The sequence below is a fragment of the Magnolia sinica genome, chromosome 15 (genome assembly GCF_029962835.1).
Source record: "Magnolia sinica isolate HGM2019 chromosome 15, MsV1, whole genome shotgun sequence".
NCBI classification, from domain to species: Eukaryota; Viridiplantae; Streptophyta; class Magnoliopsida; order Magnoliales; family Magnoliaceae; genus Magnolia; species Magnolia sinica.
The window spans coordinates 8,917,313-8,989,401 of record NC_080587.1 but is presented as its reverse complement, the minus strand read 5'-3'; the positions used below and the strand labels follow the sequence as shown (position 1 = coordinate 8,989,401).

The following is a 72,089-nucleotide window of genomic DNA, read 5'->3' as shown; positions in this document are numbered from 1 at the left end:
CACGTGTGAATTTTGGTCGCAAACCGACGGTCCGAACTCCTCAACTTTGCATAAGAGTGGATGACTCAATTTACTTAAGTTCCAGCTCTTTTCTTTAGGGTATTTGCGCTTCTCATGCACTCGTCCTTCAGCTCAAGTTGAGCAGTTCTGAAAACTACCTAGGTCCGACTCCCACGATGGACGTCGAGCCCAGTAAGACGAACATTACTCTATAATTTTAGAACTAATGGCCCACCAACGAGCGGTTTAGAGCTTGTTCGGAAAATCGGGGCGTTTCTGGAATGAATTTGGTAGTGAGATTTCTCGTGGGCAATGATTAGGTTTGGATTAACTATGTTCATAGTGTGGCCCATTTATAACTAGTGAAAGTGGAGATTTGTTCAAGATTACTCTGAACCGTCGGTTTTAGGCTAAAAGAGCAACGGGGTTGATTTGGTCTATTAGTTAAGATCCGGGCCTTATCTGACTCGGTTTCGATTAGATCTTTAATTTAGTTATGCTTGTCTTGATTAGTTAGCGATAGGTCGGTTAGATTTGGGTCTTATGTGAGTAAATCATGGGGCTACACCTGATGTTCAAGTGATCGGGCGGATTCGTTGGCTTCCTACGACTGATTAATCGAACTTGTGCGGTTCTTTACTGGTACCACCACTATATAAACTAACATTGAGTGTTAATGGTCATTAAGTGATATTATAAATTAATTAATAAAAAAGTTCAAGAATTTTTGAAAATTCAAAACAGTGAAAATCCAGGATGTTACAGTAGGTTACATTAATCCTTGTTGTATATGTGTGCTTGCACAAGCCCTCGATGTATGTTATGCTAACATTAATCCTTGATGCATGTTTGTGTTATGAATGAATTATAGCTCTTGATCTCACCGCTAACCCCCTCATAACACACATGCACATTCATTCTGTATTATTGTTAGTACTTGCATTTATAAGAAAATCTGAATTTCTATGTTAGTATAAGAGTTCATGACAATATTTGAGCTTAGATGATAAACCGTGAATTGTTGAAGTGTTACTGAATACCATTAAATTATTGGGTTGGTCAGGAAACTGATGAGAGGCGGCCCTGATGGCAGGACTATCCTGAGGCTAAACCCATGGATTTGGGCGGGTGTGTGTGGGCGACAGTAGTTAGACTACATAGGTCACTCGTACTCAATGTCGTCTGTCACGTGCTTGCCTGAACTCGTGCGGTCTAGTCTACTTACTGACTAACCTTGTTTGTTAACCCTGTCTGCTCACACATGTATGAAACCTGAGACACCCTTCAACCGTTGTCGCCCATTGATAACCGCTTGAGGTCGATCCACCAACTCGTGAGCCGGACATGGTGGAATGAGACACAGTACCCGAGCTGTCAGCCTACGCTGAGGTGACGAGCCTCCCCGTAGTGACCACGAGTGATCCATTTTCTTAGCACTCTCCATGTGCTTGAAGTCGGGGATGGAAAATCCGACGGGATTATAGATCGCGGAGCCCTGACCTGGCATGTTGAGGGGTCTTGGCATCGCAACTAGTTGAAGGCATTGAATATGTGGGGTATATCAGTTTCCCCAACCTGCTGGATGAATGGAATTAATTAAGAACTCGGCTAAGATTATCACATCGCATCGCACTAGTTAGGTCGGCGACTCGGCAGTCGAGGTCGCAATGAGGGAGTATTGTCATATGCGATCGTGAGACAGTGTCGCTTGAGTGAGTGTTATAGTGAAGGCATGCGTCATATCATTTATCATGCATATGCATTAACAAGATTAGTTAAGGTTTTATAAATATTTGCCTTCCATTAAATTCATAATAAAATTGATGTCTGTTGTAACTTAGGATTAATAGCACTCATTGAATTGATCACTCACTCCCACTCTGGGACAGTGTTTTAAAACACTAACCAGACTCTTCAGTAGTTGCAGGTGACGCTGAGTACGAGCAACATGGCGGCAAAAGTTTGGATAAGAAGGACGAGTTGTCCTACTTCCAGCTAATAGGCGGTTCTCCACCGGCCTAGTAGGCAGATTTGGAACGCTAGGTGTTGGACTCAGCTCATCATTCTTTTTAGACATATTTTTATGATTTTGTTGGGCAACGCCTTGTGCGACCCATTCATATTATTTTGGACTTGTATATTTAGCCTCTTTCATCTCAATAGACTACTAGTTGTGGTTGTGTTTCATATTTCAAGAAATTTCATATTGCGCATCTAAACCTGATTAAGCGCAAATTAGTAAAATCGGTTATAAATGATACCCGAAAACTTGGGAGTCAAGTGTATGCACGACCCTCAATTTCTAGGGCGTTACACTCATGCCAAACTGTTTAGTAAGATCAGATAAACCAGGCGGTTTTCGTTCTTAGTTCTGGTCTCATGGAATTGACCGTGAAGTGAAGGGGAATCACTGGAATTGACCGTGAAATGCATGGAATTGACCGTGAAGTGAAGCAAATTGACCATGAAATGATTGGAATTAACCGTGAAGTGAAGGGAATTGACCGTGAAATGCATGGAATTGATCGTGAAGTGAAGGGGAATTGTTAGAATTGACCGTGAAATAAATGGAAATAACTGTGAAGTGAAGGGAATTGACCGTAAAATGCATTGAATTGACCGTGAAGTGAAGGGAATTGACCATGAAATGCATTGAATTGATTGTGAAATGCATGGAATTGACCGTGAAGTGAAGGAAATTGACCGCGAAATGCATTGAATTGATTGTAAAATGCATGGAATTGACCATGAAGTGAAGGGAAATCGCTGGAATTGACTGTGAAGTGAAGCGAATTGACTGTGAAATGCATGGAAATGACCGTGAAGCAAAGCGAATTGACCGTGAAAATGAAGGGAATTGACCGTAAAATGCATGAAATTGACCATAAAATGAAATGAATGAAATTTACCGCGAATTGATTGAAATTGACCGTAGAGTAAATGAAATAGATTTTCAACCATCGACCTGATGGAATCTTGGAAAATAAGTAGGCTGGTTAGCTAAAGTAGCATCTCCTACCTCAAAATCCTATAGGGTACGTCAAGTAACCCATTCTGGTTTAAGAGATATGTTTATTAAATGAATAAAGAAAGAAATGAATAAAAAGAGAAAAAAAAATAATTTATATGCTTATATATACATATTTATATAAATATATATTAGAGAAAAATGTAGCAGGGAAACAGTTCTCCTTGTAAAAAAATAATAAAAAAATAAAATAAAAATTAAAAAACCAGGCGGGACAGTGAGTTGGGGTCAACCGGGTCCACGCCAGGCTGTTTTTTTTTTTCCATTGTAATCCCATCGCTTTTTGTTTATAATGTATGTGTTATATCCAAACCGTCCATCTATTTCGCGAACTCGTATTAAGGCTTGAGACGAAAAATAAGATGGATCTAGCTATCAAGTGGACCACACTGTAAAAGGCAGTGGAGGATTGAACGTCTACCATTGAAACCCCCTTAGGGGTCACAGAAGTTTTAGATCAATATGAAATTTATTTTTCCTCTTCATCCAGGTCTTTGTGACCTCATGAATAGATTGGATGGAAAATATATGTTACGCTGGGCCCTATAAAATTTTTAATAGTGAAAATCAAGTTTCCCGCTGCTATTTGTGGTGTGGTCCAGTTGATCTTTGGATATAATTCTTTTTTTTCCCATAATGCTCTGAAATGATCTCGAAATATGGATGAACGGTGTGGATACAATAAATACATCATTGTGGGGCCCATGTCGAGGAGCGTCAGCGCTCGTCTCCGCACACCAGCCAATCCGCTTCCGGAAGGAAGGAATGATGGGGGTATTTTGATCCCGTGAAAAGTCGCCCGTATGTAGGGAAGTGTTCTTGGAAGCTGAAAAGGAAGTTTGCTTAAAATGGATGGTGTGCCATAAATGGGTCGTACAGTAGGAAATTTCTCGTGAGTAAATTACACACACGACACAACCCTTCTACGGATGAGTACGGATATGCACGTGCACCTGATCCATGATCCCAGCCTACTATGAGAAAACCGAACCGGCCATCCGACCGGAGCATTACCGGTCCGGTTTTTTTAGCGGTAGGTTGAACAAATCCTAACCGTTTGATTAATGGCATGGAACCTCAGCACCTAGCATAGATTCAACCTTGCACGTGCAGTGCAGCTAATGTGTCACATATATACAGCATCCAAGCCGTTGAAAATGTCGTCTGCGTTTCAAAGATCATTGTGTCCAGAGAATCCAGTCATCAGGTGGGGCATCGTATAGAAAAAAAAAAGAGGGTAGCCAATGGATTAAGTGAGTATGCAGGTGTGGTGTAGCATGCCTGATGAATGGATCGGCCAGGATTTTGCACACAGTAATATTTAAGGTAGTACCAGCCTTCTCAATGGACAGGATGTCCTGCAAACATGACACGTTGGCTGTACGTACAAGGTAAGTTGTAGGTATGCTGCTCGGGAAGGTGTATTTGATCACTGTCTTTCTTGCATGTGGGGCCATTTATTTTATGATCTAAACCATTGAGTTGATGGACCTAACTATGGGTGAAGGGTTTGCTCGAAAATTTCCCCAGATTGGAAGATCTACTAAAGTATATTATATTTGGTCTGTCCTGCATTGAATTTGGACCATTACTTTATTTTGAAAAATGGTGGTGAATCATCCTCACACGTAGCACTGTTCGACAGGTATCCATACCATCCAAATTGCGGATCCCATTTTGGATGGATGGTATCTCGAAAATCACACTGACCAACCGATACCAACCATCCATTCCATAGATATTAACTGGATGGTTAACAGTAAAACAGGAAGTACGTCCAATTTGAAGGTAAAAACCAGACCATCAATGCTATCTTCTCAGTGCATTGCTTAAGTGATACTCCATTCGCAGCTAGATCAGCAATTTGGACGGTTAAGATCACCGTAAAACTATCCATGTGTACGGATTGAGGATTCACCGTCATTTCCTTAAATGGTGCAAAACTAACATAAGAGTTTCCGTCATATGGACGGTTCTGTATGAACCGTGTCCGGTACTGGTTCGGTCCGGTTAACAGCGCTGCAGTATAACTGTGCACTCGGTTCAGACGTAGAAGTAGGCACACTCGTGCGGCATCTTAGCCGTTCATTCGGCAATTCCCCATCGCATATGCCCTATATCTAAAAGATCAGGCTGATACAGTGACCAAATGGGCCACACGTGTACCAGAAAGTGAACGGTTACGATAAGTTTACGAAGAAAATTGTGTCCATGTGGCCCATCTCATGACTGATAGACCTTGAGGATTGCCTAATGGGCGGATCCGATAGTCCACACGCTTTATTCATTTCCACGTGTGAGGTGAATGCACTTAGCTTCTGTTAGTCAACTCCTAAATCGCTTTCGGTGCATGCACGTACAGATCGGCAACACATGGGCGTTGACACGATTTCCTACGTCTACCGTTGTACGGAACCCGTGAACCAAAAAGCTCTTTGGGGGGCCCACCTTTTATGTGCGTATGAACCAAACAGCTCATTTTAATGACGTGATCACGAAAATAAGGCTGCTCCAAAACTCAAGTGGGCCACACCACAGGGAAAAGTGGGGATGGAGATTTCCACCGTTGGAATATTCTTGGGCCCACCTAAGTTAACGATCAGGATTTCATCTTGTATTTTCCTTCATCCATGTGGAACTCACCTTATGAACGGGTTGGATGGAAGAAAAATGACACGGTGGGCCCTAGGAAGGATTCAATGGTGGTCATCCCAGCCTCTCTGTTCCCAGTGGTGTGGCCCATTTGACTTTTGAATCGGTCTGATTTTCGGGATACCGTCATAAAGTGGATTGAATCAAATGATGGACGGACTGGATCAGATTACCTCACTGCGAGTCTACAGGAATTTTTGTTGGACGGGAATTCGTGTCCCACGAGCGCAGTATGACGCTTGTTAGAACCACAGAATTCAAACCCACGTGGAGTAATTAGTCGGCCATCGAAGATGCATTCAGTGGGCTGGTAACATAGTCCGCTAGGCTACTTAAATTGGTACTCCTCTTTTTTCTCTTCCACATGTGGCACGTGTATGCCCGTGGAGCCATTCATATGGTGGACCTCGATTGCATCCGTTGATACAAAAACTGGTACCTCCTCCTACTACGGTTCACCTGCACAGAGAAGGAAACAAAGGAGACCTTGGCTAGAGCTAGGGACCCTCCGATGCTAAAGTTAGTAATAGGGTTGTATTCGAAGAGGTTTAGCAGAGTTTTTGCATATCTTTCACCTTAGAGGTCTCTTGAATTTATAGGAATGAGAGGCCTCGGTGTGCAAGGATTCTTCTCCTTATTTCTTGGAGATTTGTTATCAATCCATTTTTGGACTTCATCCGATCCCGAAATCTTCAGGATCAAGGATCCTTCTACTGGATTTTTCAAGATGGTGTTTTCATTTACACCGTCTTTTTCTTGTTTGTCTCGGTCCTGACCGACTCTAGTGATGAATGGATCTCGGCTAGCTACAAGGATAACTGTTTGTCTTCTGTTGGATGAGATGGAACCGATCCCATAATTAATATTCTCTCTTAATCCGATAACCGACTCTGTAATCGACTTAAATATGGATCGGTTTTATGGTCGATCGAGTGACTTCTCAGCTTCGGGTCTTAATCGACCTCTTTGAATGTTGTTGCCTCGTTTACCGAGTTAACTTTATACAGCTTATATACTTTGCCTTGTGGCTTATGACTTTCTAAGTTTCGGTCGGAATTCATTTCCTGAAACTTAGTTAAATCTTTCCTTCTAAGTATTTTCTTTACCTGCCTCAATCGGGCTTATTGCCTCAAATTTCCGGACAGTATTAGTAGAGTTAGTCTAATCCATAGCCGAGACTTCGAATGTGTGCTATTTTTTCCCTAACAGCATCCATCGCCAAAAGTCACATAATTGCAACTACCACGACCAGCTGCGTACATCAGACAAGCGAAAACAGTCCACTGCTTGGATGGTCAGGATTATCTAATCAGAGCGGTTTGGGAGCTTGTTCGCCCACCTAACTGATCTGAATGGTTCGTGTCGTGGGTTACACTCACACCATAGATGCTTTGAGAGGTGGGACCCAAAAGTCACGCCTATCCCACCACAGCCGTTCGATAGAAATACTATTTGAATTTTGAGTATGGACGGTGGGCCATTTTCTTCCTAACAGTCTGTTTCCGCTTTGACGGTCGGATGTCCCACCAATGCAGTTTCTTGGTCGGGATCCACCCACGTTAATTAGTTGCAGTTACAACCATTTTTAAATGGTGGCGACTCATTGCATAGCACGTGGCTTATCAGTATCTAAATCCATACCGTTAAAATTACAAGCCGAGTTGTGGATAGAGAAGAGGCGAAAAATCACAACGATCGGAGGATCATAACCATCTGATTTAGGTCATTAATTTCGACCGACCAGTTTCTTTTTAACGGTCTGCATGTTTGGGCACTGACTGAATGACTTGGATCATCGGATAGCATGTTCATCCAAAATGGAGTCCATGATTTGGACGGTCTGGATTAGTGTATATATACGCCATGAAGATAAAATAAGAGGAGAATTGCAAGATCCAGGCCTAAGAGGCCACCATTACATTTTCGGGTCCAAGTATTGGGCCGGTCCAATCATCAGACGGCCACACTCGTATTAGAAAAACTGACGGTAGAAAATGGAATAAAAAGATATATATCTATGATAATTTGCGGTCTATATTTATTACATTGATTTACCACCTAGTGAATGGTACAGATCTCTCACACGTATCCCATGTTGGCATGCGTACTGCGAATTACCGTTTCAATCTCACCCGCGAGAACCGAATCAAGATTTTTATGTTTGCAAAAATGGTGGTAAATCCAAGACGGAGACTGCACCCTAATAAATGATCTTTACAGGTCGGTCGGACGACCACTTCTGTTTTCCACAACGGTTTGAGTACGGTGAGCGTTTACCACTGTTTCCAGATGATGGAGACTCATCTATTTCCATGTAACCCGTACAAAACAGTGGGCCTCACTGCAGGTGGAGTACAAGTCCATAATTACACTAATCAGATAGTCTATAAATCTGAGTTGCCCTATTGACCTTCGATCTCTAATAAATGCATTTGCAGCCTGAGAACTTGGACGGCCAGGATACGCCCATCTAATCCGTGAGAAAAATGGACCACAGCAATGATGACCGAAAATGAAGCTTGGTGGGCCACTACTCTGCATTGTGTCCAACAAATAGGGGTGTACAAGAATGGAGCTAGCTCGACTCGCTCAAAAAAGTTCAATTCGACTCAGTTTGAGGTGGAGTTCGTGCGAGTCAAAGTAATTTTGTGAGCTTGAAAATGAGTTCAAGCATGCCCTAGCTCAACTTGACTCGGATTAAATCCAGTTCGAATCAAACTTAGATCAAACCAATTTGGTGACTCAATTACTTTGTCATTGATGTCGCTTATCAAATGTTTGATAAAATAATTCAACGAAGTATGGTTGGTGGCTAGAAAAGTGTGTACATGGAACTAGTATTTTTTTTTTTCCTTCATTTTTCTTGATTTTTATATTGTTAAAAAGATGTTTGAAAAAATACTGTAAAACTATTGTTTCTGTTTCACACACAGTGAGATTTTGAAGGTGCAATTCAGGTATGTATGAAAATGCCTTATTACTGAACTTGACTCGATCTTGGCTCCAACTCGACTCAAGTTGGCCCGAGTTGTTGGTTGAACAGAGTCAGGCCGAACAATTAAGCTCAAGTACCGAGCTAAGTAGAGCTCAAGCTGAGGTCAGCCAGTGGCCACAACTCAATTCAACATTGGATGTACACCCTTACCAACAATCAATATACTGGTTTCATCTGCATTTTCCGTTGAATGATTTATTAATCGGGCCAGCGTGTTCTACCTGTCAGCTAGTACGCGAGTCACCGTCATTTTAAAAGTTATGGTGGACTATCACTGTAGTGGATCCCTTCCCATAAACCATCCAATGCGTCTGGCGACGCAGAGAGAGAAAGCGGTTTTTCAAGAACGGAGGAGAAAAAGTTGGACGGGTGTCGTCCGCAGCACTTGTTTAAACCCGCTGCGTAGAACACCAAAGATATGTACGGCCCACCATATTTTAAATTTGAAATCCAATCCGCCCATCCAGTGTTATTCTATATATTAGATTATTAGGTAAAAATTTAGAATTATATAAACCTCAGGTGAGCTACACCAGAGGAAACATTGAGAAAGAGATTACAACCACAAGTTTATTTTTGGAGTTAACTTGGGGTTTATATATCATCAAAACCGTTAATCAGGTGTAAATATCTAGGATGAATAAAATATATGAAAATCAGACTATTAAAAAACTCTGAAAGCATAATATATGAACTTAAGTGTTCTTGATGTAATTTTACATTGTTCTCTTTGGTGGGTCCTTATGGAGAATTTATTAAAAATAATATTCATTATGTACAGTTAATTTATTATTTCTAACGTTTTTGACGGAGTGGATTTTACATTTAGAACATGGAAAGCCCCACGTAGCTTGGGTGTTTTACGCTACGCGTGAAACCGGTGTTGCAGGAGATTCGAATCGAAAAAGAGGTATAGCCAACGTCACTTCGCCGCCTGGTGTCGCCTCTTATACCGTCCTACGCTCCAGATGACTAACGGCGTCATTCGTGAAATCATCGACGATTCGCGCGAGTATCTGCTTAAAGGATGAATCGCGGCACGCATGTCAATTTCGTACACGTATGAGGCATCAGAGGTTGATATTCATGTGGGGTCCACGTTGAAATGCTCTGGACCATAAAATTAGGATAATCCACTCATCAGGTTGGTCATGCTCGTTTGAAGAAAACGAACGATCAGGATTAAAATAACCAACGACTTACATTCGACGAAAATAACCGGGTCGCCAGTTGGTATTTCGGAATTTTGGTAAATGGGGCCGATCTTAGCTCGCGCGCATGCTATTTTGGCATCCAGTGTCTCCTTGCGCGAATATCTTTAGCATTTCCTGCGTGTCAGTTCTCGCAGCTGCGATTGGCATGGACAGCTCTTCCACGGTCAATTCAGACCGTCAAAATGGAAACGGATTGGCTATTCCCCCTGCCACCCGCCAATGGCTGGTGCTCGGTGCTCTGTGGGCCCCACAATGATGTATTTTTTTCATCCATGCCGTCCATCTATTTTTCTAGATAATTTTATACTACGAGACCAAAAATGAGTTATATCAGAATCTCAGTGGGACCACATTACAGGAAACAGTGTTCAATGAAGGTCAACAATTAAAAGCTTTTTGAAGGCCATAAAAGTTTTGGATCAACCTCATCTTTGTTTTTGCCCTTCATCTGGGTATTTATGACCTAATCAACAGATTGGATTTCAAATAAACAGTACACCGGGCCTTAGGAGGATTTAAATGATGGGTATCCAATCACTATTGTTTTCCTGTGGTGTGGTCCACCTGAGATTTATATCCATCTAAGTTTTGAGAAAAAGCCCTAAAATGATCTTTAAAAATGGATGAACGGAATGGATGAAACATATACATCATGGTGGGGCCCACAGAGCACCGACCATCGGCCACATGGCTGGTGGCATCCGTTTCCGTCAAGATTGGGATGCATGGTTTGAAAAATCAAATCTGATTGGGCCCACCACCCAACCTGAGTTCATCCATTGATATGGACCGTTGATTGTTTCCTTGTTTTTTCAACCGTCCATTTGACGATTACTAGTTAGATGGCTTGGATTACTTGACCATTGTGCCTTTTGGCTTGCGTTATGGTCCACCAAAGTGGGCCAATGTGTCCTATAAATGATATTCCACCAGTGAGAGTATGTTTTTCAATCTAACTCTCCAGCACGTGCCACCTGTTAGCCTGTCCGTATATGTATCTTTGCTGTAAAATCAGGTGAATGAGATGTATTCTTGGATAATCCAAACCGTTCACATGCTCGTTATCATCATTATATAAATCCTTGTGTAAATTTCCTAACCATCTGATTAGTGACTTTTGAATCTACGGTTGAACTGATACGATCACAGGTACAACGGATGGTTCAGATCATTCGATGGGTGAGTATTGGTGCTACGGGCCCTCAACAAGCAGGTGGGCCCCACCTGTTGTTCTGTGGGCTATCCATTCGTTTTGTCTTGTTCTTCATTTAGGAAGGTAGGTACGTGTCGCGCTAAGACGAGCGCTGCCGCTCCTCGAGCTCCGAGTTGTACGAACGGTTCAAACGAGATCAAAGTTACATGGCCCCAGAATGATGTATTTATTATATCCACACCGTTCATTCGTTTTTTGAGATCATTTTATAGTATGATAAGGAAAATGATTCATATCCAAAGCTCAAGTGGACCACACTAGAAATGGGAGTGGGGACTGATTCTCACCGTTAAAACATTCGTAGGGCCCACCATAGCAGTTATTTTCCATCCAATCTATTCATAAGGTCACAAATTACTGGATGAAGAAGATAAAAAAACAAATATCATATTGATCCAAAACTTAAGTTACCCCAAAAGAGTTTCAATGGTAAGCGTTCGATCCCTGCAGATTTTTGCAGTGTGGTCCACTTGATCTTTAGATCTGTCTTATTTTTCGGTTCAAGCCTTAGGATGAGCTTGCCAAATGAAAGGACGGTTGGGATATAACACATACCTCCTTATGGGATCCACAGAACTTGGTGACGTCAACACACTAGCCAGATCGGTCGTGTATGGTACACCAGCCAATCCGCTTCCGATAGAAAAGATCCCAGCCGTTGGCTTTCATCATTAGATTTCGGCTGTTACCCATTTTCTCTTTTTTACCCTATGCATGAAGCCACCAATCCAACGGCTAGGATTTTTTTATCAGGGTATTTTTCAACCGTTGACTTTCCGTGTCCGGGATCCATCAGTCTAGGGCTAGCCGCCTCAGCCCTCACCAACGAAGCGGCTGGGTTCTGGTGGAGATGATAAGGTGCGGGTGGAAATCGAATATGTCAGACCGACGTATCAGACAGCACACGTGTATCTTGGCGCATGAATCAGCACCGTCCATCTGGCAGATCCTTAGTAGGATTCCATATCATTAAAAATTCACATATATAGATTAATCATAGCCATCAGTTCAATGGTCTCCATACAACGGCAAAAAAGTAAAATATCACCAACGGTTAATATTGAGTGATTGAAATGGAAGAAAATTGACGGATATGATTGGCTAGTAGGTGTGATTCGTGAAATATTAGCCACTTAATGACAGGGCCCAATACATGGATGGCGAGCCAACCATGTAGCACCGTCTGATTGCATCTGGACAGCCATGATCAGCCCCATCACAGCCGTTGGCTGGGGTGGCAATTGGGCTGATGTGGGCCCAAAGCCAATGGCTTGGATCCACGTCCCGATATCTAAAGGCCCACTCACCAGGTGGGCCACTCGCGTGAGTGGAAAGATTGGACCGTTTGCAGAAACGACAAACGGGCTACGCCCAACGTACACGTGTCGACCAACCTATCATGGTCCAGGGCACGTTCCGGGTCTGGGCCCACCCTTTGCCGGTCGATTCCTCACACGCGCGTGTCGGGGGATCTGCGCAAATCGCGTTGGCATGTCTCGCGTTCCCTATTCCCATCCTCAACGAGATGTTGACGTGGCCTTACGGACACTAACGGCGCCGTTATCTCCTTATCGAATACACTATAAAAAGGGCCGTTCTTCCGAAGCCAGCAAGAGAGAGAAAGAGAGAGAGAGAGCGGAATCCACGTCTCAGGAAAACCGCTCCCAAATCTGCCGATTCTTTTACCAGAAACCCTAATTTTCGATCGATTTTCAACCTCTACCGTCATAAACCTGCCTCAGAACTCATAGATTTCCACATCTCACAGCTGGAATCTCCTCGATTGGATATTCTCTGTCCGATTCCTGGCCGAACGGCATCGAAACCGTCGGGTTTCGTTACAGATCGCTGTGATTTGGTGGAAGGCCGCTTTCCGATGGCGGGGAATCGTTTTACCTCTGTAAGATCGGGTTTCCGCGAAGGCAGTTGGCGGAGGATCGGAGATCCGGAAGAAATGTGGTGTCTTTAGGTATGATTTCGTTTTGCTTGAAGGGTTGTGACTTTCTGAGCGATGGTTTGTTTGTTTTAGGGATTTTGCAATGCTTTCTCATGTTTGGATCCAAGCATTAGAGTGTTGGGTTTCGCTTGTTGAAAATCTAGGGTTTCATTTCAATACGTACGATTATTTTTTTTTCCTTATTTTTGCGTTTTATTTTACCCCAAAGAGGGAGGAATTGGAGATCCTTAACGGATTTGATGTTTTAGTTCGAATCGGTTTTGAACGATAAAAAAAACCCTAAATCCTTTGAATCTCGATCAAAGGAAAGAATGCTTTTTGTTTGGCCCAGCAATGGTACAGGTGGGGCAGAGCTCTCTGTAATCTTAACCGTCCATCTTGTGTGTTCATGTGATGGGCAACTCCTACATATCCAGGTGATTGTAGATATCCTGTCTGTGGCCAGTAAATGTATAATCACTTCTACCAGTCTGTATCTAACGTGGTCCGATGGGATGGATTGGGGGTATCTCCCATCCATCATGGGGCCCACCTTATGGATGGTTTAGATCACCAAAAGGTGGGTCCAACTTGTACAGCTTGTTGGGCCGGGCATTATTGATTGACCATTGTATAATTTCTGAATTCATACATGGAGGTATTATACGCTGGGAGGCAGAATAAAACAGCATATTTTGTCGACCCGGCAGATATACAGGTGGGCCACACCTTTACACCGTTAATGATTCAGAGTATGCATCTGGTGGGGCCCATCCTTGTGGATTAGCCATTTCGCAAAATTCTCCTCCATTGGATGATCATGTCATTCTAATTTTTCATCTACAAATGGATGGTTGAGCAAAAGGTGTTTGCATTCAACATGTAAAAGGAATGTGTAGATCATGACGGATGAATGGCTCACGTCACATAATGGGGCCCAACCATATGCTTGCTGGTCAAACAAGAAACACAATTTAGAGGAGTCCAATGTTGTGTAATTTATCTTTTCATTGGAGATGTAATTAACATTTCACTGATTTTTCATAATTCTCAGATTATCAAACTTCGACAGACCTCCGTTGGTCCGGCTTCTCAGCCACTGAATTTTCTGCATTGATTGCGGCGATTTCCAGGTTCCAATTCAGAGTCCTTAGTATATTACATCTCCTGTTCATATTATGGGTTCAATAATCAGCTATTTAAACTGAAAGCTTGTGGATATTTGTATTTTCGAAGTTCAGATTGATGATCTTGAAACAAAGTCATTAATTCGTGATTGTTTTGTTATTATTTGTTTCTTAAGAATTTCAAATGGATGTTTTTTCCAGGTAAAATCCAGCAAAGTGCCCCATCTGTGCAGATTCTTCTTGTGAAAAGGTGAAGACAAGATGCAGTCGAAATCCCGAATCCATGACACCTCTTCTTTTGAACTTGATGAATTCGACAGAATCCCTGATTCCATATTACTCATCATCCTCAACAAGCTTGCGGACGTCCGGTCCCTCGGCCGTTGTACAGTTGTCTCCAAGCGGTTCAACTCCCTTGTGCCCCTTGTGAATGATGTCTTTGTCAAGATCGACCGTGTTGTATCCATTGACGGTGATGATGATGATGACCTGGACTCCTCTTCCCAGAAGCCCCGGAACCTCTTCTCTCACCTCCTCAAGCTCATGTTCTTCACCCTCCTCAAACCCTTCCACAATCTCCACAGAAGCAACAATGCGAACAAACCCCTTCTCCCCCAACTCTCTCATCACTCTGCTGAGCAAGTCCTGAAGAACTTCAACCACATCCACAATTTCCGAATCGAGTTACCAGCCGGGGATGTTGGCACCGAGGATGGTGTTCTTCTAAAATGGAAAGCTGAATTTGGCAGCACCCTCCAGAACTGTGTCATTTTGGGAGGTACCCAGATAGACCGGAAGCCGGTTTCTGATCAAGAGCCACCTGAGGACAATGGGAGTATGCCTGAATCATTCTACACAAATGGGGGGTTGAAGTTGCGAGTGGTTTGGACGATTAGCTCCTTGATTGCTGCTTCCACGAGGCATTATCTGCTGCGGCCGATAATCAAAGACCACCCGACTCTGAAAAGCTTAGTCTTGACGGATGCAGACGGGCAAGGGACTCTGAGTATGGCAGGTGAGCAGCTGAGAGAGTTCAGGGAGAAACCGCTGGCCGCCTCAGCATCCTCGAGCAGGACGCAGGTGCCAGCTTCCAACATGAAACTGAGGTATGCACCATACCTGGAGCTTCCAGAAGGGATGGGGATGCAGGGGGCAACGCTGGTGGCGATTAAGCCATCAGAGTGCAGCGGGGGAAGCAGGAAGGAGGCGGAGGCGTTCATTTCAGGGGCGTTTGATGGCCCGTTCAAGGCAGCTGTGAAAGCGCTGGCAAAACGGAGGACTTACCTCTTGGAGATGAATGGGTTTTAAGGCCAGAGGTTGCTTTGGTTGGCCTTTCGGTTCTCTCTTTCTTCACACTCCTCGATTCGCAGTTTTTCAGCTGAAATTGAGTGAGAAATGGTCCAAGAATTTGCTGGCCCAGCCCAGTTCCCGATCAGATAGAATGTGAAGAATCCCGAAACTGTTTGTTTTCATGGAAAACAAAAACCCTGTTTCGACGAAGAAGAGATGCCGCTCTGTGCTTGGATGAGGTGTGTTGCTGATCTCTTCTTCTGTTATTTCCTTCTTCTATGTTTTTGTACAGTAATAACTGCTTGTTTTATATTTATGTTACTGAGTACATATGCAATATCATGAGGGAGAAATCAGCAGTTTTTTCTTTTCTTCTTCTTCTTCTTTTGAACTGTAGATGTTGATTTTATTTTCAGATGCAGTGCCAATTGAGACATGTTACAACCCATCTGTCGGGCACGTAGCATGTGTGTGATTTTCCAAATCATGGGGACCCGATTGTGGATCAAGCATGCTTTGACCCATTGATTTTTGGGTGACCATCGCTGTTCTGACGGTTGGGATCTTTGCCTCCAGCCAAACTGCGTCCCGCATTTTGGATGGTAAGCATGCATTTGTCATCTGCGCATCAGATGTGTCACTTTTTGCGCTTTTAATATCAGTATCTTTAGCAAACTTTTACAATTAATTGGAGACTGTGGGGTAGTTGTCTCTTTGATTGGAACCTTCTGTGGCCGACAAAAGTTAGGATTTGTATGATGGGTTATGTTAGGCGGGTTCTAGGCAAGCTTTCTGTTTGGTGGTCCTGTAAGGTCCCAAAGGTTAGGATTTGTGTGATGGGTTCTGTTAGCGGCGGGGTTCTAGGCAAGTTTTCTGTTTGGTGGTCGGTGGCCCTGTAAGGTCCCAGAGGTTAGAATTTGTGTGATGGATTCTGTTAGTGGGGGGTTCTAGGCAAGCTTTCTGTTTGGTGGTCCACTGTTAGGGAAAGCCAATTAGTCTACAAGAAGCCAACAAATGAGTGGCCTGCAAAACCAACAGTTTGCTCAAAACAGAGATGATCTGTGTAGCTCGTCACGATGCCCTAGCTTAATGGTCCTGTGGGTCCTGATAACCATCTTCCATGTGTGGTAGGATTCCTTGATTGATTGATTCAAAGAGATTTGATTCCCCCATGATGCCCTGGCTTAACGGGTTGTTGTTTTCTGCATCAATGAAGAGCTTGATCAAATAAAGAAAGTGAAAAATAGATGAAGACGCATTTGATCAACCGTTCTGACAGTTGCATTCCCAACATCTCTCATCTTTCTTGATGTGGCCATGGCCCCAGCTAGATCGATGGGCCTGCTTGAACGAGACATCCTTGTTGATCTTTTTGAATAGAAAACATCTTCCCCTTTCTCTCATGTCATTGCAATTCCCCATGATCCCTAATCTCGCTCAATCCACTCTATTACTTGGAAGTTGGAACAGAAGCTCTAGAGAGGAGGGTTGCGTTTGGATACCACTTGTAAACTATTCACAAGTCCTTTTACCTGTCGGGGCCTGTTGGATGAGATTCTCAACGGTTTTAGATTCTTTTTCACTGCCACAGCCCCAGCCAGTGATCAGGTCATGCAGGTGGACCATAACATGTTCACCCATTTGAAGGTGGGCCCTCAATTACAGCCTTTCCAATCCCCATGGATAGAGATATACCGTGATTGGTGGATGGATAATGTGCTGTGATTTGGCTGGCTGATTGTAGCTGTACGGTTGGCTCAGATTCTTTAATACTGAGCAGTGCTCGAGTCCGATTCCCAGATTTTCAGACGGGGGTCAACATGTACTTTCCAGCCATATCTCTAAAAGCCCAACTAATCCATGGTCCCACGTATTTGACAGATTGGGTCGCACCCTATATTAAGTACATTTAAAATGCCAGATGGGCTTTCTCTCCATAGGTATTTGTGGTCCACAAATTCTCAATCGAATTGACCTGGATGGTTGGACCTGTTGAATTGGTCAGAGCCAACGGTTCCTTTTCCTAGTGGTAGTTTTTAGTAACTGGGATTTTGTGGCGGCCGGTTTGGTGCCCAACGGAGTAACAGTCTCTACGCTTTGAAGTCATTCCAAGAGGTGGCCCACTGACCGGATTCTTTGATAGTCATTCATTCCAAGAGGTGGCCCCCTACCGACGGAATTCTTTCTTCCGTTGCAACACACGCAGAAATTGACGCTTAGAATGGCAAGCATGCGCCATCTGAGTGTCTTGCAATTGGAATGAATCCAGAGAGTTTAGCCATTGGATATGGGGGATCTGAGTGTCTTCAGCAATTCGTTTATTTGATAAAATATAGGTTTATCAAATCTTGAAATATTGTATATTACAACGGTTGGATAAGTGAATATGACCTCAGATCAACCTGTTGCAATACGTAGGGAAGGGATGGAAGATTGTAGACGCAAGCCCCGCCTAAGGGAGTCAACGGATCCGATCCCATTCGGGCTCGGGTCTATCAGATCTCTGATTATCTGATTTCCTTGAGGTCTCAATAGGAGGACTATGAGCTGTGCCAGGGGCGTTGACATCACTACCACAATTGTGGATAGGGTCAATGCACCAATGTCTCTATATATGGAGAGAGGAAAAAAAAAAACTAATTCCTTCAGAAGAAGAAAAAGAAAAAGAGGCAACATATAAATTGTACGTTAATGGAAAAAAGGAAGGCCATATAATTGGGGAATATAGTGGCAGCGGACATCAATGGTCAAGCCCATCATCCCAACCAACAGCTTTGATCACTCAACCATGACCAGTCCCACTTGTAAAAGCTGCAACAGTCCTAGTTTCTTGGTGGCCACAAGTTCTGGATGTACGCGGATTTCCTGTGAAAAAGGAAGTTCATGCGCAATGATGCTGGATGGGGCCCACCTCCATGTATGTACCTTAAATCCACTGTCCAACCATTTCCAAAGCTCATTTTAGGTCATGATCCCAAAAATGAAGCACGCAGAAATTTTAGGTGAACCACACCGCAGGAAACAGTCTTGATTGAATCCCCACCATTAAAAACTTCATGGAGTCTACCAGAATGTTTATTTGCCATCCAACCTGTTAATAAGGTCACAAAGACCTAGATGTAGAGACCACATAAATATCATCATGATCTAAAAGCTTTTGTGGCAAAGTTTTTAATAGTCAATTACTACTATTTCTTGTACTATTGTCCATTTGAGATTTGGATTCCTTCATTTTTTGGGTAATGCCTTAAAATGAGTTTTCAGTATAGATGGACGCCGTGGATGTAGATACATCAAGGTGGACCCCACAGTCAGGGGTCCTACCTAATCCATTCCCGTGCCAATGGCAATCGCTTTTGTGAGGTTGGAGGCCGATTGGGTGGTATATCCTTGTGGCGGGTGCCACAGGCAATGGCTTTTGTGTTGTGACACCAACACTACCAGTATCCCTGATGGCCAGACACCGTGGGGCCACCATGATATATGTGTATTATCCATGCCATCCATCTGTTTGGCCAGCTCATTTTAGGGCATAAGCCCAAAATTGAAGCATATCCAAAGCTCAAGTGTACCATACCACAGGAAACAGTGGAGATAATTACATCCAGCAGGGCCCAAAAAGTTTCAGATCGAGCTGATATTTCTGCTTTTCCTTCATCCAGGACCGACCTAATCAACAGGTAGGTTGGCAAATCAACCTCACGGTGGGCCCTAGGAAGGTTTCAATGGTGAGCGTTATTATCACCACTGCTTCATGTGGTGTGGTCCACTTGAGCCTTAGATTTGGCTCATTTTCTGAAAAATAGATGGACTTTGTGAATAAAAGACATACATCATTAGTGGGCCCCACAAGAGTCCAGTCACCAGGGATATCAGTGGGGTGTTGGAGTAACCACGTTATTGCTTCCAGTGAGATGGGTGTTACTGTCAATATGAATGGTAGGACAGCTGGGCCACCGCCTGCCGATCGCCAGCATTAGGGAGATCGTTGCCATACGTGTATAACATGCACACGTAGGAAGCATGAGACCTCAGCATTGGAGCTAAGCGCTCCCATCGTTGACAAGCATCCTGTCTTCGAGGACCTCCATTATGTGTACAATTGATGATTGCAAGTTGCTACCAATCACTTTTGGACCTCCACAAAGATGAAGACAACATCATTCCCCATCTTTATCTTAAGAAAAAGAGGACCGAAATTGGATGGATACCGAATCACTAAGGATATCTCGGGGGACCGACATGGGTGGATTTGATTGAGCCATGTGTCGCTATCAATTATAGAGCCACCTAAAGCATATTTAAAGTTGTTCTATCAAGTATGACACCAATTACCTGCAACCTCTTTTGGGAGTTCTTGCATTCAGAAGCCAGATGGAGCCCACTGTGATGTCCTTGAGAAATACATACATCCATTTGTATTTCTAACTCATATTAAGACAAGCCAAAAAATGAGGCAGATCCAGAACTCAATTAGGCCACACAACAGGAAAGAGTGGGATTGAACGTCCACCATTGAAACATTTGTGGGGCACAGAAATTTTGGATTATACTATTTTTGTGTTTTTAGTTTATTCCAGTGGGAATGACAGTCTATAACCATTCCATGGTGGGCCTGGAGCTTAAAAATCAAGTCAATCCATGACTTGTGTAGGCCACACCACATACAAAAGTTGAGAGGGTTATCCTCCCATTAAAACACTCATAATCATATGTTGGGTCCACCAAGATGTCATTCACAAATTCAGCACATCCATTATGTGTCCCACTTGGATGAGGGGTCAGACCAATTTTCAAACGCATCCAAATTTTAGGTGGGCCCCACCAAGTGCACCAAGTGCTTTTACATGTTTTAGGCATGTCTTCTCATGATTTTAGATGGTATGGCCCACCTGAGTTGTGTGTACGGTTGATTTTTTAGATATCCCAATACCTAAAGCGGAACCATCAAATGCACGGTGTTGATGTTAAACACACACCAGGGTGGGGCCACACAGTTCGACCTCATGGGAAGTTCCCATGAGATCCAGCTATGTGGCCCCACCATGATGTGTGTGGAACATCTACCCCATACAGCCAGATGCACCATTTCATGGTGGGCCACGGGCTAAAAAATCAAATCAAAGTGTGACTTGGGCGGGCCACACCACATACAACAGTTGACAGTGGTTACCCTCCCATTAAAACCATCATAATCATTTTTTTGGCCCCCTGAAATGTGGTTCACAAATCCAGCCCATCCACTGTGTGTGTCCTACTTGGATGAGGGGTCTGACCAAGTTTAAGCAGCATCCAAAACTCAAGTGGGCCCTACTTAGTGCTTTTATATGTTTTAAGCATGTCTTCTCGTGATTTTAGATGGTATAGCCCCCCTGAGTTCTGTGCACGGCTGATTTTCTACATATCCCATACTGTAAGGGGACCCATCAAGCAGACGGTATTGATGTTCGACACACATCACGGTGGGGCCCACACAGCTCAACCTCATGGAAACTCCCCGTGAGGTCGACCTCAGAGAACCATTTCCCATATATATATATATATATAAGATCTTGCATAGCACAACCCTAGCCTTTCAATCAGTCGCTTACAAATAAATGGTTAATAAAGAGAAATGCCACAGCCATCCACACGTGGGAAACGAAGGACTGGAGGCGAGGATTCGTAGAGCCTCTGACGTTTTTTGGGCGGTTTTGCACCCATGGACCAACCGTCTGTGTTTACTAAAACATCGCCTGCACTTAGAAGGGAAGAGTAGACCGTGCAAAGACTCGGGTGAGTATAAGATGTAAGAAGAAAATATCATCAGAAAATATCATCAAATTATGTTTTCAACGGTTCAAACTTAAGACACCCCTTGATATTGAAAAAAAAAATTCTCAATGAAAAACCGTGGTAGCCTCCCTTTTGCACTTGCTCATAAGCACCATAAATATCAACCATACAAATCATATACAAAGGAGGAAAAAAGACCAACGGATTTGATCAAAGATAAAAATGGTTCTAGCTACCTATCTCAAATTCACCATCCCCTGGGGTTTCACAAAGGGTGTAATTTCACCAACCTCATCATCGATGGCAATCTCTGCCTTCCCCTCCTGGACTGCAGTTTCTTCTCGACGACTCTGTCAAACCCCAAACATGAGAATGGCCCCTCGCATTTGGGCCTCTCCTCCAACAACACTCACCTGTATTTCCCAATCTCCATCTTCTTCTTGATTGCCCGCTGACCATGATACACAAATGCATCGACAATTCCGGAAACAGTGAATACACCTGATTCAAACCACCAAGAAACAAGTTAAATGAAATGAAAACTAGGAACTTGTGACCCATTTGGACGTATCTTTGACTCCAACTGTCGACTACGAGAAGGCACCTGCAATTGTTGTTTTCTTAAAAAGCAATCGGATTGGTTTCCGGGGCCTGTCTATTTGCTGCCTAAATCATTGAATGGATCCCAAACCAACAATAACAGGTGACAATTCAAGCAAGCTGCAGAACACTCCTTCCAGATTGAAACAAGGATTTCATCTCCTAACAAGGGTTTTTTTTTTTTTTTTTAACACACGCACACACACCACCACACACTCACACCGTAGTGGGATTTCACCACCTATGGGTAGTCGAACCCTCAACCAAGTGTTGAAACTCCTAAGAGTCTACCACCGGAGTAAGAGTAAGGACCCACTAGGATTTCATCTCCTAACAAGGGTTTTGATGGTGCATCTAAATGGGCCCTCACTAGGCTTGCGGCGAAGCGGAATTATCAGGCACTGAACTGAGTCAAACATAGCTTTGCTTCAGCAAGTGTGGGGAACACGGTCCAATGATCCTCAACAATAATCTGATGGTTCCCACAATGGACAAAGAATAGACAATAGTCCACATTGAAAGAAAAGGGGGCTGAAAGTATCTTCTGATCTGTGGGAGAGATTGTTGGGGACTACCCAACCATGACAGAGCCCATCAAATCAACGACCTGGATGACCAAACCAGGGTCCCACATATATGGAATCCTGCCTTGCTAATTATATATTAGTTAAGGCTCAGGACCGAATAGTTCCTCTAGGAGCTTAGATCCAATCAATATTCTGTTTCTGTTTCTATTTTATTCATTGCTTCTAAAAAGGTCTGGTGTAGATTAAAGCAGATATTTATTTTTCTAGCATGGCTATGCAAGTATATTAAAAGAAAAGGGAAAAAAAAAGGAGGAGAGAAGCAGTACCTCCAACTATAGCACAAATATTTGTCAAGAAATGTAAGAGCGAAACATTTCCCTCAGTGAACATCACCTGCAATATTTAGCTTAAAATTAACGAGATTTACATAGAGCTCTGTGATGGATGAATAAGATACCGGAAAAAATATTATTTCCTATACCAAATTTGCTTGATGGGCAATCCATGTTTGACAACAAAAGACTGAATTTAGATGAGGAAAAATATTATTAGGGTTTAGCACGACTTTAAATGGTTCAGAATAGAGAGTTTTGCTGAGGGCACATGCATGTGCAATAAAGCTCGCATACATGGCACGTAGGTCTGAGATCCAATCTGTCCATCAGAAAGGAACCCCTCTATTGATGTCCTACTCTAATAATCAGGTTGATCCACCGGTGAGGTGGGCCAGTCCGCAAAACAAATGTACGGCTCTGAAAAAACTTGGCTCAAGTTTACTAACCCATCCACCTGTTTCCAATATTGGGGCCCACATGCTGAATGGACCAGGTTTATTTTTGAAAAAACTTGTAGAAGGTCAGACGTATCCAATGGATGGATTGGATCTCACACCTATGTACCAAAGCTCTGGAATAATTCGGCAATAATACATCACCACCCCTCCTTTTGATGTTTAATTTTTCTATCATTCATCCGTCATCCCTCCATAGCCTTGCAGGGTTGCTTAAGAAACCTTCTTTAGCCTCTATCCTTATTTTATTCACTTCGCAACTCATTACCTTGGCTCTATTATTCAAAAGGATGGAGGGATTGATAAGGCTGTTTCCAATATAGTTAAGAGTAAGATAAGAGTTAGGTGAATGAAGTGGAGATGCGCCTTTGGAGCATTACGTCATTGCTTAATGCCTATGAAACTCGAGGGAAATTTTTATACAGCAATTATTCATTTGATTATGCTATATGCAGATGAGCGTTGGGCCATTAGAAAGCAGCGTGAGTAAATATTTAAAGGTGATGATGAGATGAGGATGTTAAGATGGATGTGTGGGAAGACTAGGATATTATCAAGAATGAAGTAACCTAAGCAGCCATGGAGTAGTTCCAATCAGGGATAAAACAGACAGTAGATTGAGATGGTTCGATCATGTGCAACAAAGGTAGGAGATGACCCTGGTGAGGTGAAGACCATTGACAACGGTTGAGGGGCCTAAAAAGAGGATGAGAGTAGCCATGAGAGCATTTGGATTGAGGTGGTGAGAAAAGATGTGAAGGCTTGTTCACTAACAAAGGAGAGAGCCTTAGATAGGATTGATTGACAAACTAGAATTAGCCGACCCCGAATAATTGCAACAAGATTATGGTGAGGATGATTTGAATGTTACTTTCCTGGAAGACAACAAAATTTTGTTAAGCACGAAAGATAAACTATGGGAAACGAATTCCCAACACAGAGTTGATCGACCTCAACTTATTAGCATTGGAATTACCCTCTCTACCAGCATGAATAAAAAAAAATAAAAAATGTTTAGCCTAAGGTGAGAGATCTAATTTTCATTAAATAAAAAGAACAACGATCACAGCTCTGATCCCCATATCTTCATCCGCTTGGTGACATTGGATGGATCTCCTTCTGCTATAACCACTCCATTAAACTTAGTATAGGGCTTTTGCCAATTGCATGCGGAAGGGGGTACAGGTAAGACATGAGGAACGGGTCCAAATTTCCACTCCATTATAATGTTCATTTATCCAATATTTTAAAACCCAAACTGGATGTCAACCTGTTTTTGTTAACAGTTCAGTCCAAACGGGTCCAACCCATGATATCTAATAGTCTATAAATAAATAAAATGACAAGTATCATTCAACGAAACACCTGTAGCATGATGGATAGGGTTTTTGCTCTCCAAGCAAGGGAGTCATAAATACAATCCGCCTGTCTCCATCTTAAATGCTATCCTCCTTTTTTTTCCTAGTCCCATCTGGGTTTTAAAATATTTCTCTTCATGATAATCAAGAAATTCGAACAGAAACATCAATTGAGAATGTAGTTTAAAGGAATACAATGCAGCAAGCTCACTTTTGTTATGTTTCATTAAAATAAAAAATTAAAAATAAATAAAAATAAAAATAAAAAAACAAGCTCACTTTTGTTTCTGAGGTAATCTATTGCTAACATGAGTGTGAAAGGATTTGAAGCGGTGTAAAGGCAAGCAAGCAGTTTAACAGGACAACTACTGATGTTTATCTTTTGATTTATGGGGCATATCTTTATTCACTCACCTTGATTGGTGAGAAATCATAAATGAAGAAGACTCCAGGAAGTGTCTGAGGATAACCATCTGCACCTCTAAAGTGCTCGGTCACAGAGAACTGCATGGAGAATGCCATTGAAGTTATGTTGGACATCAATCAAAAAGCAACAGAGATGGAAATTGCATGTCATTCTTCACCTGGTTTGATTGGATCTTGCGCCCTCTAATGTCAGTGTAGATCGTAGGGACTACCTGAAAAGAAGAGGAAAATCTGTCCTGATTACAACACCACAATTAAGAGCAGGAGAGAGATGAAACTGACCACTTATGTGATATTCTACATGGCATTCAACAAAACAAGCTAATGAGCATACAAGTCCATGTAAGGAGAAAGGAGAGCATGAAGAAACAAAAGAATTACAAACAATGGAACAGGAATAGCAATTATGGTATACTAGCAGTTTGAAATTGCATGGACAGGCACACCAATGGGGCTGGCAGTGAAACACCCTCAGCGGACTTAGGAGGCTCCAAATGAAAAGTTAAGTTTGAATGGTATCCAAGGGGCAAAGGCCTCTAATTGGCAGTGTGATCCTCTAGTTGGGCCGATACCCCGACTCAGACAAGTTGAGACTCTACTCGAGACAAAACAAGTCTAAAAACCATGGCCCAGACAGTGTTCAATGGTAGAGACCACAGCTTCATTCTCAGGAATTTGTTAGGATTTTTTCAAATTTCGTGGGCTTTCTCATGATACATTTGGGAAATTTTGCATAAAATAAAAGGCAAAAATGTTAAAAATAAATGGAGATAAAAACACAAGAAAATCTACATATATCATGATGTTACTGGGGACATGGGGATATTGCCGTTATCAGGGTATTAAAAAACGGTTACGTAACAGCTGTTAATGGGGGGAACCATTATGCGTTACAGGGGCATTACGGGGGGGAGGCCTGTAAGGCTCTAACAGCCCGTTATAAGGCTGATACAGTTTTTGGCCATTACAGCCCGTATTGTAACAGTAATTACAGTGGCTGTTACGGCCACCATTACCGTTATTAAATACCTTGGTCGTGAAAGTTGTAATATTATAGGGGATGCAGAGATATTTTGGAATTTTTGAGATGCAGTATGGCAAATATCAATTTTTAAGAATGCCAAGAAGATATCATTATATTTTCAAAATATCAGAGATATTTGTCACAATGGAAAAGAGAAGTAAAAGGTGCTTCACGTGGCAAGCCTCCCATTTTCGAGCGTTGCAGGGTTCAACATCTCATATCCATGTCCAACCCCAACAAGTGTCCCATCTCTAAACTCATAGGTCGCACTCCTGTCTCCTCAGCAGTAAGGATAAATTGATGAAAAATAGGTGGGAATGAATCAATCCAACAAATGCTAACCCACCATAATGTCTTGACAGAAACAAAGTTGTGACAACTGACAATTTGAAATTCAAACACATCAGGAATCAGCCAAAATGCCAACCTTAATGAAGTATTGATACGTTCCAGACAATGCTTGTTGCGTCCACTGCACACTGAAAATTTACCAAAGCCAAAGCAGATAAGACCAACATGATACATTTATTTTTATTTTATTTTTTGGATCCTGGATAGCAGCAAGATTTTTATTTTACAGTCTTACCCATCAAGTGGATTGACAACACCTGGAAACTCTTCTCCAAAGGATATCTTGTTTATTTTGTGGCTTATCTGGAATAATGAAAATGAAGAAGATTAGATGGATGTTGACATAATCATAATGTTTCTAGTCAAGGGTATGTTTGGATGTCCCAAGCTCGCAATGGAAGCAGTATGGTGTCACAGCCAGATCAATCGTGGTTGAGATAGGGAAAGACCACCCTGTTGTTATCTCAACCATGAACTGAGGGAGCAAAAGTGTACAACAGAAGCCTGCTTAATGCAGTTCAGTTTCCAGCACTCTACCCCAAGAATAAGCATACAAATAGGCTCGTTAAGCCCCTCCAACAATGGTTTGGTGGGACACCAAAATGAAGCCTAAATGTAACTATCCAACATGGAGAGAGAAACTTGAAGAACATCTAATTCCATTTAGAGCAAGCCAAAGTCGAGAGTGCATGGTCCTTATGGACTGGTACTCACATTGTAACTCTCTGCTTGAAGTGCCAGTAAATCTTGCAAAAAGATGTTTGATTGATGAAAGCCTTTTCCGGGAGAAAAATGAAAATTTCCAGCCACTTTATTGACTTCCAAGATTCCATGTATGTTGCATCCTTCACCTTCTTCCTCTTTAATCTTTTGAACAAAGCCCTCTCTCTTGCACTGAAATGGAAACTACTGTTAATATAAAAAATCCAAAAAGACAAAAAGAGTTGAAAAATTATGGCTTAGCATATTGAAAGCTACCTTTAGCAAAGAAATCAAGACTAAATCACATTAATTGCTCTTTAATAAATATAACCAGTATCCTTGGTGAAATGGCAGAAATTGTAGCATTTATAGGCATAAGATCCTGTCCCTGATATTTTTGAAAGGGTGAAATATGTTAGATAAGTTTCAAAAACCCTGTCATAGCATCCTAAGAGTGTAAATTCTTCCTGGTTTTGTGGTTCTATTACAAAAATCAAGAAAATGAATGCTGGTATGAAGTCCATATTAAGTGTTATTTCATTTGATACAAACTTTGTCCATAAATACAAATATTGCTGTCAAAGTTCTTGTATTGTTTGAGCAAGCCTTTTTTTTATTCCAATTTTTAATAATTCATAGATATTGACGGGGTGGCACGGTCACAGCCAATTACAAGGGACGGATTCCCTATTGTTAGATATTCTGGCGATGACACCCTTAGCCAATAGGCCAGGACAAGGCTTTATTGGAGCCTCTAAGTCCAAAATTGATAATAGAAGTACAGTTAAATATTTTCCAATCAATCAGCTGCCAAACAGGATTCCTATGGATATGAGAAATCTATAGTATATCAAATCTCCCTGCCTCTCTCCCTCTTGAGCACCGATGGAATAGCCACAAACAACCAGCCCACATGACCCTCTGAATGTCTCAGCAGCAGGTCAACAGTGACCACGAGAATTTCAACGAGCAACTCAGCATGAATCAGTCTGTCTCACGAAGGTGTGAAACCTGCAAGTTCCTCGTCGGGGTCCCCACATTTCCCTTCAAAAAAATGGAATAAAGCTTGCAGGGAAGTCAAGAAATTTCTCAAAACTTGATCAAAATTAAATAACTGCTGGGGGAGGGTACATATTTGTACTGCATCTTAGATTGCTTCCTAAACTAGTTTAAAACCTAAAGAAAAGTCCTAATTGGCTTAATCACAAAAACAAGCTCAATAAAGTTTATTTTATTTTTAATTTTTTTATGAAGGTAGGGTGTCTAATGTAGGGGCATTTTCATACCGGGCTTGAGTGGGGTGGCCTGTGGGATGCAGGGGCACACTCGGAGTGGGCGGCCCGTGTGAGGCGGGTGGCTCGTGTGAAGCGGACCCCACCTATGTGGGGTGGGTGGCTCGTGTGAAGCGGAACCCATGTGAAGTGGGGCCCATGAGGGGGGTTCGGCCGAGGTCCTGACCCATGGGATGTGGAGCCTGGGCCATGAGATAAAGGGATTAATGGGACCAAACTACTTTTCAAAGAGGATCTTCTACCATCTGGAGGAGATATTCATTTATTCAGTATCAGAACATCTATAGCAGTCATATCAATTCTACTTCGAATCGAATTCTAATAGATAATAGGCATAAGCGAGAGGAGAATGCACGCGGATAAAAGAAAGGAACAAATGATTCTAGAAGAGATGACTCGTCTTCCTAATCTTCCACACCAATCGACCAGGATCAGAGATGACATGTTCATGTTCCTCCATGCATGGGTCAAATACATGTAATAAGATATGGTTTTCAATGAGTTAGGTTTATAAACATTATTCAAGCACCAAGCTTTGGGTCATGAGCCATGAAAGCATACACCAATGCACAACTTGCATTCAACAATGAAATATGTGTAGAAGCAAATGCTAATAAGGTTTGGAACATCTTTAGTGACATTATACTCCATTTATGGTGTGCCGCAAAGGCCATTACGTAAAGGTAACAGTGGCAACCATTACACATTATGAGGTTGTAATGGCTGTAACAGCCATTATGGAAAAAATGACTTGTAACCACCGTTAACGACCCATTATGCCCCTCACAAATGCCGTAACAGCCTCGTAATGGTCAGTTATGGGGCAGATATATGTTTTTCATTATTATTATTATTATTTCAATGTTACAGGGCAAATACAGGTTTTCATTTTTTTTTTGTCAATAGAGAGAGAGAGAGAGAGAGAGAGAGAGAGAGATCATAATGACTGTTACAGGGACCGTAACAGCCATTATGACCCGTATTGTAAGGTAATGGTGGTGGCTGTTATGTCCACTTTACCGTTACAGAATACCTTGACTCCATGTTACAATTTGTACTCAAAAGGTGCTGAAACACCAAAGGAACCTTAGGAATATAAATGATAATCAGCATCCAAATACAGAAATTCTAAGAAATACAAATGCAAAACAACTGAACTATAAGCTGCAGCAGCCTGTCACACCAAAACATCTGAACTATCAACGTACATGATGCAATGTCCACAATCAAGTTTTTTTTTTTTTTTTTTCTGGCTTTACACTGATCCTTTAAACATTAACCTAGTTCAAAGAAGATCAAAAGAAGGTTTTTCATATACCTGGTCAATCAAATCAACATTTGTCAGCCCCCATCCTTTCTTTCGGTAAGCTTCGCGGACTTCTTCACATGAGTTACAGCAATCATCATCTAACTGCCAAAAAAATAAAAAACTTTTGCTTAGGTAATATAGGGGAGGGATAGATATTAGTTGCTGCAATTTCGAAAGAGAAAGAACGTGCAGAACAGAATGCTGCCAAGCCTTTAAAAAAAAAAAAACACAGCTTTGAAAAACTGGGTAAATATGTTGGACAAAATAAGAGATCAAATAATAATTTTGCTTTCTTTTGTTTTGTTTCCTTCTTTCTCTCTGGTTGTTTTCTTTTTCTATGTCATGTTTTGCTCTTCTCACCTCTTGGCGTTTTTAATAAATTCTTGCAATCTTCAGGGGGTAAAAAAAAAAAGTTCATCCATTTTTATTTTTTATTTTTTTTTGCCCAGAATGGTCCCTTCCACTTTGATTTGTCAAATCCTACTCCAATATTTTGTTTTGATTCCCAAAATAGGCATAGATCTACTCTAAAACAAGTTTCTAAGCTTCCATTTGAATTGAAATGAAGAAAAGCAATTAAAACAAGGTTGAGACGAGGAAAAAAGTGAAAAAGTAAGAGAAAATAAGAAGTAAAAATAAAAAAGGCCCTTACGGCCGTATCAGCCACGCATCATTAGCACATTGGCCGATAAGGCCATTTTTTTTCCAGTAAGTTGATTCACACACCATTCGTTATAGGTGGGGCCGATACAAGTATCATAACCATTTTTAAAACCATGGTGGATCCTCACTTGTGGGGGCAGTAACATGTCAGATCTCCGTGTATGGCATACATGTTGCATATCCAGCCATTCGTCAGGTAGGGAGCAAGCCATATGCCGAATCGGGGTAGCACACTCGTCAAGTGGGCCAAAGATGCATGTTAAATCAGGACTATTAGACTTCTCTTTTGGTTGCCCGTTTTTCTCATGCGAGTTTGACCTACCTGATCAACAGACCAACATTACTTTTTGTTCATGGTAGCCTGGGTCCTTGACATGTGTGCCATCTGCCCGAACCTCTGTCATGTGTTGTCCCCTCACATGAGGGCCACTTGTTGAAGACACCCCTTGTACACCCATGTCCCTACTTTGCACCAGGAATTATTTCATAATCTACCAGACTATCATGCATGATACACAGGCACTCAGAAATTGCCCACATGGCTTACATCAACTCAAGTTACACAGAATAAAATTGTGCCCATTGTCATGGAGTCACATCCTCTTGACAAATCCAATAAATGTCTGTGGGGCCAATAGTCAGGTAATTAAATAGGAGTAGTTTGTGGTTCATGATACGTTTAAACTGGGACCTATACTTGGGCCAAATTAATTTTAATCACTTGCATGCGATGTTGTGCAATTTCTGTGTAATTGCCAAGTGCTTGTATATCATCCATCACATTTTGCCAGGGCATCAAAGTTCTTCCCTTTTTTCAGGAACTTCCCAAATATAATCCCACGCTCAATAAAGGTCTCCTAGAGGTTTGCTAAGTCCGCGTGTGTATCGAGCTACCACAAATGCATCATCACACATACCACCATGGCAGACAAATGCAATATCAAAGTTGTCCAAGTGTGTCTGATTGTCAAGATGTTCTCAGCAAAAAATCAGGCTAATGCACTAATTACGTGGATCATGATGTTAGAAACAGGTGGATGGCTTAAAAACCTTCGACCAAGAAACAAGTGAAGCTTCGAGCAAGTTCTTTTTATTTAAGCCGTACATTTGTTTCATAAACAGTTGTCACCTGATCAATTCGCAGACCTGATTCTTGGGCCACCACATCAACATTGTGGGTCAATTGTTCACTCTTGTATGTTTTGCCAAGAACCGTGTAGCATGCATCACACTAGGTTACTTTTGCTAACCGAGAGCCATGTGGATGGAACTTTCATAAGATCCATCTCCTCCATGTACCCTACCTTATGTCCACCCTAGAACCCAAAAACCATATGATGATTCAACAATCAATTGGGCTACACCATAGGAAGTAGTTGAGATGGGACGCCCACTATTAGTTTTGAGTAGGGCCCACCATGGAATTCATATGCTATCCAACCCTCTAATGTGCTTCATCATAATGGAATAAAATTAAAAACAAAAAACAAAATCACAGTATTTCAAAACTCAGATGGGCCATACCACACGAATTTAGAGGTTTTAGATATAATTTTATGGGGTGCCCCACCTGAGTGTTAAAGCAGCATGATTTATCAAGGCCAAACAAGAGATGAAGCACCGATGGATGGGGTGGATTTCATGCACATGAAGTCGTTTCCCCAACCTTAAAGAAAGTAAAACCCGTATGTAGGTGAGGTATGCAAGTGTTTCCCCTTGCCAAACATTTTTTTTTTTTCATAGCCAATTCCCAATGAACAATTTACTGTGGTCAATCATGGACTTCGTAGAAGCAACACCAAACAGGACCTTAGCATTCACTTTGCTTTTTTTAATATGAATAACTAATTTTAACCAGAAATTATTAACAAAAGCTAGAAATTCAATCAATAGAATAAAATCTAATATGTAAATACAACTCATCAACAGTAGCAAATACGAGTTCAACTATCTAATATGTCAACACATGTTAAATCTCCTAGATATGGCTCATATAGAAGAACTGATTTGTATGTTTGATTTATTTTTATTTAGCGATACCTTTTTCACATATAAATAAATGATTTAGTTTCATCATTACACCAGGGAAACAATAAAATAATGGCAGTGGTTATGAGCAACTGTACAAGATGCACATATTTTGGAGTTGAGAAATGGACATAACTTATGGTAAAGAGAAAAGGGAAACATACCATTTCTGCACCATAACACGAACCACAGTATGTTTCATTGTGATCCAGCCTTCCACCATGCCTCTGTAAAGGCCTTTCAATCTGAAAAGAACATAGAGAAACTAGAGCAAATAAATCCAAGGGGAAAAAAAACCAACCAAATCTCTTGTCAGGTGCAGAATGTTACAGCAGCCAATGAAAATAATGCTAGGTATAATTAAAGAGTAAAATGTGTCATAGGTCAAAGAAAATGTACCAAAAGTGGTTTATGATTGATTAGAAAACATAGGAACTAAGATGATAATAAGACCAATGTATTGGAATTTGCATAATCCTTTTGATGGCTAAAGCTTGCATATATTCTTTGAGATGTATAGGTATCTGTTGTGCACATCAAGTTTACCACATAAGATATTGACTACCATATGCCCCGAAAGGTCAATGCAGAAGGTGTACCTTTTAATGCACCTTAGATCAGGCATAGAAAGCCCACCTTAACATATGCCCTCAAGGATATCGGCAACCAGTCAGCTGCTTCTTGAACCTTTGACCAGTGTTCAATGCATCCATGGATCAGCCGATACATCGGCCAACACTTTCAATCTTGCGGGTCAATGATATAAAACCCAGGGGAGTATAAAAATTACCTAGTAGCAACGATATTATCATGATATACCAGCATAATTCAGTTGTATAAACACAGTGTCGAGTGATACTTGCAACCCCAAGTATCGACAGACACTAGCTAAAATTGTGATATTCGACTAAAACCAAAAACAAAAACAACAAGAAGAAAAAATCCTGAAATTTTTAAGAAAGCCAAAAAATTTTGGGGATCATGTTTTCGTGGGATTTAACAACTGCATCAAGTTGTTTTGCATCAAAAAACCAATTTGGTGGAGAAATCTAGATCTGAAAAAGGTTATCAGCCAGAACCCCAACAGTGAGAAGAGTTTGTTTATATTAATTTTTCCAACAGATTTGCAAGAGAACAAGAATAGTTCATGACACTCAGCAGGAGCTTGTGATATGCATCCTGCAGCAACTGTGCAGCTCTCGTCATTCTTGTGGCGACAGCCAAAATTCCAGGATTTGTCATCGTAACAGCAGCCAAAAGCTTTTTGGATGTCTTAAATCCATTGAAAATGTGGGCCCATGGTACTAGCTACCCAAGATGACCCTTCTTCATGGAAGATTGACTTCAAACAAGCTCAGCAATCATTCCTTTAAGGGGGAAGTTGTTGCCAGGTAAAATATAAATAACCCTTAGTTTGAACCGTTCAAGTCATCTAGATCATCTAAAATTACACGCAAATATTCCCACAGTAACAAGTCAAATTTCTAAGGTAATGATGGACACTTTCGAACACCGTGCAACTGAGATGGTCAATCCAACAGTTCAACAGCATGCCAAGGATCATATCGCCCAAATACCCACCAAAAAAGATAGCCTCCTGGTCATCCTCCCCTTCTTCCCTATTCAGCCTCCATGCCATGCTAGAAGAAAGTCTTCCACAGTTCCCGGCATCACCCACTCCACACAGAAAGTTACCAAAAACATCTCTGACCTCTCTAACAGAGGGGCGATGTATAAAAGATGATCAACCGACTCCGTATTTTTCATGCACAACCTGTAGATGTTGGGAATCATCCAGTTTCTCTTCTGCAGATTATTGATTGTGAGCACCTTGTTTTACCACACGAAGGCTGCGACTTTGGGAGGAGCACCATAGTGCCAAACGAAAGAATTCCTTCTCTTCCATTTCACACGGAAAATAAGTTCCTTATCTTTGACCAACAGTCAAATTTATTGGAAACGAGATGAACAATTAGAAAGGAACCATGGAGGGAGTGGATAAGGAGAGCCCAATACAAAACACGAAACCCTTATTTTGCAGGACTATCAGCTAATCAAACATGAGAGGTGAGATATATCATATCTTATTGACAATCAAATATGGGGAAAATGAATTCATTCTAGAATTAGCCTACCCTAGACAAAAATTATTTCATTTGGCATGGCACAACTATTAGGTAACAAATCAAGACAGCTTTTCACTTTCACTATAAATGAGAATTTTGTCATATGCAAAACATGCATTCGAGGTTTTGGAAATGAGAGCAATGAAGCTGGTATTGGTATTATACGAAACCATGCTTATTCTAGATGTCCATTAATACTGTCCACTCTACATTCCCACATGATGTCTTCTCAACAATGCACATTGTGAGGTGCGATCTGCCTGGCTAAGCTGTGCTTCCACAGATATGGCTGTCAATAGGCCAGCCTGGCTCATTAAGCTACTGGGCGCAGGCCGCCATAGGCCTAGCTTTTGTTTTAACTTTTAGGACCACGGGCTAGAGTCGCTAGACTCAGGAGTGACTTTCTGGACCAACAAAATAAACAGGCCAGGACCAGTCCTAGATTTTATTTTGTTATTTATTTATTTGCCACACCTGGCCCCAGCCCGAATCTAGGCACATTTATGGTTGTCATGGGCAGGGCTAGAGGGCGCAGGCGCAGACCTAAATTTCAGGCCATATGATAAATGGACTGGGCCCAGGATGACCTCGGCCAAGCCCAAGTTCATGGCCTCATTCACGCCTAAAATGAATGATATCACAGCAAATGTTATTTGGAAGCATAAAGAACACACAAGATCTCATCAAAATAACCATACACTATTGACCCAGTGATAGTTCAAACTTCAAACTGTATATACCAGGACTTTTATGCACTTTACTCTTCCAGCCTCCACGAGGACATATAATGAGGTATCATGGTTTATAACATGTCGTCCATATTGAGTCAACCTGGCAAGATGAGTTGGGGGTTGATTCAGATAGGAAGGGACCTGGCTGGTTCAATACATATCATCCTCATCAGAGATACCATCAGTGCAAACCAGCCATATCAGAATTACAGCTCATCTGCATAAGTGATATGCACAGCACGACTTGTCCATAACGGCTGACTCACACAGGGACCATGAATGTTAAAGTTTTAAACCAACTTGGTACAACTTGTCCTAGCCCACATCAATATCACTAACATTTCAGGCACCAAAACAAATGAAGCTCTACAAAATAAATTATAACCACTCATGCCTTTATATTATAAGCATACTAGAATATGATCCCTTACAAACGCAGGTAGCAGAATTTCATGGAAATGAAAAATCATAAAAGAACACCAGGAACTAAGTGTTTAGGCATGTACGTGTTTGTAAATGAATGAACATTTATATCATCATCATCATCTAAGCCTTATTCCAACAAAGAAATGCTTCAAACCTTTGGTGCACCAATTCCGTCTGTTCTTGACTCGATTACATTGCCATGATTGTCTATTCGTTTCTTTATTATATCATGCCTCTGCAACAAAGAAGACAATTTAGATAAACAAAATGTCAAATACCCTTACCATCTGCTGAAGTTCATTTTACAAAACAAATTTGAGTGGGATCTAAGTAGCTTCATTGGAAAGAAATTAAGTCCTTGATTGATCAAGATTTAGATAACATACAATATCATAGTGCTGCTCCCCGCTGATATCCATAGCATCGACACTAAGAAGTGAACACGCAAGGTGTGGAAAAGTCACGTCAAACTACACAAGCAGCCAAAAAAAAAAAAAGCTTTATAAAGCATCAGTTCTAGAATATTCAACTCGTACAATGAATGGAAAGAAATGCTTCTTGTAGTATTTTAATAGAACAAGTCTTGTACTTCTTGTTAGATGAAGATAGATTTTCAATTCTGCATAGAGAATTACTACAATGCTCAAAAAAAAAGTAGAATTATCCTTGTGGAAGTGTATATAGCACTTGTGGGACCCAATTATCTAGCATTACTCATCATTGTTGTTAAGAAGCAGTACACAGCCATCAGTAACCTGTAGCAGTTCGCTTGAAAATTTTATTATTTGCATTGCTTGCCTGTATTTAACAGGATTTATGAGCATCTTAGAAGGATTGTTAGAGGCCTTCTTATGGGGGTTCTGAAACTCCGTGTACCCAAAACTCACGTGATTTTGACTAGTTCTTTGGATTCTTTCATTTGATGTATGTAGCAAATTTTAGCAGGAGCAAATATTAGAAAGCTTGGATGTGACTAAATTAATAAATCAAGAGCTAAGAACGGAAGAGAATCAGGACTCAGTAGAAATTTTAAGGTTATTGCGAGGTGTTTTAAATTGTTTTCAGAGTGTTTATAGGACCTTTGGATCCAGAACTATAACAGGAATTCTCTTTTTTCTTTCTCTTTTTGGAAAGATATAACTGGGATTCTCTTTGCCTTTGAATAGCCCTAGAGTTAACTCTTTCACTGTTTCATTTCCTGTTCTTCATTTTCTTCATGACTATTCTATTGTCTTACTAGTTTTCTTGCATCTCTCTTTTTTAAAAAGCTGGGCTTAAACCCAAGACCTCAATGTTGAAACACACCCTGTCTACCAGTGAGCTCCCGGCCTCGAACCCTGTTGATATTTGCATCTCTTGCATCTATCATTCCTTCACTGCCCCTTCACCTCTAGGATCTGGGCTTCCGTTTGCGCCAAATTCCAAGTTTCTTGGGTAATGCCGACTCAGTCCCTGAAGTTCTCTGAGTTGAAGGAGATAAAAGCTTCCTGGAGATTGAATGTCCTTGCTGCTCTTTGGGAAATCTGGAGAGAGAGGAACAGTCAGATGTTTTCTAATCTTTCTGCGCCGCAGGAGAGAATCCAAGGGTTCATATTTCATGTCATCAGAGAGTGGGCTTCTGTTCTCAAATAATGACCCTGACTGGCTCCCTTCTAGCAGCCTCCCTTAGCTCCTCTCCTGGAAGTTTCCTTGGGAGATGCTTCCTCTCCTTTTTGCTGCTGCCCTTGTAGCAGTTAGTCTCAAGTTGTATAGCTTTAGCTTTCTTTTTTTCCTCTCTTTTGTTTTTCTTTTCTAATGTGTTTAGTTTTTGCTTTTCTCTTTCTGTTTCTGCTTTGTTTTCCTTTTTGGGTTGCCTGTGGCCCCCTTTAATAAATTCAATCTTCAAAAAAATCCAGAATGCCAGAATCATATATAGCTGCAAAAGGAATTCCAGTCATCCTTGCCAGAATTTGCCAGAATACACGTAGTCCTTTGGGAGTTTTAGGGTTTACATATGATTATTTTAAGGAAACATCAACGGCTGAGATTAACTCAATTAGGGGCTGAGATTTTAGGGACCGATTTATTGGTTTTGGCTTATTAATATGCACATGCTGTTTGTTTAGAAGGATGAATAATTTTCCTTGTGCAACTGGAAGCCATAAAATTGTGATTCTTCCATACATGTGGTGTGACTCTACAGGAATCTATGGTTCGGAGAGATTTCAGACCACCTATCATCTTCACATCCACCTATCCACCCATCCACTTTCCTCTCGTACGAACTTCTGCTACTACATACATGTGGCAGTTGCTGAAACCTCAATTTGTGCAACCATTCCGCATCGCTGAAGCAGCGATGAATGGACAGCATGAAAAGGGACCCTCAACCTTTATATCCGGCAAGAGGCAAGCTAATTTTCTTCATCCAAGAAAATGGCTCAGTTTTGGAGGTGAAATGGTCATGCAAACACTGAGAAATTGGTAAGCATGGTATAGCCTACTGACTTTACCTTTCCAACCCAACCAAGATTGTACAACCAGACAATGATTGAGGAAGATATGAATAAGTTGCCAATAGGGAACATGATTATGACAAGATTTAGCCTTGATGTCATCACATGAGACACATTAGTGGCCGATTAGGATTGATTGCTCAAAGTTTCTTATTAACGAGTTTAGTATCCTAAAAGTTTCGATAAGAAATTAAAAGAGTTCTTTCTTCAGCTACAAGTTATTAATAATCAGACTAGTAGGACTGTAGGAGTCCGGAACAATTGTACAGATTATTATTTATGGTTCTACTATTCATATCACCATTCACAATGTAAAATTTGGGAACTTCAGTACTTCAATAGATCTTGATTGATTTATTATTCATCTCCATCCACCCTCATTCATTTATTTCCATTGTGTTACTTGATTATTGTGATTCAAAGCTGCTTGAATCTTTCAAGTTGCATCACTTACCCCCAAGGTATTCAAAATCGGTTACATAACGGTGACGGTTATAACCGTTACGCATTACGGGGTCAAAACGGCTGTTACAGAAAAAAGGCCATAAAGGCCCTGTAATGGCCCTATAACATTTTTTTCAAAATATAAAAAAAGGGCCGTTACGGCTCATATCATAACGGTAACAGTGGTGGCCATTATGGCTCGTATCATAATGGTAACGGTGGTGGCCTTTACGGCCACTGTTTCCGTTTTGGAATACCTTGCTTACCCCATTCAACATACTATGAACACAACATGCATCTGGTAACATCAACTCAACGAAGATACACATGTTGACCGTTTGTATAAAGATTAGTTATCAAATGGGATAAAAGAGATAACTAAAGATTACACAGATTAGTAACAAAAGGAAAATACTAACATTGAAACTTTCAACGAAAAAGAGAGATACTATTATACTAACATTGATACGAAGAGTTTCTCCTCTTGAAGTATCTACTGTCAGCTTAGTCTCTGTAGCTGCATAAAGATACAGTCCTGCAGCAATAAAAGAAATTATCTAGGTCAACGAGTTCACTTCAGCATATATATTCAGAGTCTTGAATATAGCCATTAAATTGCCATCCATCATGCATTCAAAGGAAAAAGAAGATAATAAGAAAAAAAATTTATATGAATGCAAAGAGCAATTAAAGTCCTAAAGAGTCATGTTTGAAAAAATCTGAACCCTAATTCTTGAAACTATTAGGGCTTGTGTTTCAACAATTACGCAAGTAGTGTAAAGGAAAAGTGTCATTATTATGATTTAACCAAACACAGGATCGTTGGTCAAATGCATATATATTTAAGAGACAGGTAAGGTAATTTGTAATTACAAATTACTACACATTTCCATGGCATTCCTAAGCCATTCGTTCTCCTGTCAACCTCTCAATTGGCGTTTTCCAAGCTCTTCTGCAGTTTTTTACTTGTGTTTTGGGGTTAGTACCTCACTCACAGGCTCTAGGTTCCTTGCGGCCCAGCCTCATGCTTGCGCTTGCTTGAATGCTAGTACGTTACGTTACTAGAATAGGCGGTTGGTTGTTGCACTACAGATCTCACGGAAGGGTTTTGAATTGACACTAGGCACTTAAAGAAAAGAGATGTGAAGTAAATTGGCAAGTTAGACAATGTCGCATTTATCAACATCATTGTTAAATAGCAAAAGCAGTCATATGTGACCCAAGGGGGTTGTGCGCATATGTGATCGCATAATCATATATGCCATTGCACACAGCCCCCAAATATACACACACACACACACACACACACACACACACACACACACACACACACTTTTTAGTCACATAAGCAATGGCATAGTTGCATAAGCAATCACGTAATCACATAAGCGATTGCATAATTGCATGAGCCATCACATATGACATGGCATAATACCTAATGGTCATAAAACCACATGTGCAGTATATGCTCCCAAAATGGCATATGGGATCGCATAAGCGCTAATGGATCACATGACAACATTGGTCAACATCAACCTGCCCCTCAAAGAGAGATGTATGTTTTTCCACTGATACAATTTCCTTTCTACATTCTATATAATTTTATCCCATAGATGTTTTTCCCAGCTTGCCCACACACAAGGGAAGACCCAAATAAGTCAACGGAAGAGTGCCTGCTTTGCACCCAAAAATCTATGCTAGAGTCGCCACTTCCTCATTTGAAGGACACAATTGATGTAGAACAGGCCGCGGATGCATTCCTGGTACAACTAGACCAAAAGAAGCCTCAACGAAAGCGAAAGTAGTCTGCCAGATCCAGGTCCAGTCCTACGCAAAGCATAACGCAACTTGGCCCTGGGCATGTCCGGATAGAAGAAATCCACTCCGGGTAGGGAGAAATTGTCGTTCAAAAGTTTAGACCATAAAAGATATGTAACTTTTGATCCAGGTATCGTCACGGAACACACGACCAATCGATCTTTATATAGCGGGCCATCCAAGGTCAACCGACCCGCGTAGCGCATCACGTAGGTTCGTTTCATGAGAAAACGCTTCCTTCTTGTTCAAAATTGCATCTTTAGGAAAAACTTACTATTTTTAGTAATTTCTAATTTTGACATCTCTTTCGTTTTGGCATAAGCAGTCTTTTTAGGAATTGCTTGTAATCATGCTAGGAATCATCCAGTATGCTTAATTTATGACTTTCTATTTTTGGCAAAATTTACTATTTTTGGTCAATTCTATTTTAGTTGAATTAAGACTCCTAATTAGGGTTCTTCTTTTTCTTTATTAGTCATGTAATCGGGAAGTCTGAGGATTATTGAATAATAAAATTTTGAATTTCCCTTTTTATCTTGTGGATTCGAGGTTTGGCCTACTTGAGGAAGACGGTGATCTTTCTCCTCGCGCCCTTCCCTGCGTCAACACCCACAAGCGACTTACTTTTGGAGATATTGAACCTTAACACTAAGACCACCTTGAAACACCTAACCAACTTTTTCAGATTATCTACCATTTCAATATCCAGTATCATCCGTAAATTGAAGGTGAGAGATCGAAGGCATCCCTCTTCCCACATTGAAGTCAGCCTGACTGACTAAACTTTATCTATCGTTTTGCTAAACGCTTTGACTACCACCAAAAATAGCAAAGGTAGGAGCGGATTCCCTTACCTCAGCCCTCATGAAGCCCGAAAATAGCCCTTAGGCGATCTAATAACCGAAAATGAGAATCTTGCAAATGTAATGCATTCTTTCATCAACTATCTCCATTTTTGCCTGCGACCCAATCTCCCCAACATATAGTCTAGGAACCCCAAATTTACATGATCGTACGCTTTTTCAATATGTAGCTTACATACAATCCCCTTCTTCCCTTCCCTATTTCTTGCATCCAGGCATTCATGGGCTATTAAGGCGCTATCTAGAATATGTCTTCCTACTATGGAAGTTCCTTAGGTCTTCGAAATTACTTTGGCCAATCTACCATTTAAAAATCAAACAAAACTTGTTGGAAGAAAGCTAAGATGATGATAATTTGATACTCAATAAAAACAAAGCTCAAACCTAGATCATCAAATAATCTTCCCAAGGAAAACGCCATCAAGGCTCATCACATTGAGCATTTTCTCCTTCTACCATCTCCACAATACATGTAGCACACGTCCAGTGTCATCAGGGCCATAGATCTGGCTGTCTGATTGGTGCAATTTTCACACTCTGAAATTGGCACATTGTACATTTCTACACTCAACTTTTGAAAACCGTCCTTTTGGTGACCACTGACACAACAATAAGCCTCATGGCAGTGAACTTTGGGATGCGGCTCATTTAAACGATGGCCCACGAGATTAACGATCCCAACAACCCTTTACATGTGCGATTCAAAAGACAAATGCTCGGCTAAGATGACAATCAAATGCCACCATACTCACAACAATCAAGTTCCAAATCCTAATTTCACTTCAATCACCTAAAAATCCAATTTTCACCATCATAATCTAAGACAAATAAAACCCAAACCTATCAAATTCAATACAAATAATCAAGCTACGACTCTCAGACAAAGATCAATAAAGAGCTTACGGAATTCGGATAAGAAGAGGAAGAGCATGATAACGGAGGAGACGATCGTGATGAGGCCGCCAGAAAGGGTTCTACTGTAAAAATCCTCATTGACCTTTGGATATGCGTCGAGATTCCGGAGCTTGTTGAGAATCTCCATCTGTCTCGAAGAAGACCCTACCTAAAAAAAACCCGTAGATTTTCTGCAAACCCCTCGAAATCGCAAAATCTAGGGTTTTCGCAGGTCCGCCATTTTCAAAGCTGTTTTTCTTCTGAAGCTACGGAGGCGGAAAAGAGTCGTCTTGGGTTCTTCACCTCCTGTGTATTTATACCCAATTAAAAAATTAAAAATAAAACAATTTGCTATTCCACACGCATCATCCTGCCATACTCAACTCTACACGCTTACCATGTTACCACGTGTAAAGCATGTTTGACATCCAACCCGTGTTTCAGGTGGGACATAAAGTACAGATCATATGGAAAAGTTGATAGGTGGGCCATAAATGTACGGAGATAGTGGAAGGTTAAGAAAAGCCTGAAAGTCCATCTACACCGTCCATTATTCCAGTCCACGTGTTGCTAATTGACAGCAATCCGGAATGATGCATTGGAAAAATATAAACTGCGCAGTTGTGGCTCACATGATGCACGGTTTGGATGCCCTTTGCACGTGTCAGGGAAGTACAGGCATCCGCGTGTAGAGATTTGAAGTGCAGCACGTGCGAGACTGCACGTGTGGGGGCTCCCAAACCTGGATATGTCCGTCAGAACATATCCCGGAATACGAGGCTCATCACAATTAGCAATTCCGATGCTACATAAGTTCGAGCATTATTGCAATTAGAGACAGAGTAATACAGTTAGAATATCCCTATAAAAACCAAAAATGCTAAAAAGCCAGTAAAAGATACGTTCCCCTGTAATATAATATGATTCTCCTCCAAAAATATTCATGCCTACGTATATATTTGCAAATATATATATAATAGAAATGCTTGCACACCAACTACATGGCGTGTGAGGTCCACTGCAGTGTTTTCATGACATCTTTTTCAACAAGTTGTCTCGTCGAGAAAATAAGATGCTAAAAAAAATTATGTCAATCCAACCATTAAGTGGTGTGGCCAGCAAGAATTTAAAGTCGCCACTGTTTAGCACACTGGATGAATAATGGGAGCGAAACATACTCGCTAGAGTTGTACACGGGTCGTGTATATGAGACGAGTTGGCTTGGTCAGCTCGCCCGATTCGACTCGAAAAATCTCAACTCATCTTGGCTCAAGATTAGATTTTATTTTTGAAATTGTGAGGGATTGTTATATTTTTTAAATAAAAATAAATTTCAAAAATAAAAGTTTTTTTAGAAAGTAAATAAATATATTAATTATTTAAACTTTCAATAAATAGTGTGTAGTTGAAGAGAATGGGTTTGGAACTTGCAATCGGGGTTCAAATGTCTCAAGGTGTGAAGCCGAGTTGGGCAATTAGTGCACTTGCTCGTCGGATGGAGTTGAGTTGATTTTTGGAACTTGAAAAAATTTCAAGCCGAGTTCAAGTTTGCTCAAGCTCAACTTACCTCAGATCAAACCTTAACTTAAACCAACCTAGGTTGAATCAACTCAGTGACTCGATTATTTTGATATGAATGTTGCTCACCGAGTGTTTGATGAAATGACTCAACGAAGTGTTTGATTTTGATGCTGCTCTCTAGGTGTTTGATGAAATACCTATAAATTATTGTTACTATTTTATATTATGTGAGAAATTGAAGATACATTCTGCCTATTTGAGAAAATGCTAAATTGGCTCGAACTCACCTCGAAGTGGCCCGAGTTGCTCACCAAGCCAAGCCAAGCTAGCAGGACAAGCTCGAGGATCGAGCCGAGTTGAGTTCAAGTTGGGGTTAGCTATTAGCTGAGCCGAGTCGAACCGTGCTAAGCTCGTTTCAGTTCGACTCGTGTACATCTCTAATACTCGCGCTAAGTAAGACTATATGTGCTTATCCCTAAGTGACATGCATAGCTAATGGAAGGAACCATGCTTATAGTCGTATACATATTTACACCTAAAAATATTATCATCATTTATTGGGCATGTGACTGACATATGTCACATACGTGTGACTCTTAGCATGTTAAGAAACTCTTCGAAAAGGCCTATCTATGTCGGATTCTTTATAGTCCAACATACACATAGCATGATTTTCTTGGATCAACTCAAATGAAAAAAATTACAATTAAAATGACATATAAAATCCTTACCGATGTAGAAAGTAATTAATAAATTTTAAAAAACATACAAAATAAAAAGGCAGAACACATACGATGTTATTATATAATAAAAATTCTAAATTCTAAAAGGTTCTGGCATTGCCTCTCAAAAGTCTATTAAAGCAGAGCTCATAAAAGATTTCCAAGCCCTCACCACAAACAAACAATTAATCTCTACGACGTTGTTTATCCCCTTGTATTTTGCAGATCTTTATTAATTTAACTCTTTATCTTGGTTTCTCCACTTCCATCCGATTATACTTCAATAAGCCTAGAACCATTAATCTAATTAAAATTTATTATTGTCTAGAATATCAATATAGTATGAACTTATGAGTAGGTTAAACATTCACGACATTATTGTCCGATCTCCTAAAATATCAAGTCCTTGCTTGATAGATATATGGTTATGTCATGGTGGCATTAGGACTATCTTATGATACTGGTAGTTTCCATAGTCGTTTTGCCAACACAAATAGTTGTAAGTATTTTATATTTCCCCTCATTTACTTTTATTTTATGTTATTTGATTATACTGCTTTAACATTTAAATTAATAAAATTGATGATCTGATTTATTATTATTATTAATTTGCTCAATCCTTATTGCCTTATTGATAAATATGGTATACCATCGTCGTTGAAACCAAAAAATGTAAAAATAAAATAATAAAAAATAAAAAATTCTCAATTATGAGCTGAAAATATCTTGTTAAAAAAGACTAGCTCTCTCATTCTAAACTCGCTTAATCTTTATAACAATTAGTGCTAAAAAGTTAAGCTAAAATTTACAAATTTAGTTCTAGTTTTAACTAGTTCAACACCTAATAGCACGAACATTCAATCAACTCGAGTCGAACATAACTCTAATAAATTGAGTACCATATCTAATTATATATATTTGATCCAATTCTGATTATTCATAACATGTGTAGCCACACATTCGGATTAAACAACTCCAGTTGACTCTACTTTACTTTTAGGCATCCCATTTTCATCACGGAACTACTTGACTCAATGGACAAGATATCTCACAAAATACAACGATGAGCTCCACACGCCAACTCTCCACTGGAGGGACAAGATATCATACAAACATCATAGTAGGCCTCACAGGCCAACTAGTTGCACGTACATACACTTTGTTGCGTGCAAGCATCTCTCTCCACACACATACATATACACATACCATGAGAACCATGCATGAGATCATATATTAGGCTCATGTCATAATTCTCCATCATTTAAAAATGGTGGTTACTCTTCAAATATTCACATGGCATGGGTGCATGGCAAACAGATTGTTCATGTCTCTAACTATTGCCATATAAGATAATCCAAAAATACAATGAGACTATGATAGTAATCATTGCATTTTACTCTTGAAATTTATCTCTCATTGTTATACTTTTAATCATTTATTTAATAACCCTAAATTGATTGGTGTGAATTTAATACTCCTTTACTAATTAAAGATAAATCATTCAAATTTTACTGTCCAAATCTTGAGTCCAAATTTAAATGGACCATCGATGAAAATAATACAAATTTAATGACACAATTAAATGAACTATTGATATCTAGTGGACCATTGAAACGAGAAATGACCAACATTTCAACTCATAAATTCTATTTTTCCAAATAAACGACCACAAATCTAAAATTAAAATTATTCCACCAACCTTATTTCGTGGTTGATGGGTAATAAATGAAGTGTATTTTTTTATTTTTTCATGTGCATTATTTTTCAGAGTCTACCAAAGCATCAAATAACTAAAGTAGTCAAGGAGGTTAAAAACCCCAAAGCTCTGGCATCATACAATGAATAATCATCAAGCACTTTGAAATTACAATGCAGGGACTTACAAATGAAATTATCCAAATTACAGCTATAGTTTCAATTTGATTTTCTTGCTGTATAATTGCTGGACATTTTTTTGATGATTAAAAATGAGGAAAATCTAATAATCCTATTTTAATGACAAGTGTACATGAATCAAAGGCTAGGATAGCAAAACCGGGCCAATGACAAAGCAAAGCAGCCATTGGGTTTTACAATTTAGGTGGTTCACCTTTGTTTAACATATGCCACGTGTATAATTTTAGAGTGTCTGTGTATCAAGCATCGTGCTTTGACAGAGTACCAAAAATCCTAGAGGAAAATGGAAAAACGGAGAAATACGTTTACATATGTTTAAAACACATTTTACACGTGTTTTATACATCATAGGTAATAAAATACGTGAATAGGCTGTATTTTTTTGAAAAATACGGTGTACGACGCGATTTTCATAAACCAGCAATACGTGCATTATAATACTTGTAGTATACGCGTATTTGCTAACCATGGGCCCACCCAAACCATTCTCAAATGTCCAAAATACCCCGCTGTACGGATTCCTCTTGTAAGCGCGTTTCCGCCGGCGGTGTTTTTTTTTTTTTTTTAAAATTACTCCTGTGGAGTGCTGGCTCCGTCCGCCTAAGTGGGGCCCACAATTCGGTGATCTGGATTTTTTTTGGTTTTTATGTGGTTTGGTCCGCCGTGGATGGATCATTTCCCCAAGACCATTGATGGAAAACGCCAGAGATTGGATGGCTAGAATTTGGTATGATTTGTGGACCACCCAACAGTGGGCCCCACTTGAGTCGACCTACGGCACGAGGACTCTGAGCATTTCCAACGCTTTTAGACGGTTTGGAATGGCGGTGGCTCATCTGCTGTACAATCTGGATCGTCCTAAGGAATCCAGACCGTCCAAAAAATCGTGGCTCAATCTTAGATGGAGCACAGCAAGAAAATGTTAGCAACCGTCTGATTTTTCCATTACGACTGGCCATTGTTTTACTCCAACCATCCATTCTATGGCCACTATTTGGACGGTCAGAATTTCTCTCCCTGTATGATTTTTAAGGTATTATCCATCCACATCGTGCCCCACACTTTGGCTGGTCCAGATAGCCGTACACGATTGCCACGTGTAAGGAAGATGAATCAAAATGGTGGTGAACTATCATAGGAGTCTAGACTCTAGCCCACCTGATGACAGCTAGGCCCATTGACCGGCCTACATAGTACATACCGCCCATCTCTGTACAGGTGAGATCACCTTAGGAGATCCAGATCGTCCATCTAGTGAGCCCTGCTGTTAGTGGACCACGTGCCAAAATCTTGATCAGATCATCCTAGCCGTTTAAACTGTGGAAGGATCATATACAAATACATCTCTGGCACTGACGTGTCACGTGTAGGATACTGAGCCATACAAAGAGTGGGTCCCACAGTGAACATAGGGGTGGTCCACCTAATAAATGGAACGGATTGGCTACTCCCCCGCCACCATCCCCATGGCTAGTGGTCGGTGCTCTGTGGGCCCCACCATGATTTATTGATTTCATCCATTCCGTTCATCCATTTTTACATATCATTCTAGGGCTTGATCCCAAAAATGATAGGAATATATATCTCAGGTGCACCACACCACAGGAAAACAATAGTGATTGGATATCCACCATTAAAATCCTCCTAACGCCCACTGTACTGTTTATTTGACATCCAATCTGTTGATTAGGTCATACAGACCCAGATGAAGTTAAAAAACAAATATCAGCTTGATCCAAAACTTTTAAGATCCCAAAAAAGTTTTTAATGGTCGACATTCATTCAACACTGTTTCCTGTAAAGTGGTCCACTTGAGATAGGGATATATCTCATTTTTTCTCTTCTATCATAAAATGATCTAGAAAAATAGATGGACGGCATGGATGAAAATCATACATCATGGTGGGGGCCACAGAGCACCGTCCACCAGCCATTGGCTGGTGGCAGTGGGAGTAGCCAATCCGTTTCCGGTTTTCATACCATATGATCTACATGGTGGGGCCCACTTTTCTAGCCGAGTTGATTTCCTACTGTCATGACACGTCGGCATCCGACTTTATCTGATCATTTATCGGTTAGGAAGCTGAGGTCCCTCTGAAGGTTGGCTGATGGGGAATTAGAGGCTCGTCACTGCAGGTGTATAGTAGCGCGCATGAAGGTGGGGCCCATGGTTTCATGATCAAAATCGTAACCGTTGATTTCTTGGGGTCTGCAAAGGAGATTATGTTAAAAATCTCAAACTGTTAAAATCTCCAAAATTAAAGACTATATAACCCTTTGATCTTACGAGTATTTTCCACGTAATCTGTACCATTGCTGTATTTTCTCTTATACCATATATTTGTGGATCACCGATCAAAGGTTTAGTATATCTTAAATTGAAAGACTTTGAAGAAATCCATCATTCACGATAGGGCCCATCATATCAACGGTTTAGATCACCTAGAGCCTTTGCGAAGTATCAGAATCCTACGCGAGCACACCGTACATAATCCACCATAACTCCATGGTTATCCGCACTGGACTCAGAGGGTATGAGACGAACTGAGTCAGCTCAGTTGTGACTCGGCACGACAGATAAAAACGGCACACATCCCTCCCTTTCCAACTTTCTATATTTGGTATTGGTTGCCCTAAATAGGCAGCCTCTTATAGGTCCTCTTGACACGTTCTAGGTACAACTAATCATAGATTAGTTATGCTCGATCGAGTATAAACTCAGAAGTTTCTTATGGAATTTGCAGCTGTCGTGGCCAAATCTACCTGCATGGCATCCAACAACAAACGGGGATGATGTTCTGGCATCCCGGGCCACTTGATGAACGTCTGAGATTGCTAGGGCTATTTGTTTCACTGGGACACTGGTTTAGTCCCAAATGCAAGTGTCCATGCCCAAAACTCAAATGTATCTTCTTTGATATTTTGGCAGAAATGTATCCAGACATGGATTTTTTTTTTTTCTTTTTAATATCATTTGAGATGGGTTGGAAATCTAGTGATTTTGTGATGAGAAAGAAAAATAAAAATTACATATTTTGTTATTTGCTTAATCGCCTCTCTCTCTCTCCACATTCTCAAGTTCCTAACTATGCATTGTTTTATATGGCGTGGATCACTTGATGAATGGGCAGGGCTGATTTTTGTACTAAGTGATTGGCACCATGGGGCCAAACTATTAGGAGGATTGGATGTCACAAGCACTTAAGAAGTTGGAAGTTACTCAGTGTTAAAAATAAATTAGGGTCCAAACAATTGGACTTGAGACCTTCACACACAAACATATACATGTTGTTGGATTTGGTCGGTGGAATCACATAGATATGAATCTAGCATAGCAATTCAAGAGCATCAAACAATCACAAGAGAACACAAATATTTAATGTGGAAAACCATTTCGGAATCAAGAGCATCAAACAATCACAAGAAAACACAAATATTTAACGTGGAAAACCATTTCGGAAAAAAACCACGGCACAAAGCTATAGATCTTCACTATAAAAATAGAAATTACAAAGAGATATGACTTACCTGATTCGAACAAGCTCGAATCTCACCCTTGTTACCCCCTTTGAAAACCCTAGAACCCATTTAGAACTCCTTATAATACCTTAAGGAAGCCTTATAATATCTCAGAATAGACCTAGGGACTCATAGATGGGGAAACTCCACTTACGCATCTTCCCAAAAACCGCTTCAAATTTATGCAGTTTGCGCGGAATTCGTGCACCATTTGCGAAACCTTTGACTAGTCGAGCCAGGGCTTCGACTGGTCGAAGGACCCAGAAATCTCAAATACATCGTTGCTGGACTTCGAGTCGAACTAGACCTTCAACTAATCAAGTCAGTCCCTCGACTAGTCGAGCAACGCAGACTGGAAGATTTAAGACATCTTCCAACAACAATCTCCACCATGTCTTCAATCTTTAAATGTGTATCTTCTTGCTCTCTTCTCTTATCTCTGCATCGCATCATAGCTTCAATCCACGCTTCTTGTGCACACTTTGTTATTCTTTTACGCCATCGTCAAGCCCAGAGAAGTTGCATAGAACTTGAATTTCTCTATAGGAACGACCTTAGTGAGCATGTCCGTCGCATTCACGCTAGTGTGAATCTTTTCCAGTGTTACGCATCCTTTTTCAAGCACTTGTCGGATAAAGTGGTGACGAATATTAATGTGTTTAGTACGTGAGTGATAAACATAATTTTTAGCCAAATTGATAGCGATCTCGCTATCACAATAAACTGACATGGCCTCTTATTGAAGTCTCAAGTGATTTATCATGCCTCTAAGCCAAACACATTCTTTAAACGCTTCCGTCACTGACATATATTCTCTTCGGTCGTGGATAGAGCCACCACGGACTAAAGCTTTGACATCCAACTAATTGTTCCACCCGCTAGTATAAACGTGTAATATGAAGTAGACTTCCTAGAATCCACACTGCCTTCGTAGTCTGAATCGACATACCTTACCAACTTTGCCCGTCTTCTCAAAAGTTAAAACATAGTCTTTTGTACCTCAAATATATTAAAGTAGCCATTTCATCGCTTCCCAATGTTGTTTGCCGGGATTTGACATGTATCTGCTCACAACACGGACTGCCTGTGAAATATCTGGTCTCGTACAGACCATGCCATACACTAAACTGCCAACTGCATTCGAATAAGGCACATGAGATATAACATGTTTTTTCTCATTTGATTTAGGACATTGTTCTGAGTAAAGCTTGAAATAAGCCACGTGAGGAACGCTCATTGGTTTTGCTTATTCTATCTCATACTTGATCAATATCTTTTAAAGATATTTTGCCTATGATAACCAAAGTGTACTCCTCTTCTTGTCTTTATGAATATCTATGCCGAGAACCCTCTTTGCAGCCCCCAGACCTTTCATCTTTAATGTCCCTGATAACTGAGTCTTCAGTACGTTGATTTCAGATATATCATGACTGACGATCAACATATCATCAACATACAATACTAGGATGATAAATTTGTCATTACTCAGTGTCTTGTAAAAAATATAATGATCGTACTCACTCCGAGTAAATTTCTAACTCACCATGAAAGAATCAAATTTTTTATACTACTGCTTAGACAACTGTTTCAGGCCATACAACGACCTCGTTAACCTACAAACATTTTTCTCTACTCCTTCAACTTTGTAGCCCGCTGGTTGCTTTATGTAGATTTGCTCTTCTAACTTTCCATGTAAGAATGCAGTCTTAACATCCATTTGTTCCAGCTTGAGATCGTATTGGGCAATAAGTGCCAACACGAATCTGATAGACACCTGCTTAACCATCAGCGCGAATATATCAGGCCCATGTCCTAGTGTCCATTCCGTTCCGTAGGATCCCACGGTCCTCCGATTGAATTTCGGCGACTCGCGACCCATGGATTGCATTTGCACGCAACCTTAAGTCGCATTCTTTAAACTCGAGTCGACCCAGACTGAGACCTGTGCCATTGCGACCGTGCCGTCACCGCCGTTCCAACGCCAATCTTACGTCTATATCATAAGATGTGGGCCACGTATGATCATGGCCGTAGACCGCACGTTGCGGGACCCACCTAACCCATGACACATCTCCCTAAGCTAATATGAGGATGACCTCACCCTATCCTAGCCACTCTAGCCCATGATCCCTTTCTCTTTCCCATGAGAGCATGCCTCTTACACAAGTCATAATGACCCTATCCACACCTCTTCCCCAAACCACTCATTGCCTACCTAAGCTACTTCCTTTTGGTTGGTAATTGTTAGTTGCTGTTTAAATGAGGATAAGTGAAGGATATTTATAGCCTTTTGGGATGATTTTTATGTAATTCAAGGGTTTATGATGGGTAAATGATGATGTGACAGTTTTGGATTGGTAGAGAGAAGAGACACGCCATGTGGCACTTTCTTATAGGTTGAAGAGCTTGGTAAAATGACAAATAGTATGAATTTTGAGGTCAAAGAGGTTCAGGCAGAATTGACTTTCAAGGAAAGAAATAGCTGTAGCTTCAAACAAATTTGTCGAGAGAAGGCGATAATTATCGCCTCTGACTGATTTGGCTCCACGACATTTTTTGAGAGGGGGCAATAATCGGTTACCGCTCGGGTACGGTTACTCCTGCAGTTTAGCTGGTGGGCCTATTTTGAGTCCGAAGAGTGGCCCAAAGCCCCTTTTTGAATATTTGGCTCAAAATGGCTCGAGAAATGGATTGATTTTGGGCATACTCTAGCTTGGGTGATGGCTCAAGTTAAGTTAGGGTTTATGGTAACGGAAGGGCTCGGGTTCGACTAGGGTTTGGATCAGGTTTGAGGAATGGTTATGGTTTTAGGCAGGGTTTGAGGTTTAAGTTCAGTTCTTAAGAATCATTCATGCCTTATCAAGTTGCTAGTGTGGGTGGGGTGTTTACACACACGCAAAGGCAAAAACATCATTTTACACATCCACCCAATCAAAGCAAACATGGCTACTGATTTACATCACAGTTACACAACAACAACGGTTTATTTTTCATTTGGAAAACTGCATAACAGGTCTGAGTTTTTCTAAAAATACGGAAAAGAAAAGGGTTATTTGAAAATTTCCTTAAAAGAGGAGGTAATATGTAAAAACACCCAAAAATAAACAACTAAAAACAATGCAGAAAATTCCCACTTATGACCTACCGAATAATGAATGCATGGGGAGTGCATATACAAGAGTCCTGTGTATATCCAAGCTGTACACACATACCATATCTCTAAAACAACAGCTTCTCTTCACCCCTAACAAAAACACTCCATTCTCATTCTCATTCTCATGTATACAAGTCTACATCTACATACATGCATGCATACACATACATACATGTGGGTGTATGCGTATGTATGCATCTATGTTTACATTCTCATGAAAATCTATATATATTTGTATATATATAACCACCCTCCTAGGTGTACCTTTATTTGGAACCTTCATGCAATATCATGTGAGGAAGCTGCAACCCCAAACAAGCCCTTTTATTCCTACCCAATCTTCCAATAGAAACTACGTAATGAACTGCACATCTGATCTGCTTCATGGGTTTCTAGTTCTTCAGAGAGGAATTGCAGAGTCTGGATGCATCAGGGCATGTCCGTCGTCCCACTCCCAATGCTCATGGTCGGTTATCCAGGCCATTGTATATGCATAGCCCAGCCACTGATGGGGAATGCCACAAGAGTTTCTAGATTTGAAGATTGTAGGTGTCCCATCATGGGCTTTCTTTCTGCCCGCAAGGATACTTCAATCTTGGAGATTTTTGGGCACCCCCCATTGAGAAATCCATGAAATCAATGGTCTGGAACCCCAAACCTACGGCTGCATTTGTACAAATGGGTGCATCATGAAACCAGACTTCCTGATGAACTGGGACCCCTCAATTCCCCCCATCCAAAAGGCCACTCAGACGTGAAACCATTGTTAGACTGAATAACTGCTTACATCGTCTTTTTTTCATGTGATGAATTGACGGTCAAGATTGTTTCTTCTGTGGTGCATTCCGATCGTATTCAACCTGAGCATTCTTGATTGACGTCTGGAGTTCTGCGTAACTCTTGACTGATAAATCCGCAAATTCATTCAACTGTTTGAAAAATTCCATCAAGCTCGACTGCAAGGCTTGGAAACCTGAATTCCAGTCCACCTGCGGCACTCCATTCCTCCCATCTGCCCCAGTTTTGCTCCCGCTGTTGGGCTTCCATGAGAAGGATGAGCTTGAATTCCTCCTTTGGATCTTTTTCTCTTGACGCGGTGCAAATCGGGCCATCACCGCCACCAGATCGTTGATAGAAAATGCCACTTCATTAGCCGGCAACTTGTCGAGCTTGACTAGCCAATCACGGCACGTGACAAAAATGGGCGGTGCACAATCACGTCGGGGTGAGAACTCCAGCTTCCGCCTCCTCGAGTGTTTACGCTGTAGAGGGAAGACGCATTTTAGAAGCCATTTGTTGATAGCATTAACGTAGGCCTTTTGGGCATCGACCCATTTCATGAAGCTTGAACATAGAGAGTTGAACTCATATTCGAGGTGGACACTCGCCTGACGATGGGATTCTGTCAGTACTGAGACTTTCAAGCTCCCATTGTTGTATGCAATGGAGATGATGTTGAGCTGAAGCTTGTGGGTTTCAAGCATCATTTCCCACATTCGGCTTAACCTGTGATTGGGAATGATGCAAAATTCAATTACTGAAAGCGAAATAAGGAAGCGAAAGAAGCGTGAGGCAATGGCATGGCAAACATGTGTGCAATAAAGCTCGTGTACACACGTAAGAGATCCAATCCATCCATCAGGTTGGTCCAACCTTCTACATGTTTTCCCCAAAATAAATCTGGTCCATTCGACATGTAGGCCTGTGTTGGAAACAGGTGGATGGGTTAGAAAACTTCAACCAAGTTTTTCAGAGCTGTGCATTTTCTTTGCAATCTGTCCCACATGTCCAATGCATCAACCTGAGTTTTAGCTAGGAAATCAATATAGGGGTGCGGTTCTGATCGATGGATTGGATCTTGTACCCATTGTGCCATACTGGCTCATGGTGGCATGTACGTGAAATTTTTTGCACACACGGCTTAGCAAAGCTCGGAGAGATTATAGAGTCCAGTTCCTAACTGTGGTGTGGGCCCATGTTTCTGTAATCCGAACCAAGTATAATATGGGCCGTAACGTGAACGAGGGATGATGTGGAAATATCCTAAGACAATTCAAACCTTTAGTTGCTGGCCCAAAAATACATGGTTAAGAGAGAAATACAGCAAAGGTCCACATTAAATGTGGAAAAGGCCAAATATCGAAGGGCTTGGGATCTTCCAAAATGGGATGTTTCCAGGTATCCGGCATCTATGGTGGGTCCCATCAGACCAATAGTTTGGATCATTTAACTCTATCCCCACATGTGGAATCATGGGCATTACCTTTGCCAATGAGCATGTAATTCCTCCTAGATATTCTCATTACTGCAGGTTTCATGTACCATACATGTGTGTACTTATGTATATTTGTGCCATGTACACAGTTCAAGAAATGGCAGTGCTTATTTACTATTCACAAAAAAAATAAATTGAACTTGTTCAAGAAATTACGATGCTTATTTACTATTCACAAAAAATAAAATAAAATAAAAATTTGAACTTGTTCAAGAAATAATGGTGCTTATTTAATAATACCAAAAAATATAGAATTCGGGTAAGTCGTGTTCAATACTGATTGAAATTATGTAGTTTTTATATGTTCATACTCATCCATTCCAACGAAGCGTTTTTAATCCAACAGTTAGGATAGACTGGGTTCGACTCCCTGACTCATTTCGTACATATTAGGATAGACTCGGGTCGACTCTCTGACTCATTTCATACATATTTTAAAAATTTTCACGACTTTATTGCAAAAATATCCTGATGTTAATGTAAAAGTCATCTAAAATTTTATCTAATTTTTATATACATATATTACAAGCTTAAAACAATTTATTAAAATTGAAAATCTCCAAAGAATTCCAGAGCTGAGAAAATCCCGAGAATGAGATTTGTCACTTTAGTTTGGATATGGTCTAGGCACATTAGGTAACTCATTTTACGTAATTTATAGTTACAATAACCTTTTATATATATATATAATAGAAAAATAATCACAGGCACCCCATTGATTTCAGCCTCATGTCCATCCTAACACACATAGCCAGTGTACTTCCTTTTTCTTAGTGTTCTGGCTAAGGTAAGGAAGAAGGTGCAGTGTAATTCAGAGAATTTTGTGGAAAGCCTTTCTTATAGTTGCATGAGACGTGAAGCAAAGCGGCAATAGATCCGGGTATGGGAGTGGGGAAGTGTCTGTTTCAAAATGTTAGCAAGTATAAACAGCTAGGAAGCGGGAGCATAAGGCCCATGCATGACTTGCAGTGGGAGGGGCAACAGGTTCGGGTGTGGGAGTTGGGAAGTGGTTGTTTCAAAATGTTAGAAAGTATAAACAGCTAGGAAGCTGAGTGGGAGTGGGAGCTTGAGTTTCACATGCGATTTGTAGTAGGAGCGACACATGGTAAGGAGGATTGTGGTCCTTCAATAGGGGACATGGCATAAATTCCATCTTATGAAGTCGGATGAGTAGGTGGCGATGGGCCAGGCTGCCCAGCCCGGTGCCTGGGCAACTTGGCCCTATAGAGATAGGGGTTGGGCCCCTAAACTTGCCCAAGGGCCAGGCCAATGCCTGAAATCTAGGCTCGATGATAGGGCCTTCCCCTTGCCCTTTTAGAGCCTTCAACTTGTACCAACTCACTGCTTCTAACTAGCGCGGTTCTTGCTCTCCATTGCACATGATTCAAACCATCTAAGGCTACTTTCTCTCATCTTATTACCTATTGGTGCTACTCCTAAGTTTCTTGAACGATTCATTTTTAATTCCATCCTTCCTAGTCTTGCTACTAAACCTTCTCAATGTCCTCATTTCAGCTATTATTCATCCCGTGAGCATGTTGTTCCTTAACTGCCCAACATTCTATCCCATAAATCATGGCTGGTCTTATAGCTATTCTATAAAAATTCCAACACACATAAAACTCCAGAGGCATGTCTCCATTTCTTTCACCAAGCTTGAATACTATGGGCAGCATACTTCTTACTCTCTATGCTCTAATGAATTATTAACCCGAGATATCGAAAGTGGTCATTTTGGAAAACTTCTTGGTCAGCAATCTTAACTGATTCCTCGTTTCACTCCTATATTACTAAAATTGCACTCCATATACTCTGTTTTAATCAGACTAATTTTAAATCCTTTAGATTCTAAAGCACCCCTCCATAAATCTGGCTTTGTTGTGTTTATGCCCTTCTTGTCTTGTCAATCAAAACTATGTCATATGCAATACACCATGGGATCTCTTCATGCAAATGCTTCGTTACCTTGTCCATAACCAATGCGAAAAGGTACTAGTTCAATGTGACCCCTAGAATAACCTCCAGTAATTGAGAACTCACTTGTGTCTCCACTAGTGGTCCTCTCATTTGTTACCACTCCCTCATTTGTGCATGACATCCAACCCGTCCAACAAATGCAACCCACCATGATGATCAAATCAACCGAAAACCTAGAAAATCTAATCATAAGGCGGGCCACACCATGAAAAACAATGCACACCACCCAAAATATTAAAGTTCTTGTGTAACCCATCTGGGGATTTGATCAACCATATTTTTTATTCATCTGATCATCATAGCAGAGTGTTGGACAAGTTGGATGTCATGCACATGCCATGTGGGTGCACAATTCTTGACTTTGCCACTTTTTAAAAGAAAAAATAATTAAGGGCATTTTTGGTAGTTTTTCTCCTAAAAAAATACTGCCCAATGAAAGTATTCAATATCGGTTAAGTAACGGCCGTTACGCGATATGGGGGTCAAAACGATGACCTCCAATTTTTTGGATCAAATCGGCCACTATCAGGGGTGTAACAGCCGTTACTCCCCATAATGGCCGTTACTGCCCCATAAAAGTCGGGGCTTGACGGTTATAAAATGGTTAGTTTTCTAGCGTTTTTAAGTTGTTATTTTTCTCATTTTTTTTTTGTAGTTTTATCTACCGAATTCGTTCTTAAACTATTCTATTACAAATTCCGACAACTCTTACCACTCTTAGCTTGAATTTGAGGATCAAAACAACTTATTACAAGGATTTGGGTGAATTGAAGCTCCATGGGCCATTTTCCGAAATTCTTTCGAAAATAGGTATTTATACCCTCTTTTTTTCTTTTTTCTTTTTTTAATCTCTGTTGTTATGGTTCAATATGATGTGTTATTCAAATTAGAACATGTCAAAGAACATTTTACAGATTATGCAATTGATTCTCTTTTTTAAAATAAAAATAAAAATAAAAATTGGAGTACTTTGGGCCAATTTTTAAATTTTAGGAAAAATCATCTTTTTCAATCTTTTTTTGTTTTAATGGTTGAATACGATGTGGTAATCATAAGACATATCAATGTGTATTTTACAGATTATAAAACTGATTTTCTTTTTTCTTTTTTTTTTTTCAGACTATTTTCGACCGATATTTAAAAATTAGGAAAAATCATTTTACAATCTTTTTTTGTTTTAATGGTTGAATATGATGTGTTAATCATGGTAGAAAATATTAATGTGCATTTTACAGATTATGCAACAGATTTTCTATTTTTTTTCCAAACTATTTTCAGCTAATTTTTAAAAATTATGTAAATTTATTTTTTAATATTTTTCCGTTTTAATGGTTGAATGTAATGTGTTAATCATAGTAGAACTTATTAATGTGCATTTTACAGATTATGCAACTGATTTTCTATTTTTTTGTATTTTTTTTTTTTTAAATTTTCGAACTATTTTTTGCCGATTTTTAGAAATTAGGAAAAATCAATCAATCTTTTTCCATTTTAATGGTTGAATATGATTTGTTAATCCTAGTAGAACATATAAATGTATTTTTTTACAGATTATGCATTTGAATTTCTATATTTTTTGTATTTTTGGACTATTTTCGGCTGACTATTAAAAATTAGAAAAAATCATTTCTTTCAATCTTTTTCAATTTTAATGGTTGAATATGATGTGTTATTCACAATAAAATAGATTGATGTGCTTTTTATATATATATATACATATTATGCAATTGATTTTCTATTTTTCTTGTATTTTTAGACTATTTTCGGCCGATTTTTAAAAATTAGGAAAAAAAGAATTTTTTTAATCTTAAAAAAAATAAAAAATAAAATAGTAGTTGAATATGATGTGTTAATCATAGTGGAATATATAAATATTCTTTGATGATTGTATAAAATGTGGTATTAATTAATTACTTTATTTATATCTTGAGGATGACAGGACAAGAATCACATATTCACAAGAGAGGAGAAGTCTCTAGCATGTTCAAGACTTAGACATTGTAATTTATGCAAGTCCTCAGGTATGTAATATTGTAATGTAGAGTAAATTATAGAAAATAATAGCAAGCACCTACAAATGTGAGATATTTTGATATTAAATTCATCTTAATATATCTATAATTGGTATTGGATAGAAAATTAAATCTATGAGTTTTGTAATTAATTACGGGTTGTCAGGTTCATAAATTCATCAAATAGCCTAATAGAACTTTCTCACCAAAGAGTGGACCGTTACACCACAATAAACATGATCAAATTCATAAATGAATGCATATTTGGAATTTTTAGAATTTTCTGGATTTAATGGACATTTTTCCAGACTTCTTTTTTAAAAAAAGACAGTTATAGGGGGCATATCGGCTATAATGGCCTGTAATGATAATAGTAACAGTGGGGTGGGCACTGTTACGCCCATCATTACCGCAATGGTACACCTTACACCCAATAATTTTGATTAGTGTAAGAACCATTAGGTAAAATGACAATTCTTGAGGAATTTTGCCATAGAAACCCCTACGCTATACTATAAGACTTCAAGATACACACACATCACACTGTTCTTTTTCTTTCAAAGAGGTCAGATTACGAGATTTTGAGATTGCCACAACCACACCAAGACCACATCAGCACAGAATAAACATGATGGTAAATGCTCTTTTTGCACATGCGCTACAAGTTCTCCGAGATGCCAACCCCATCATACACATGGGAAACATCTACGGTGATCGGGACTTGATTGGGTGGGCCACCACATGGACGGGCCAAAGGTTGAAGATCACAGAGAGTGGACGATCTTGACGATCCAATTGTTTAGAGTTTTGTCCACTGGATGTGGTCCATTGCTCATCTTTCGAGTTGAAGTCCCTCCTTTAAGCCCCTGATCGGATGGCTACCAAATTCCAATCACCTAGATTGTTGGGCTATCCTCATCCATGAGGAGCACCACAAATCAACAGCCCTGACTAATGCAAACAAGTGCCATGTGTACAGTAGAGATGTTTTGGTGTGACTCGATGGAACCCTGTGAAGTGTGTGAATCATAGAAGAAGGGCTCATGTATTTTGTAATGAACAAGTACTTCAAGTCTATATATCAAGAACATGAGATCTCATACCCTTCGATAAGCTCTTCAAGCTGTGGTTGGAGCTCTTTGTCCCTTAATTCCTCAATTTTCTTTGATATCGTGTCGATCCGGTGGATCGCAACTCTTATCCTTGAGTGCAAGTCCTTGACGACAGCACGGGTTTTACCTATCTTCATGGGATTTCCTTCCATCGATTCTTGTTGTCTTAGCATTTTACACTTCATGTCATATTCCCTTCTGATGGTCCCACTTGCCTGAAAATAGAATGGAAGATTCCAACAGTGTTAGCATATCAAAACGAAAACTTGATCACCTATAAACCCATGTAGGTTAATCTACAATCCTGTTATGAAACCACTTTTTGAAGTTCTGAATAGTTTTTAAGTGGGTTGTGGTGTACAATTGGTTGTGGGTGCTCAGTCCTCAAAATAGGACGATATAATGGATCTTGGAAGGTACTTTCAAAAGTTTGCTACCCTAGCCCCAAATCCAAATGCCAGCTCCACATGCACCTGTACATGGACACCCATGCCAACCTGGCACATTTGTAGGACATCTGAGTCATGTATTAAGTCAGACCCAACATGTAGAAAACTCAACCTAGAACTGGCCAGTCATGTATCAATAATGCATAGAAACAATGGACTGTTTCTGTACACATGTGACCTACTTGATAGTTGGCCGGCCTTATTTTTTTGTCCAGATCCTACACATTGTAGCTCCCGATTGACAGCTTGGATGTACTAGATATGACAGATTGGCACGCATATCTGTGCATACAGGTGTGTGGGGGAGTGCGTGTGTGGGACTAGCAAATCTCAGTACTTGGTTTTTTGAATGGTAAAATTAACTTTACTGAAACAGAAAGAAAGCTACAAGAGAGAGACAAAAATGCGAGATCATCGGTTCCAATACAAGAATAGAAGCTATGCCCCAACACTTCTCACTTCTCAGAAGATCCATAGGACATTTTTCATATAAGCTTGAAGATTTGGACCGCCCAACTACCATTCCTGCTCCAAGGAACACCTCCTCCGACGCTCTTGCTGAGTTATAAAACGTTCTATTATTTACATTACGTCCATATCAACTACAAGCGAGCGGGCATAGATAAACGCCATAAAATATTCCTTTTTGGGTGACAACATCCTGAGTGCCACTCCAAGAAGAAAGCAACAATCAATAAACACATCACCCAACTACTACTGAATTATGGGTTATGTTTGGAATTTTCAGACCACTCATCCAGCACACGGTGACTAAGAAGAAAACTGATGTGGTGCAGGTTGTAGATATCAATCTGTGACTTTTTTCATGGAGGATACATCCCCAACATTGTCAGGTAGGCAACCGCTGACACTGAGAAAATAACAAAGGATCACTGATTTTTGAAGTTTGTGAAGAGTGCCTCCAAAGGTTTTCAACAGTATAAAAGCACTAAAAGCAGCCTTTGGCATATTTGATTGATGGATCTTGAATACAACCAGCAGGATATACAACATTCAACATAACATAACAAAAGAGCATCAAGTATTGGGCGTGTGACCATCCAATATATAGTTGGGAATAGATGACAATGTACTCGGGAAAATAAGCCAAGTTCAAACATCTACCTATCCATGCACTTGTTACTTGTAGAACAAATTGCATCTTGGAAGGACTATTACCAAACCTCTAAAACCTTAAAGGGCAATGCTGCTATGATGCACATACCAAAACATATCTATTTCACACAAGGCAATGGTGTGAATTATCAGGATCATCCAATAAGTGGACATGATGGGGCTTGAAGTCTGGTTGGCTGGTAGCCATCTCATTGGTGGACTCCAAATGGTGAAGATCACTCAAAACAGAGGGATGGTCCATTTTCAACTGGCAAAAATCACAACTAGAGTATCAGATTTTCCACCATTGCAATATTTACCTCATAAACAAACCATATGGTGCTCCATCACACCAACATCGATCACCTTCCATGTGTCCCATGAGGATGGGTGGCATTGGAGGAGTCAATTTGTTTCTGTGGGGCTCTAGACACAGAACCCAAATTCCATTTTTATATCTTTTGTAAGAAAAGGCAAGTTTTCATTGACATGAGCGGATCAAAGTAGAAAAACTAGCAATTTTCGTAGCAAGTCCAAGTCTAGAAACATTGCAAATTAGAAATTCTAAAATAATTTGCTTCATTGATCAAGAAGATCAGATGGGCTGGACTATTTTTGAGAGAGAGAGAGAGAGAGAGAGAGAGAGCAAAGGAAGGAGATCTTTATCCTCCTTCCACGTCTTCCCCATCTCAAGATATTTACTTTGCTGGATTTTTGGGTTATGCTCCATGCACAATGCAACCCAAGATTTGACGGGATGAGTCGCCATGACATGTTTGGTGAGAGTTCTCCACCAGCTAAGGACATCTGGACCCTTATTTTTGTGATGATTAACTAACCTTGTAGACTATGTTACATCTCATAAGATGTGAAATGTAAGAATCTAAAAAACAAAGTAGCTGGTGCAAAACGAGAAGATATCATATCAGCTGAAAGAACCTGATGATGACTGAAAGTAAAATTTCACTTAAGAAAGCAAGGAAAAAAAAAAAAGAAGCATTATTACCTTGACTTCGTCGTAAAGCTTTCTCTCCCATGCATACAGCCTATCTAAAGTAGAGGCGTGACTGCCTGAATTCATGCAGACACTGCCGAAAATGCTACTGCTGCTATCTGCAATCTCACCATTCAAGTTTGCACCAAGAGGGATTCTAGATGACGAAGAACGTGAAGACGCAGATCTGTGCCAAGTTAAGTACTTCACTGCATTTGCCGCAGGTTCTGCATAGACATTCAACAGTTTATATGTAAAATGGAAGACTGAAACCCAGAATACCATATGGATGTCCGACGCGAGGTGACATGACATGGTTCAAAATATCATCCAATACGACTCAGTTTTGCCCAAGTTCTATTGGTTATGATGGGCAATGAGACAAGTCATGGCACCGGAACTGGAGGACAGAGAATGAGTCGGGCCAAGTCATAACTGTTTCAGTCTTCAGGCCCTCTCCAAAACTGCTATTTAAATCAGTGGACACACATGATAAACAGATTGGATGTCATTTCACATCACAGTGGGCCCAGTAAAAAAAATAAAAATTGGACTCGACAAACAGAAGTTGCCAAACATACTTTCTGAATTTCACAGGATTGAAAATCCAAGTTGCAAAACAAAACTGACAGAAACCAATCTCAAGGATTTCAAATCCTGAATTTGGGTTCTAAAGTAAGAATCCAAATCCAAGCTGCCAAATGACACCTTATATATAACAATTCCTTTGATTAAATATCACATGATTGTATGAACATGACTGTCTCAGGTCTTATCAATACAGAAGAAAAACAACAGAGCAACTCAAAATAAGGACAGGAATGAACAGGCTACCAACCTTGAGCTTGAGGAACATGTTCTGTATCTTCAAAACAAGAAAGAAAGGCTTTGAACAGGATGGATGCGCTTGATCTCCGAGCTATACCAGAGAATTTATTTTTTGTTAGAAGCTTTAATAATGGTTTCAGGTTAAAATTTTAAGACTAAAGATAGCTCTAGTTTAAAGAGACTCTTTGTTGGTAAAAAAAAACAATCTTTAGATTAAAAAGATAGTAGTTTCGCTAAGTTAGCCAAGACATAACTTTCCACAGCCACATGTGCCTAAATGGCACATGTTTGGGGCACCTGATCTGCAGAAGATCTGGCCCAAAAATCAGGTGGGCCAGATGTGTGCATCTAATATGGACCAATAGCCATTCTTTTAAGCCACCCATTGTTTTTGTATGTGTCACCTGCCTGATATTTGAACCAAGTCATCGACATGGTGGGGCCTCCAACCTGCTGATTCGATTGACGCCCCACCCTTGTGTGTGTGTGTGTGTGATTAGCAAAAGCTCTATATAGATAATTGTCAACATATTGATGGGTTTTCTACAAAAAATATAAGTGTGACAAAAATGGAACGTTTTCCAACAGGATAAGATGGCCTGACCTCTTGCTTCGGAGACGATCGGACGGAATTGCACTTTTTTTGCCTCAAGCATTCTTGGAACTTCATTGCCAGATTCGGAAGCCTTGATAAAAAGATATTCAATTTCCTTTATGCTTGATAAGAAATCCTTTGGCACAAGCTTATTTTCTGAACGTGGTTCTTTCCCTATTTGTTTCTTTTCATCAGTAGGAAGTGTAACTACTGAAGGTATGGTGATTGATGGCGGCGTCATATCAGGAGTTTCAGTTTCGCCAGCTTCATCCACATCATCCTCGAGTATGTTCTTCTCTCCATTTACATGCTCATTTTGTTGAGATAGACTTCTAATTGACCGAATCATAGGAGATGAATTGGGTGAATAAGAATTCAATCCTTCACTCTGCTTTTCGGTTCTTTGAAGTGAAGGATTGGTAGAAGGCTCACTGAATTCTTCATCAGAGTCCAAATATTCCGACCTTCTAATGAAGGCAACCCTTTCACCTTCCTCTTCCAAATCAGGAATACCCTCCTCTTCTCTAAGCCGTGTGATATCGTCGGTGTTTTCCAACCCATGATTCAATGCTGACCCATCTTGGAAAGAGAACTGATTGTCAAATAGACCGAAGTAATCCCAGGGTGGAGTTCCTTCAGGTAGGGATGGAGGAGGTTCAAATGATGGAGTTTCCACAGATCGAGGTGTACAATTTTGGGGAGTCCCCGAAGAGGACTGCACCGTCGCCGTTACCGGAACGGGTGCTCTCTCTTCAACTGTCGCCGACCAAGTCCTGCGGGCTCTCATATGATTTATGTGAAACCGTCCAGAGTGGGTAGGAGAAGCTGCCGGTGAAAGGGCTTCCACCGTTTCAATGTGCTGCGACATGGATGGAGACGAATATGAAAATTGGGAAAGGGACTTGTCGGTCAAAGCAAGTGGCTCAGGGGTCGCAGATGTGGAAGTATACAGGGAGGATTCGATTGGAGCCTCTGGTTCAACGAACTTTCTTAAAGCTGTTCCTGTATTTTTGAGGGATTGAATATAAGAAACATGAGCCGCTGCGAGCGAGCACCTCCCATCAAGTGCTTGCCTGACAAAGCGCCTCCTTTCCCGGCATAGAAGCAGAGCCTTATCATCTTCCATTTTAGAGCTTGAAACTCCCATTTTCTGAGAAAATTCAGAAGTTAACAATGAGTTTTGCAGTCTTAAGCTTTTCCATATCAATTGTAAAAACTGAAATTTCTTATTGAGAATCGAGAAGTGCCTGTGAATTTGGAAAGACCGAATCTGCACTACATTAGAGAAATTAAAAAGGCCAAAGAGGGGGGATATGCAAAATTCAGAATGTGATGTTTAACGAAAAATATACAATGTTTTGTGGGAGTATCTACTTGGCCCAATAAAGCATGTATGTGGGGTCAGTGTTTTAAATATCAACGATATCAGTCGACATATCCCACAATATATCTTGTATCCCACCTGTGCGATACGAAACACACTGGTAAGGCCAATATATCCCACCTAGTCGATCTAACGAGCATTTTCTATCTTCGATCCATATTTTTGTTGTAAATCGCGTTAAACCAGTGTCAAATGGTTAAAAAATTTATGATTCTTCATATTTTCTATGAAAAATCATGGATTTGGAACATTGATTTCGAGATTTGGAGATAAGTCAAGTTGCGGAAAATTAAGAAAAATCAAAATTTATCAATTTCTCGCAAATCAGTTTTAATCTTTGTATCCAAACACAAAATAAACATGTATGTAACATGATCTAGTGATTCTTCTTTTACTTTTAAATGTATTGCTTGTATTTCCATACATGTCTTCTTATGTTTATAAATTATATGAAAAGACTTCGAATATACTTACATTAGTTCAATTGGAAAAGCGCATATATTAGGACCCCATACAAAGGAAACTCTTATTATTTGCACTTTTTTTTTCTTTTTTTTTTTTAGTATTGTTCCGATTCCTAAGTGTGTATTGATGTCTTTTTCAACAATCCCTGAAGTTTCATTAAAAAATTCAACAAATTTCCAAATGTTCCCACGTTTCCCAACAACATCGATACATTAGACGATACAACCGATATATCCCATGCAATAACCGATATGTATCCATATCCCAAGGGTGCGATACATTACGCGATAACAGTATTTAAAACATTGTGTGAAGCACACCTTCAGAGGTTCAAATCCTCTGTATGGTGGACCCAATGGTGGATCGGCAACATCCCAAAATTCTCACCCCACTGGATGTCCTGACCGTCCAATTGGGCCCTGTTATGAGTAGAATAATGGTACACTTTAATTGGATTGCTAGGATCACATGACAAGTGAGATATTGGGTCATGGCCCATCTCACGTTGAGGACCACCGGATCAGCACTCAAGTAAGCGAAAACAGAATCTCTTTTAATCGTGCATTGTACAGTACCACATTTCCAAACTAGTGATGAAGATCACATAACTATTCTTAACTTTCCCAAAATATGTATCACTCAAAACATGCATTACTCCATAAAGCTCATTTCTAAAACCCATAAAAATTCACAATCACAAGCCCATGTTGGAAGGTCTTTCAGGATTTTTCTATTACCATATATTGACAAAACCATAAATCCAAACTGCCCTAAAGAAACAACTTCTCACTCAATCAGCAATGGATCAAACGGGAAACCCCATCTCAAAAGCAGCAATCACCTCTCTTGAGTCACGAAAATCAACTAAATCAACCAAAAAGGAAAAGAAAGAAAGAAAGAAAGAAAGTAAATAATAATAATAATAATAACTCAAGGTAACAAAAACTTACTTGGGCATCATTCTTATATTAACTAGAAAATGCCGAAACTGGTTTTGCAACTCAAAAACTTCATCTCATAACATTAGCATCAACCCATCTCAAAAACATGCTCTAAAACCTCATTCTCCATATCTCTACTACCATAAGTTCCAAGGCACCAAGGGAAATGTTCGAAACTCAATATGCTCTAAGAAGAAAAAACTCTACTTCATCCGGAAAACTAATTCAAGGAAATTCAAAAGCAAGAACTTCTAACAGCCCAGCCAGCTTCCTCTGTGGAACAACCAAAAGAAACTACAAATAATATAATTTACAACAATGTAAACCTAATCAGTGCACAAATTCAAAACTAGCTTAAATACAGACCCATTTCGGAAACATATTCTCAAAAGCCCCAAACCAACCAACCTATCTGAAGAGCTAAGTCACTGCAAAAGATGAAGTAGAAATCAGAATTGAAATCAAAACCAGACTATCCACGAACCAAATCCCAAGCCTATAAAATCAATATTTCCATCAAAACTAGAACCATCCAAATGAAAAAGGAAAAAGAAAAAAACACACGATAATTAATCTAGTTTTAAATAGTTCTATCAAGACAACCCAGTTGCCTGACAGCCAAACAGACAAACGAAGCTAAAGAGAAATAAGAAGAAGTTCAGAAGCCTCAATCCCATACCTCTGCTTTCACAAATAAATCAAAACCAGCTACTTAAAAATTCATTTCACTCTTGAAAACAATAGTAGAAAAAACCCAACATTTCTGTGAATAAAATTACATACAAGACACATTAGGAAAGCTTTCTTCTATCAAACGCAATCCACCCAAAAGGTAAAGAAAATAAAATCAACTTGCAGAGAAAGCTAACTGCCAATAGAAATAAATCAACCAAACAATCCAAAACCCAAATAGAAACAAACCCATCTCAGAAATATGCACAGAAACCTTCTAGTATCTACTCCTACAAATCAAACAAAGACAACGAATATATTTAAACAAAAAAACCAATCAGAAAAGAGGAGGAAAAGAATACCCAACTTCCCAATTAATCTAATTTACAAAAGCTCAAATCCCAAAAATATAAAATAAAATTCGATGAAAAACTTCGATCCACTTAAATTGATTTTTTAAAAAATAAAAATAAAAAATAAAAATCTCTGATGAATCCAGCTGTTAATAATTCCTAAAACCCAAATAAACACAAACCCATCTCAAAAACATGCTCATAAACCTCAATCTCACAAGCCACTCAAAATAGTTATAAAAAAAATAAAATAAAACTCCTCAATAAATCCAATTCACAAAATACCAAATCCCAAACACATAACATCGATTTTCCGTCAAAATTCAATCCACGCAAAAGAAAAAACCCAACTCTCAAACGAATCCAACTTACAAAAATTCAAATAAATAAAAACCCACCAATCCAAAACCCAAAAAAAAAAAAAAAACACCCATCTCAAAAGAATGCTAAAAAAACCTCAATCTCCACATCGCCACTCCAACAAATCAAACAAAAACAGGAAAAAAAATAAATTCCTTCAAATAGGAAAAAAAATCAATAAACCCAACTCTCAAAAAAATAAATAAATAAATAAATAAATCATCAAAATCAAATCCACCCAAACCAATAATAAAAAAGAAAAATAAAACTTACATGAATTCAATTCAAATCAGATGAAACCCACGACCGAAATCACAACAACTCTCAAAACAAGAGCTTATCAAATGGAAAAAAAAAAAAGAACAAGAAGAAGAAGAAGAAGAAAGAAAGAAAGAGAAGATCTTCTGTACCTGGAATTGAAGTATTGAATCAATTACTGTACGATTTCTGGTGAGAAAATCATGATATCAGATCATTTCATGGATTTCAGACAAGACCCATATGAGGAGAATCATGAGAAGTGCGGATTTTAACAGCTCTGAGGTCCAAATCTTCCTGGCTTTCATGCAAAAAAAAAAGAAAAAAGAGCATCCCAACTGAAAAAGCAGAGAGGAGAGAGAGTGGGCCCGTTTTTTTATTTTTTGGATTAAAAATAAATAAAGGGTTGACGATAGTGAAGAAGATCTAAAAATCCGAAACCCATATTGTCCGAATTGCCCTTCAATATCTAAATGACGAAAATGCCCCTTCTCTCTTCTCCCATGGGTCGGATGGGGCCATCTATCTGGACCGTCCGCTAAAAATCCGAATTACCCATATTGTCCGAATTGCCCTTCAATATCTAAATGACGAAAATGCCCCTTCTCTCGTCTCCCATGGGTCGGTGGGGCCCACCTATCTGGACTGTCAGCTTAGTTTGGGAAATGAACTGCATGTGTGGACCCCACAATGATGTCCTTGGGAAATCTACTCCATCCATCGGTTTCTAACTGCCATGGGAGGATATGAACACAAAAATAAGTAAGATCTAAAATTCAAGTGGGCCACACAACAGGAAACAGTGGGGATGGAAAGGCCACCGTTGAAACAATTTCGGGTCACATTTTGATATTTAAGATGCCATCCAAACCGTTCATAAGGTTATTTTCATCGAGATGATCTTAAAAAACAAATATTAGCCTGATCCAAGCATTCTATAGCCCCATGAAGGTTTCGACGGTACGCATTCAATCCCCACTGTTTCTTGTTGCCTGGCCCACTCGAATTTGGGATCTGCAACATTTTTGGAAGCGTCTTCTAACATGATGTGGCAAGACTGATGGATGGAGGTGATATGATACGGACATCATGGTGGGCTCCATAAAGATGCTATCCTATCAGATGGACTGTTCTCATCGAGTATTCAGACTTCTTTTGATCCAAACCGTCCACTCGGTATCACATTGATTGGATGGAGTTTTTTCTTTGAAGGAAGTTTTCATCAGTCCATGAAAAGTGGGGGAACATGATGGACGGTTTAGATTGATGGTTTCACCCACCATGTTGCCTAGGGTGGTGACCACAACACCACCAGCTGTGGGCTCACGTTGATGTATGTATTTGATCCACACCGTCCATCCGTTTTTCCATTTCATTTTAAGATACTAGGCCGAAATGAAGCAGATAAAAATTTAAAGTGGACCACATCACATGAAAAGGTGGTGATTGAACATCCACCGTTGAAAATTTTTTGGACGCTACAAAAGTTTTGGATCAGGCTGATATTTTTGTTTTGCCTTCGTCCAGGTCTCTTCAGGTTATCAACGGTTTGGATGGAAAATAAACATTACGGTGGGCCCCAGGAAGCTTTCAAAGTTAGTTTTCATTATTCCCACTCTTTCCTGTTTTGTGGTCCACTTGAGCTTCTTATCTACTTCATTTTTGGAACTATAGTCTAAAATGATCCGCCAAAACAGATGGACGGAGTTGATATAAAACATATGCATCAAGGTGGGCCCCACAGCGCTGGGTGGTGTTGGGGTACCACCCAATCCGCATCCACCAGATGCACTGTTCTCATCGAGTGTTGAGGCTTCTTTCCATCCAAACCGTCCATTCAGTATCTCATTGATTGGACGGAAGTTTTTCTTTGATCTGAAAAAATTTTACGTACAGGCCCATGAAAAGTGGGGGAAACATGATGGACGGTTTAGATCGATGATTTCACCTTCCCTGTTATCTAAAAGCGCCCTGCACGCTAAGATGGTCAAGGTTCCAATGGTCTACTGAAGAGGGCATTTAAGAAGTAGGATAGTCTTCGGAACGAACGGTGAGAACCACGTGGGGCTATCTCTGGTGGCCCACTTTGGAACATGGACTGGAATCCTAAACCCCAGTTTTACGCGTGCTATATGTGTGAATCCACTCCGTCCATCAGGTGAGATGATATATTTTAACCGTACATACAGAATATCAGACCGAAAGAAAACTCCTTTGGGCCATACCAATGACGAACCTCTAAGTTCACATGGTGCAGCCCATCGGAATTTTGGATCACGATGATTTTTGTATCTTCACTTCATCCTTACACCTGATTAACGGGTTTGATGAAAGATATACACCGTGCTGGCTCTCACATAAAAACTATGGTTGGCATCTCATCCCATTGTTCCCTATGGTGTGGCCCACCTGTGTTGTAGATCTGGATGAATTTTTGTCCCAGATCCGTGACTTGAGATTGAAACCTGATGGACAGATAGGATTTTACATATACAACTTGTATGTCCCACAGAGCTCGAGTGTTCTACTGGAAAACTAAATTGGTCACTGGTAGAGGTGGGCATTCCTGACCCAATCCGGCGGATCTGACCTGATCAGACCCGTTTCGAACAGAACCGACGGCCCAAATCAGGCCTAATCAAGTCTAGAAACCCAGATCCGGTCGTTCTTCGGGTCAGGTCCGGATAGAGGTCTATCCGGACAAATCCGGACCAAAAACCTGATCCGATTGGAACCGCACCGAACTGATCCGACCCAACCCGAGCGAACGTGTATTATCACATTCGGTAAGAGAGAGAAAGCTTTCATTTTCGATAAGAGAAAGAGCTTTAACAAGAGATGGAGCTTTCGTGAAAGAGAGACGGAGCTCTCCAAAGGGAGAGAGCATTCAGACAGAACGGATTGGCTACTCCCCCTGCCACCAGCTCCGTCGCTGGTGGTGAGTGCTATGTGGGCGCCACCATGATATATGTGTTTCATCCATTCCGTTCATCCATTTTTTAAGATCATTTTACGTCTTGATCCCAAATATGAGATGGATATAGATCTCAAGTCAATCACATCACAAAAAAAAAATAATAATAATAATGATTGGATATCCATCATTAAAAATCCACCTAAGGCCCACTATACTGTTTATTTGACATCCAATCTATTGATTAGGTCATGCAGGCCCAGATGAAGGGAATAAACAAAGATCAGCTTGATTCAAAACTTTTATGGCCTCCAAAAAGTTTTTAATAGTCGACGCTCATTGAACAATGTTTCCTTTAATGTGGTCCACTTGATATTGGGATATACTTGATTTTTAATTTCGTATGTTAAAATGATATGGACAAATAAATGGACGGAATGGATGAAACACATACATCATAGCGGGGCCCACAGAG

The 72,089-nt window shown here is 40.2% G+C and overlaps 3 protein-coding genes across 6 annotated transcripts; 1 reads left to right on the top strand and 2 right to left on the bottom strand.

The window, feature by feature from the left end:
- Positions 1–12,719: 12,719 nt before the first annotated feature.
- LOC131226695 (F-box protein At4g18380-like) lies at positions 12,720–16,179 on the top strand. Of its 3 annotated transcripts, XR_009161987.1 has the most exons (4): positions 12,720–13,071; positions 14,093–14,171; positions 14,367–15,694; positions 15,872–16,179. XR_009161987.1 is itself a non-coding variant. In XM_058222330.1 (3 exons), the coding sequence occupies exon 3, from the start codon at positions 14,427–14,429 to the stop codon at positions 15,471–15,473; it is 1,047 nt and encodes a 348-aa protein (XP_058078313.1). In that variant the 5' UTR covers positions 12,720–13,071; positions 14,093–14,171; positions 14,367–14,426; the 3' UTR covers positions 15,474–15,826. The 3 variants fall into 3 exon arrangements, 2 of the variants coding, with proteins under 2 accessions (XP_058078313.1, XP_058078314.1); XM_058222330.1 differs by lacking the exon at positions 15,872–16,179 and having other exon boundaries at positions 14,367–15,826; XM_058222331.1 differs by lacking the exons at positions 14,093–14,171; positions 15,872–16,179 and having other exon boundaries at positions 14,367–15,826.
- Positions 16,180–21,338: 5,159 nt separating this feature from the next.
- LOC131228222 (uncharacterized) lies at positions 21,339–42,388 on the bottom strand. Its single transcript, XM_058224114.1, has 13 exons — positions 42,107–42,388; positions 38,984–39,057; positions 35,970–36,053; positions 35,738–35,818; positions 32,465–32,545; positions 29,619–29,711; positions 27,021–27,200; positions 26,542–26,609; positions 26,383–26,434; positions 25,090–25,143; positions 24,920–25,009; positions 22,684–22,750; positions 21,339–21,731 (listed from the first exon to the last, which is right to left on the bottom strand). Exons 1-13 carry the CDS (start codon positions 42,243–42,245, stop codon positions 21,640–21,642), a joined length of 1,155 nt encoding a protein of 384 aa, XP_058080097.1. The 5' UTR covers positions 42,246–42,388; the 3' UTR covers positions 21,339–21,639.
- A 10,612-nt stretch (positions 42,389–53,000) lies between these two features.
- LOC131227697 (nitrate regulatory gene2 protein) lies at positions 53,001–69,086 on the bottom strand. Of its 2 annotated transcripts, XM_058223494.1 has the most exons (6): positions 68,853–69,086; positions 64,277–65,417; positions 63,683–63,763; positions 62,857–63,071; positions 60,277–60,500; positions 53,001–54,415 (listed from the first exon to the last, which is right to left on the bottom strand). In XM_058223494.1, the coding sequence occupies exons 2-6, from the start codon at positions 65,412–65,414 to the stop codon at positions 53,728–53,730; spliced, it is 2,346 nt and encodes a 781-aa protein (XP_058079477.1). In that variant the 5' UTR covers positions 65,415–65,417; positions 68,853–69,086; the 3' UTR covers positions 53,001–53,727. The 2 variants fall into 2 exon arrangements, with proteins under 2 accessions (XP_058079477.1, XP_058079478.1); XM_058223495.1 differs by lacking the exon at positions 63,683–63,763.
- Between the last annotated feature and the right edge of the window lie 3,003 nt (positions 69,087–72,089).

What these genes read in the sequence shown, in the direction of transcription:
- LOC131226695 (XM_058222331.1), top strand. Translation starts at nt 14,427, where the DNA reads ATGCAGTCGAAATCCCGAATCCATGACACCTCTTCTTTTGAACTTGAT.
- LOC131228222 (XM_058224114.1), bottom strand. Translation starts at nt 42,245, where the DNA reads ATGGAGATTCTCAACAAGCTCCGGAATCTCGACGCATATCCAAAGGTC. An exon ending in TTCAAGCAGAGAGTTACAAT is followed by an intron (nt 26,610 to 27,020) that starts GTGAGTACCAGT and finishes TCATTATTCCAG; the next exon opens with ATAAGCCACAAAATAAACAA. An exon ending in TATTTGTGCTATAGTTGGAG is followed by an intron (nt 21,732 to 22,683) that starts GTACTGCTTCTC and finishes GGTTTGAATCAG; the next exon opens with GTGTATTCACTGTTTCCGGA.
- LOC131227697 (XM_058223494.1), bottom strand. Translation starts at nt 65,414, where the DNA reads ATGGGAGTTTCAAGCTCTAAAATGGAAGATGATAAGGCTCTGCTTCTA. An exon ending in ACATGTTCCTCAAGCTCAAG is followed by an intron (nt 63,072 to 63,682) that starts GTTGGTAGCCTG and finishes ATGTCTATGCAG; the next exon opens with AACCTGCGGCAAATGCAGTG. An exon ending in CTTGAAGAGCTTATCGAAGG is followed by an intron (nt 54,416 to 60,276) that starts GTATGAGATCTC and finishes TCCCAATCACAG; the next exon opens with GTTAAGCCGAATGTGGGAAA.